This window comes from Gadus morhua, chromosome 12, assembly GCF_902167405.1.
Source record: "Gadus morhua chromosome 12, gadMor3.0, whole genome shotgun sequence".
NCBI classification, from domain to species: domain Eukaryota; kingdom Metazoa; phylum Chordata; class Actinopteri; order Gadiformes; family Gadidae; genus Gadus; species Gadus morhua.
Window position 1 is genome coordinate 11,108,879 of NC_044059.1, and position 71,574 is coordinate 11,180,452.

General features: G+C 44.1%; 5 protein-coding genes across 6 annotated transcripts; 2 read left to right on the forward strand and 3 right to left on the reverse strand.

Annotated features, from left to right (window-relative positions):
* Positions 1–7,374: 7,374 nt before the first annotated feature.
* LOC115555864 (NACHT, LRR and PYD domains-containing protein 3-like) lies at positions 7,375–22,620 on the reverse strand. Its single transcript, XM_030372910.1, has 7 exons — positions 22,596–22,620; positions 14,065–15,844; positions 13,531–13,704; positions 10,629–10,802; positions 10,211–10,384; positions 9,705–9,751; positions 7,375–7,925 (listed from the first exon to the last, which is right to left on the reverse strand). Exons 1-7 carry the CDS (start codon positions 22,618–22,620, stop codon positions 7,375–7,377), a joined length of 2,925 nt encoding a protein of 974 aa, XP_030228770.1.
* Positions 22,621–26,782: 4,162 nt separating this feature from the next.
* LOC115555138 (NACHT, LRR and PYD domains-containing protein 3-like) lies at positions 26,783–32,750 on the reverse strand. The gene is made up of 6 exons (XM_030371830.1): positions 30,970–32,750; positions 30,414–30,584; positions 29,500–29,673; positions 29,104–29,277; positions 28,927–28,973; positions 26,783–27,356 (listed from the first exon to the last, which is right to left on the reverse strand). Exons 1-6 carry the CDS (start codon positions 32,724–32,726, stop codon positions 26,800–26,802), a joined length of 2,880 nt encoding a protein of 959 aa, XP_030227690.1. The 5' UTR covers positions 32,727–32,750; the 3' UTR covers positions 26,783–26,799.
* A 6,715-nt stretch (positions 32,751–39,465) lies between these two features.
* smim7 (small integral membrane protein 7) lies at positions 39,466–44,024 on the reverse strand. Of its 2 annotated transcripts, none has more exons than XM_030372657.1 (5): positions 43,922–44,024; positions 43,658–43,699; positions 43,484–43,536; positions 43,236–43,326; positions 39,466–40,193 (listed from the first exon to the last, which is right to left on the reverse strand). In XM_030372657.1, the coding sequence occupies exons 1-5, from the start codon at positions 43,945–43,947 to the stop codon at positions 40,178–40,180; spliced, it is 228 nt and encodes a 75-aa protein (XP_030228517.1). In that variant the 5' UTR covers positions 43,948–44,024; the 3' UTR covers positions 39,466–40,177. The 2 variants fall into 2 exon arrangements, with proteins under 2 accessions (XP_030228517.1, XP_030228516.1); XM_030372656.1 differs by lacking the exon at positions 39,466–40,193 and adding an exon at positions 42,038–42,719 and having other exon boundaries at positions 43,922–44,023.
* Positions 44,025–44,422: 398 nt separating this feature from the next.
* Positions 44,423–54,769, forward strand: tmem38a (transmembrane protein 38A). Its single transcript, XM_030372655.1, has 6 exons — positions 44,423–45,064; positions 47,470–47,626; positions 48,579–48,763; positions 49,274–49,361; positions 53,099–53,216; positions 53,875–54,769. The coding sequence occupies exons 1-6, from the start codon at positions 44,941–44,943 to the stop codon at positions 54,082–54,084; spliced, it is 882 nt and encodes a 293-aa protein (XP_030228515.1). The 5' UTR covers positions 44,423–44,940; the 3' UTR covers positions 54,085–54,769.
* A 2,203-nt stretch (positions 54,770–56,972) lies between these two features.
* comp (cartilage oligomeric matrix protein) lies at positions 56,973–69,874 on the forward strand. The gene is made up of 19 exons (XM_030373432.1): positions 56,973–57,306; positions 58,774–58,847; positions 59,440–59,491; positions 60,180–60,328; positions 60,975–61,112; positions 61,683–61,760; positions 62,130–62,282; positions 62,786–62,890; positions 63,117–63,224; positions 63,782–63,941; positions 64,272–64,390; positions 64,629–64,681; positions 65,149–65,342; positions 66,236–66,414; positions 66,917–66,965; positions 67,513–67,709; positions 68,272–68,444; positions 69,069–69,208; positions 69,560–69,874. Exons 1-19 carry the CDS (start codon positions 57,243–57,245, stop codon positions 69,616–69,618), a joined length of 2,244 nt encoding a protein of 747 aa, XP_030229292.1. The 5' UTR covers positions 56,973–57,242; the 3' UTR covers positions 69,619–69,874.
* The last annotated feature ends 1,700 nt before the right edge of the window (positions 69,875–71,574 follow it).

Here is a 71,574-nt window from a genome sequence, read left to right on the forward strand (position 1 = left end):
CCGACTTCCACATCGGTGGTCCATCGGCCATTAGCGGCCATTAGCGGCATGGTGTAAACGGGGCATATACGTTAGCCCATTAGGCAAGCTAGTAGCCTAGCCGCTAAAACGTCTGCTTGACCAACGACGGACGGGTCAATTGGCCGCAGTGCAGGTGATAAAAAAAAGCATATGAAAACATTTCCCAGCTGCTGACAGAACTCGCCAACACTTATTCCCAGCCAATGTGGGAGTGGAAGCGCGGGGACTGCTGCATGCAATTTCAGAACCCAGTTTCAGATTTATTGCGCTTCTGATGAGAACGATTCTGACCCTGTTCGAACCACCAAATAGCTCCAATCAAAAGATATGGATCTCCACACAGCTGTCCAACTGGTGAACGCTATCACAAAGTGCATTTAGGGCCTCCGCATCAAAACGGAGTTAAGTGCGTTATGGGATCAGTGTGCAGAGCCAGAGGATGCATCTAACCCACAAAGCAAGAGGAGACACACAGAAACCAACAAACGTCTACAAGATTGTATTGTTGAGCAGTCTCTGGGTGTACGAATTGACCAGGACAACACAGCAAAACGACAGAGACTCTGTATTATGGATGTATTGACGTAGTGTATGGAGAGATGGCACGACGCTTTGGAGAGCGCAAAACTTATGGAATCACTGGCTTCACATGACCCAGAGAGTGAAACTTTTTTGGGCACAGAAAAAGTGGGGCCCCTCTTGGATTTGACCGGCACAAAATCTGTAGATGCTGTGTTTTTGGTAGCCCGACAGTTCCTTCACACCAAATTGGAAGGCTCCACGTGCGCAGAGGATGATAATTGGACTGTGGAAACACTTTTCGCCACTTTTCACAAGACCCTGGAAGCAATGCCCAGTGTCATAGTGTCATTTAAGTCTGCTTTAACTTTTTCCACTGCCACGAAAATGAGTTTTTGCATGTGTATGCGGCATCCACGCAAAGCAAACCTCATTCAGCTCAGTTTTGAAAAGGAGTTGACAAAAAAAGGGAGCAGCTGAAGTATCGTTTGCTGCGGAGGTTTAATTCCACAGGGAAAAGGCGTCTCCAGCTTTACTAGCATCAATCAGGGAGTAAACTATTTTCAGAATGGTTAAATCTCACACTGTTCAGTCAACAATGTTTGTTTGTGGTGATGCTTTTTTTTACTGGTATTTGTGCCGTGACGCAATGTTGCAAATGATTTGTATGTTTATTTGCTCGACTGCGTGGCGCGGCATATTGGTGTTGGCGCAATGCTGTGCGTGTATTTAATGTGCCGTCATGCATACAATGCAAACGTATTTTGTATTTGGCTTTTCGTGTGTGTTAAAGGTCCCATGGCATGCCACCAAGTGTGGTGTGATTAGCCGGTACAAGCCGTTTTGGAAATCCGTCACACATCTAGGTGGACACGCCCACCTGTGATGTCATAAGGGGCAGATTTCCAAAACGGCTTGTAGCGGCTTTAATTTAGTTTTTTGTGCACCTGAAATTTCTTGTTGGACATTACACACCTTGATCAGCTCTGTCTGATTCTGCTGTACTGAATGAGCACTGGTAACCTTAGGCCTCTCCTGGTTTTGTCTGTGGAGAGAACACACACACGCAGACACAAACACACACACACACGCACACACACACACACACACACACACACACACACACACACACACACACACATACACACACACACACACACACACACACACAAACACACACACACACACACACACACACACACACACACAACCACACACACACCCACACACACACGCACTTTGTATACATTTCTCCTGACTTGTATACATTAAGTCAGATAAGTCATTGTCTGTTTGAAACTCCTACATCTCCTCTCTGGAGGGGCATCCATCTTTAAATCCATATGTGCGAGGTCCATCCATAGACCGGTCACTCTTCATCGAGACACAGCTGGGTCCAGGGGAGTCTGCCTTCTCCTGCAGGACATTTCTAGAAAAACAAGAACCAGGATTTATGGATGTTTGATAGATGCTGTATTTTTAATAATCTCTGCTAAATCCTCACCTCTCCTCAACAGACTGATTTCCATCTTTGAAACAAACAGGTTTGTCCATAGACTGGTCACTCTTCATGGAGACACAGCTGGGTCCAGGGGAGCCTGCTCTCTCCTGCTGCTCTGGGCTTCAACACAACAAACATAGCGTTTACTCAGGCTAAGGAAGTGGTCATGAGATATCACCACTGAGCTCTGAGATTGACAACAGTCACAGACAGTGAGAGATCCTCTCCTTACCTCTTAGCTTTGCTCCGGCGGCCATGTTCCCCAGAGAGAGTTGTTTTAGAGGTAGGACCCCCCTCCTCCCTCTCCTCATCCATAGTAGACTTCCTACCCTCCTCCTGTCTGATATACTCACTCTCTATGTCTAGATCCCACACACTCTATCACTCTCTATGCCTAGGTCACAAACACACTCTATCACTCTCTATGTCTAGATCATACACACACACTCTGTCACTCTATTTCTAGATCACATACACACACTCTATCACTCTCTATGTCTAGATCACATACATCGTTATTAGGATTATTCTTTAATACCTTTTTTAACTTCTGAAACAATTAACTCACTTCCTGTAGATTATAATCACTAGAGCATCAAGTGTCAACAGATCGGTGTGCTAAACCGCTATACACAGCCATTAAACCACCAGTGATTTTAGTTCTGTTTAATTTATTAGGATCTCCATTACTCATTACACTTGGCAACAGCTACTCTTCCTTGGGTCCACATTTAACAAGACAAACAATACAATAAATCAACAATACACGAAAACAGGATAAAGAAGAAAAGAGAACAGATAACAGAAAAAACCATGTACAATTATGACATCATAGAGAGAGAAAATAAATACATCATACATAGGTACAATTGTGAAGTAGCAAGTATGTATGCATGTATGATGTTCCATACCAACTCCAATAACATCACATAATCTGCACACAATGACCTATATGGACAAGTCTAAATAAACGATTATAATAAGGTGCCATAATAAATAGCAAACTAGTTATTACCTAACCCTTTATTAATATTTGTTAATTGTTACTAAAATATCTATTTGGCACTAGTTAATAGTTTTTTCATCATTAATTAAATATCAGTTGTTTGCATAACCCTAACCCAACCCTAACACACAACCCTAACCCTAACCCTAACGCACAGGCCTAACCCTAACACACGACCCTAACCCTAACCATAACACACCGCCCTAACCCTAACTTTAACCCTAACACACGGCCCTAACCCTAACACATGACCCTAACCCGAACCAGCGACACCCTGTGGTCATTGAAAAAAAAAAGTACTTTACTTAAAAGTTAATTTTAATAACAATTAACAAATATTAACAAAGGGTGAGGTAATGACTAGTTTGCTATTTATTATGGCACGCTCTATTTTGGACTAGTTGTAGTTTTCTCAAGTCCTTCTTCGCTGCACTTGACCACACTACAGGACAATAGTCAAGATGGGACAGAACCAGTGCCTGGATAACCTGGACCACAGAGGTTGATGTTAAGAACCCTGCACATCTCCTGATTATCGATAGACCCCTCCCCATGTTCTTGGTTATGTTATTCGTGCCTCCAGACCAACAAAAACAAATTGACACACAATTGAAAAATCCACTAAAGAAGCCATTCTAGTTTCTGAAAAAATAACTTAAAATCACTGAGGCCTTCATATTATAGCATATAATTTCCTATATTTCTCCATATGTTTCAATCAGAACCTCAATTATATAGATCTTCTGACCCGTATTCCTTTATTCAAGTACCAATAATCGAAAGAAAACATGACACATAGCAAACTGTACCTTAGCTTCTCCGTGATGAAACCGTGTGCTGCCCTGCGTCGTATGAAAATATAAAACCTCAAAAGGAAAACTCAAAGTAAGTGTTCTGAACCGAGACAGAACATTAACACGGTTCTAAAAGTTCTGAGAGTAAAAACTGAGCTGCTGGGATCCTCAGTGTTGAAGAAAGATGAAATGAGGAAGGAGACTTTGAACACCAGCTGACTACGTGTATAGCCTGTATGATGGTCATTGACTGATGAAGTGATGATGGAGCAAAGGTTTGATGAAGTCTGTATAAAGCTGTATGAACCACCATGTCTCAGTAATGATGTTGGAGGTTAATACACTGCAATTAAAGTTAGTTATTTATTAGTTATTTGAAGGCTATAAAGTTCTGCTGTACTTTGTATCATCTGCAGTGAAATCATGTGACTCCCAACATATCAAAATACAACTTGAAGAAAGCTAAGGGAACGCTTTTACTTTGAAGGTGAAGAAAAAGCTAAAGCTTTTTCTTCACCTTCAACATACCAAACAAACAGAGGTAAGAGATCTTTCTGAAGTGTATCCACGCCGTTGGATCCAACACCTCGGATCAAAGCAGGACACAGTCCTGGACCCGAGTACGAGATGTCATTAAAACAATGAATCATTAATTAACTAAAGAGGATTGTATACCTGTACCACACACGCACACACACACACACACACACACACACACACACACACACACACACACACACACACACACACACACACACACACACACACACACACACACACACACACACACACACCTGTGCAGGGCCGGAGTGGGACAGCCCGGGAGTTACACGATGCAGAGAGGCCCGCCCCAATGAAACCCGGTTCTTGACACAGCTGTCGTGGAACCTCATCCTATCCTTTGTTTAACTCCTACCTTGTACAGTGTGCACACTTGTAGCTGTGTTTCCTCTGCCTCCTCCTAGCCCTATCTCATCAGCATCACTGGGCTGACTGAGTTCTGTGGCTGCAAAAAATAAATCATACATGCTACCACCTTACAACATTTGTACTGATAATCATACTGATACTATGGTCATCATCAATAATTCTGATGGTTAACTAGCTACTTTTTCTCAAATCTGACCATTTACATATTCTTCATTACCTACCCCCATTTATTTGTTCTAATGCGATGGCCACGCTGGCCAGCGAGTGATACCGCTGCACTTTAATTGCAGTGTATTAACCTCCAACATCATTACTGAGACATGGTGGTTCATACGACGTCATGAAGGAAGGCATATCATATGAGTGTAGAGAAGAGTAGAGGGAAAACGTTCGGTGAGTGGCGATATACATTTTTATATGTTGATATACTTTAAATCTAATAAGGACTTTGATTCATTGTCCCATGGGCAGAATGTTAATTTTTATTTTAGATAGCATGGAGCAAGTGAATTCAACTTTATTATAAAATAAAGTAGTATGAAGAAATGTTCTAGCAACGGCAATCTACATGAAGGAAGGTTTATTTGAAGTAATTGAGATAACTTAAAGCAGTTTACTGTAAATGTGTCTGCTACTACTACAGAACAGGTCAAATATATGGTAACACAGGGGAGTGATAGAAAGAGAACAAGAGACTTTAAAAACACTTTTGAGTGCCAACAAAAATAGTACAATACATTTATAAGGTTGCCTAAATACAGGGGGTGGGGATCAATTTATACAAATATATATAAATATATTATTCATGTAACTTTTATATTCTAGTATGTATATTGTGTTGTGTACTGTAATACATGTTATTGGTGAACCTACAGAGATATGTTGGAGGCTTTGACCACTGGCAGCAGCCTCAGAAGACCCTCCTCTGAAGCAGAGTATTTCTTCTCACACACACACACACACACACACACACACACACACACACACACACACACACACACACACACACACACACACACACACACACACACACACACACACACACACACACACACACACACACACACCACACAGCCAGATGAGCAGCAACGTTTCTTCAACCTTTCGAAACACCTCCACCACACACACACATCTGTGTCTCCGTCACTCTGATCATGTTGGCCAGAAGGTGCACTGAGATGGATTCGGCGCCCCCTAGTGGCTCCTTATGGAATAACAGAGTACTAAAGCATGGCTATATAATCGGCCTCAGATCTTACTATTGACTCATTTATCAGACACGTACATAAGGCACTTAGTACTATATAGTATTAACACACAAGAACATTCAGTTGACCCATTGAGTTGTTTATCACCATTATGTTTTATTAACCAGTACAACAGAAAAAGAGTCCCTTACATAAAATGTAATACAATAAATACTAGGTCTCAAACAATAGAAGCAGCAGACATTACTAATCATAAACAGGTGTGCACATATCTTTAAAATCTGAACATGTTCTGCTGCTGTATTCTTCCCAACAGAACACAAGGAATCAATACTCTTAAAGTTCAAAGTCATTCACAACATGATAAATAGCTTTTAGCAGACCGCTTCCATTATGAATATAATATTAAATCTGCTTTAAATAGGGTTCCATGGTAGGCTTATCAAAATATAAACTGATATCAGAGCCCTTTAGTTTGAAACTGTCAATTTCAAAATATACAAAAACATTTTTTTGGTATATTATATTTACAATCAAACAATATTAAAAATATACTTTACATTAGAAATATATTCTTTGTAAAACCTGCTTAGCCCAATGGAAAATCTTAAAAGTCTCTTCCTTTCGTGGTTTAACACACTCAACTTTTGAAAAGCCGGTAAAATGTAGCATTGATTATAGTTAGTACATTATAGATAGTACATTAAATCAACAAAAAACAGTGTGTGTGTATATTCCGATTTTTTTTTATTCGTGTATGTATTCATATATGCGTGTTTGTATATATATACTGTATGTGTTTGTGTGTGTGTGAATATATGTTTGTGTGTGTTTGTAGTGTGTATTGATATACGTGTTTGTTTTTGTATTAGAGTGTGTATGTGTGTGTGTCTGTTTGATTGTGAAAGTGTGTGTCTACTGTGTGTATTCAAACATGAGTATGTTTGTGTGGAAAGTTAAATTCATACATGTGCACGTGTGTGCATGCGAGTGTGTGTATTCATATATGCGTGTGTGTGTGTGTTGGTTAATGTATTTGAACGTGTGTAGTGTGTTGTGTGTATTTGCGTGTGTGTGTTTATATATGCATGTATGTGTGTGTGTGTGTGTGCGTGTGTATTTATATATGCGTGTTTCTGTGTGTAGTGTGTGTATTCATAAATGTGTGTGAGTGTGTGTGTGTGTATTTTTATATGCATGTGTGTGTAGTGTATGTATTCAAATATGCGTGTGTGTTCGTGTAGTGTGCGTATTCATAAATGTGTGCGTGTGTTTGTGTTTACATATGCACGCGCGTGTGTGTGTGTGTGTGTGTGTGTGTGTGTGTGTGTGTGTGTGTGTGTGTGTGTGTGTGTGTGTGTGTGTGTGTGTGTGTGTGTGTGTGTGTGTGTGTTGCTACAACCGACACAGAGACACTGAGGCACCACCTCTCAATAACCTGAACCCAGGGAGGAGGTCCTCCTGGGTGAATGTGGACTGGAAGGTGTGGATGAGTGTCAGTGTGTCTGAGGACCCTCCTCCACCTGGGGACACTCTGTAGAAGGACAGAGTGCCAGCAGGCCGGTCCAGATAAAATCCTACTCTAGGGCCAGCAGGGGAGAGACGTACCCCTGTTCCTCTACCGTTGTACCTGGCAGAGTAACCTTTATCATAACAACAAAGACTCCAGGAGTTGTTTTCCCCCCCAAGCCAGCTGTCACGACCTTCTCCTCTCCTTGTGATTCCTCTGTATGTAACTCCTATAGCAACATGGCCTTTCATCTCTACCTCCCAGTAACAGCGGCCAGTCAGACCCTCTCTACACAACACCTGGGGAAAGGAGTCAAATCTCCCTGGGTGATCAGGATACAACTGGTCCTCTCCAACCAGCGTCACCTTTCTGTTGTCCTCAGACAGAGAGAGTCGTCTGTGGGCTGTGTTTGGGTCCAGTGTGAGTTCACAGGCATCTGATGGGAGAAAAAGACATGATGAGCTGATGAACCATTCTTCATCATCATCATCATCATCATCATCATCATCATCATCATCATCATCATCATCCACATTTAGAAAGCTGTGGGGTCTGGCAACGAGTAATGAAAATGGCCCAACTCGAGGGGCGGCACCAAGCATGCATTTGACAATATCACTGCACGAAATTGGATAACACTACGACTAATCAGAAGAATACACAGGGTTGGTAAAACAGCAACGCTTTCAGCCCGCCTATATCAGATACATCGATGTGATTGGTTAATATTCTGGATCAGGGGAATCGGGGAGTGATGCTGCGTTCCGAGTATTCTCTGCGAACCGACTCGGATCTCGGATCTGACGCCACGCCCACACTTCAAGCGTTTTATTATTTCGCTCGGTGGTTGGAGGAAAACATGGACGCCACCCGGAAAGCTGTTGTCGCGGTAGCATTGGCAGAGGACCAGGTGCTCCAAAATAGGTAGGCTATAGGCCATAGGCAGAGATACGGACACAGTAAGGTATTGCAGTAATACGAGTGATTGAAATTGCCATTTAAACCACCAAAGTGGTCCAAGCACAATGAAAACAGTTCATACTTCAAGTCACAATGGGCGCAGCCATCTTGAATTCTGTCTCGGAATTTTGCTCGGTCACCACTGAGTTCAACCGAGATGGCGAGTTCGCCGTCCGAGGAAAAGGGGCGTGTTTTGTGCGTGTCGCTAGGCAACGGATGGATAATAAAACGCAGCATGAGTATTACCCATAGACATCTTATAGCATAGACAGAGCATTGGCTGCTGGGACGCGAGAAATACGGCCGCCATCTTGGAGTGGTCAACCGGGAGCAGCATCAGCAGCAGAAACAGGATGCCGGGCTGTTGTTCAGCGTATTCCTGCTCAAATCGGCGGACAATCCATAATAGGAATCGGGGGATTACTTTTCACAAGTAAGATTTAACATTACCGTACTATTGGTATAATTAGTATTGAATAATAAAACACGCCAAACCATGTGGCCTTTATCATAGCTACACGTATGACAAAAAAACGCATGAAAATCAGTGGTATTCAGTGAGGTATGATTAATTAAATTAATCAGAGATTAATTTAATCTCTGATTAATTTGGGGGAATGGTCAGAGATTCAGAGGAAGCGGGCAGGAGCGGGATGAAGAAAACATTCCCGCGCAGGTCTCGACTACATACATATTATACATCAAAACGAGGTTATATCTCCTATGGAATATCCAAGTAATACTCTCCATACTCTTCAAGATATTAGACTTGAAAAGGTTCCAATACTCATCTACTGTACCAATGTAAACAACAGACTGAACAAGCTGAGCTCACATACAGGCTGGAAATTAAATGTTGGTACCATAGTATAGAACTGTTTCATACATACTATACATAAACAGATTTGTACACCTAATAACCTAAACAAACATACACAATATACATGAACACAGAAAGATACACACAAGTCCACATTTGAATCATCATAGATATATGTTGAATATGGGGAATGGGTTAACCTAGCGATTGTTGGTGCTTTGCACATGCTTCTATGACCATCCTTATTTTTCCGACAGCGATATATTGTTTCACTTTCTTACGACAAACGTAGGTGTAAGTCGCTTTGAATAAAAGCGTCTCCTAAATGCCCGGAATGTAAATAAATGACCGGACGTCACCTCCTGCTGTGTGGGTGGACTTTCAATCTCAATAGTTAGTGTGTGTTGTGAGGAATCAAACTAAACAGACACCTACACTTCTTTAGATCTGGTTTCAGCCTCCACACTCCACCGTGCTCCACACTGGGGGGGAAACAAAGTGAAAGCAGCATGTTGAAACATTCACCTTCATCAACTGCTGTCTCATTACTTTCGACCAGGGCAGGCGCTAACCATTTTTGTGCTCTAGGCGCAGGCTTTGAATTGGGCCCTAGGCGAGACCTCCGAGCGGGAGGGGGGGGGAGGGGAGGGTTCAGTATGGGTTTCAATCCGCACTGACATTTAATCCCCTGTTCCCTCCCTTGTCCGTTCCATTTGGGAAAATGTTTAATTTCGCTTATTTTATTTATGTATTACTTGCTTATATGTGCGCCCAACACATTTGCAGCCCTAGGCGATCGCCTAGGGCGGCTATGCCGATCGCCGGCCCTGCTTTCGACACAACATGAGTTACAGCTGCCTTTCAAACCACTTCAACTATCAGCATCCTTAGAATCCTTCTAAGAGACATTGTCCCTGAGTGGTGAGCTGTCCTCTCCATACCTGAGAGCGTTCAGTCTCCAGCGTGGATCCTCCAGTCCAGCAGAGAGCATCATAGATCCAGAGTCTCCTGGGTGATTGTAGCTCAGGTCCAGTTTTCTCAGATGGGAGGGGTTGGAGATCAGAGCTAAGGCCAGAAAAGCACAGCCTTCCTGTGTGACTAGGCAGCCAGACAAGCTACACACACACACGCACGCGCACACACACACACACACACACACGCACACACGCACGCACGCACGCACCCACGCACCCACGCACGCACGCACGCACGCACGCACACACGCACGCACGCACGCACGCACGCACACACACACACACACACAGGTGTGAATTATTACTTTTCTGGATGTGAATCAGTTAAATACCTTCTGATAGTGAACTTTGTGGTGTAATTGCTGGACCATTGAGTAAAACTGACCTGAGAGTTTCCAGTCTACAGTGTGGACTCCCCAGTCCAGCAGAGAGCAGCTTGACTCCTGAATCATGCAGATCATTGGTACTCAGGTCCAGCTCTCTCAGACTAGAGGAGTTGGAGCTGAGAACTGAGGCCAGAGCTTCACAGCATCTCTCTGAGAGATGACAGCAATTCAGCCTTGGCACAAAATAAACAGAACGTGTAAGGAACTGTGATTATAATAACTTAAATCTTTTAGGAATTGTGTTGAAATATTTCATTAGAAATGTTTGATTAATTTAACAAATAGATCCTTAAATGTAAATTCAATATTTTGCGTAAAATGTTGAACATTCGAAAGATATTTTGAGGTGTTTAAAAATGTTTTTCAATATTAACTTTTTATTATAGAATTATTGGTATTGTGTTGCGTGTATTGCACAGGTAGTTGTTTTAACTACACCTACAGATAGGTTTTGTATATTGTCATAGTCTAATTATTCTATATTATGTATATTATGCTATATTATATTATTAGTGAACCTACAGAGATTTTTTGGAGTCTTTGACCAGTGGCAACAGCCTCAGAAGACCTTCATCTGAAGCACAGTATTTCTTCAGGTCAAACACCTCTAGCTTCTTTTCTGATGTCAATAAGATGAAGACCAGAGCTGACCACTGACCAGGGGAGAGAGTTCCTCTTGAGATTCTTCCTGATGTTAGGAGCTGTTGGATCTCCTCCACTAGAGAACGGTCATTTAGCTCATTCAGACAGTGGAACAGATTGATGCTTCTCTCTGGTGAGAGAGATCTCCATTTAACTTCTTCTTGATGTAACGGACTGTTGGCTGACTGCCCTTCGAGCTACTCCCCGTCTGTCCCAGCAGACCTCGCAGGAGAATCTGATTGCTCTTCAAAGAGAGGCCCATGAGGAAGCGGAGAAACAAGTCCAGGTGTCCGTTCTCACTCTGTAAGGCCTTGTCCACAGCAATCTGGTAGAGGCGGAGGAGTTTATCTTTCCCGGATGTTGGTTGTTCTTCTGAGAGCAGATTGACCCCAGTTTTGATGAAGGACTTAAAGACATAAAAGGCAGCCAGAAACTCCTGGATGCTCAGATGGACAAAGCAGAAAACCTTGCCCTGGTACAGATCACACTCCTCTTTAAAGATCTGAGTGAACACTCCTGTGTGGGAGGCAGTCGTGATATCAATGTCACACTCTGCCAGGTCTGACTCGTAGAAGATCAGGTTGCCTTCCTCCAGCTGGTTAAAAGCCAGTTTTCCCAGAGAAGCAATGATCTCCCTGCTCTCTGAACTCCAGTCTGGATCTGTTTCAGCTCTCCCATGGTACTTCCTGTCCCCCTGTATGGACAGAACCCTCAGGAAGTGACTGTACATCTGAGTCACGGTCTTGGGCATCTCTTATTTTTTTGGATGCTTTAAAGATGGCCTCCAGAACTGTAGCTGTGATCCAACAGAAGACGGGGATGTGACACATGATGTGGAGGCTCCGTGATGTTTTGACATGGGAAATAATTGTGCTGGCCAGTGTCTCCTCTGTGAATCTCTTCCTGAAGTATTATTATCTCGCTCGGTGGTTGGAGGAAAACATGGACGCCACCAGGAAAGCTGTTGTCGTGGTAGCATTGGCAGAGGACCAAGCGCTCCAAAATAAGTAGGCTATAGGCCATAGGCAGAGATACGGACGCAGTAAGGTATTGCAGTTATACGAGTGATTGAAATTGCCATTTAAACCACCAAAGTGGTCCAAGCACAATGAAAACAGTTCATACTTCAAGTCACAATGGGCGCAGCCATCTTGAATTCTGTCTCGGAATTTTGCTCGGTCACCACTGAGTTCAACCGAGATGGCGAGTTCGCCGTCGAAGGAAAAGGGGCGTGTTTTGTGCGTGTCGTTAGGCAACGGATGGATAATAAAACGCAGCATGAGTATTACCCATAGGCATCTTATAGCATAGACAGAGCATTGGCTGCTGGGACGCGAGAAATACGGCCGCCATCTTGGAGTGGTCAACCGGGAGCAGCATCAGCAGCAGAAACAGGATGCCGGGCTGTTGTTCAGCGTATTCCTGCTCAAATCGGCGGACAATCCATAATAGGAATCGGGGGATTACTTTTCACAAGTAAGATTTAACATTACCGTACTATTGGTATAATTAGTAGACCTCCGAGCGGGAGGGGGGGGGGGAGGGGAGGGTTCAGTGTGGGTTTCAATCCGCACTGACATTTAATCCCCTGTTCCCTCCCTTGTCCGTTCCATTTGGGAAAATGTTTAATTTCGCTTATTTTATTTATGTATTACTTGCTTGTATGTGCGCCCAACACATTTGCAGCCCTAGGCGATCGCCTAGGGCGGCTATGCCGATCGCCGGCCCTGCTTTCGACACAACATGAGTTACAGCTGCCTTTCAAACCACTTCAACTATCAGCATCCTTAGAATCCTTCTAAGAGACATTGTCCCTGAGTGGTGAGCTGTCCTCTCCATACCTGAGAGCGTTCAGTCTCCAGCGTGGATCCTCCAGTCCAGCAGAGAGCATCATAGATCCAGAGTCTCCTGGGTGATTGTAGCTCAGGTCCAGTTTTCTCAGATGGGAGGGGTTGGAGATCAGAGCTGAGGCCAGAGAAGCACAGCCTTCCTGTGTGACTAGGCAGCCAGACAAGCTACACACACACACGCACGCGCACACACACACACACACACGCACGCACGCACGCACGCACGCACGCACGCACGCACGCACGCACGCACGCACGCACGCACGCACACACGCACGCACGCACGCACGCACGCACGCACACACACACACACAGGTGTGAATTATTACTTTTCTGGATGTGAATCAGTTAAATACCTTCTGATAGTGAACCTTGTGGTGTAATTGCTGGACCATTGAGTGAAACTGACCTGAGAGTTTCCAGTCTACAGTGTGGACTCCCCAGTCCAGCAGAGAGCAGCTTGACTCCTGAATCATGCAGATCATTGGTACTCAGGTCCAGCTCTCTCAGACTAGAGGAGTTGGAGCTGAGAACTGAGGCCAGAGCTTCACAGCATCTCTCTGAGAGATGACAGCAATTCAGCCTTGGCACAAAATAAACAGAACGTGTAAGGAACTGTGATTATAATAACTTAAATCTTTTAGGAATTGTGTTGAAATATTTCATTAGAAATGTTTGATTAATTTAACAAATAGATCCTTAAATGTAAATTCAATATTTTGCGTAAAATGTTGAACATTCGAAAGACATTTTGAGGTGTTTAAAAATGTTTTTCAATATTAACTTTTTATTATAGAATTATTGGTATTGTGTTGCGTGTATTGCACATGTAGTTGTTTTAACTACACCTACAGATATGTTTTGTATATTGTCATAGTCTAATTATTCTATATTATGTATATTATGTTGTGTGTATTGTGATACATATTATTAGTGAACCTACAGAGATTTTTTGGAGTCTTTGACCAGTGGCAACAGCCTCAGAAGACCTTCATCTGAAGCACAGTATTTCTTCAGGTCAAACACCTCTAGCTTCTTTTCTGATGTCAATAAGATGAAGACCAGAGCTGACCACTGACCAGGGGAGAGAGTTCCTCTTGAGATTCTTCCTGATGTTAGGAGCTGTTGGATCTCCTCCACTAGAGAACGGTCATTTAGCTCATTCAGACAGTGGAACAGATTGATGCTTCTCTCTGGAGAGAGACCTCCATTTAACTTCTTCTTGATGTAACAGACTGTTGGCTGACTGCCCTTCGAGCTACTCCCTGTCTGTCCCAGCAGACCTCGCAGGAGAATCTGATTGCTCTTCAAAGAGAGGCCCATGAGGAAGCGGAGAAACAAGTCCAGGTGTCCATTCTCACTCTGTAAGGCCTTGTCCACGGCACTCTGATAGAGAATGAGTATATCTTCCATGCAGGTTGGTTGTTCTTCGGAGAGAAGATTGACCCCAGTTTTGAGAAAGAACTGAAAGACATAGAGGGCAGCCAGAAACTCCTGGATGCTCAGATGGACAAAGCAGAACACCTTGTCATGGTACAGCCCACACTCCTCTTTAAAGATCTGGGTGAACACTCCTGTGTGAGAGGCTGCCCTGATATCAATGTCACACTCTGCCAGGTCTGACTCGTAGAAGATCAGGTTGCCTTTCTCCAGCTGGTTAAAAGCCAATTTTCCCAGAGAAACAATGATCTCCCTGCCCTCTGAACTCCAGTCTGGATCTGTTTCAGCCCTCCCATGGTACTTCCTGTCCCCCTGTATGGACAGAACCCTCAGGAAGTGACTGTACATCTGAGTCACGGTCTTGGGCATCTCCTTTATTTTTTTGGATGCTTTAAAGATGGCCTCCAGAACTGTAGCTGTGATCCAACAGAAGACGGGGATGTGACACATGATGTGGAGGCTCTGTGATGTTTTGACATGGGAAATAATTGTGCTGGCCAGTGTCTCCTCTGTGAATCTCTTCCTGAAGTACTCCTCCTTCTGTGGGTCAGTGAACCCTCTCACCTCTGTCACCCTTTCAACACACTTAGCAGGGATCTGATTGGCTGCCGCAGGGCGTGTGGTTATCCAGATGTGAGCGGAGGGAAGCAGGTCGCCCTTGATGAGGTTTGTCAGCAGCACGTCCAACGGGGTCGGCTCTGTGACATCAGTCAGGATCGGGTTGTTTTGGAAGTCCAGAGGAAGTCGACACTCATCCAGACCATCCAAGATGAAGACAACTTTGAACCGGTCGAATCTGCAGATTCCTGCCTCTTTGGTCTCAATAAAAAAGTGATGAAGAAGTTCAACCAAGCTTAAGTCCTTCCCTTTCATTAAATTCAGCTCTCTGAAAGTGAGGAGAAATGTGAAATGGATGTCTTGGTTGGTTTTGCCTTCAGCCCAGTCCAGAGTGAACTTGTGTGTTAAGATGGTTTTTCCAATGCCGGCCAATCCAGTTGTCAATATTGTTCTGATTGGTTGATCTTGTCCAGGTAAGGGTTTAAAGATGTCTTCACATCTGATTGGTGTTTCCTCCTTGGCTGGTTTTCTGGAAGCTGCTTCAATCAGTCTGACCTCATGTTCCTTGTTGACCTCTCCACTGACTCTCTCTGTGATGAAGAGCTCTGTGTAGACGTCATTCAGAGGTGTTGGCTTTCCTGCTTTAGCGCATGCCTCAAACATGAACCTCAACTTCTCCTTCTGATGAGATTTGATGTTACTTTGGCACTGAACAGCAGCAGATCCTAAATTACAAAATAACACAAGACAACACTGAGTGGATGGTGACATCAGTGGAACAAATTATCCTCATGCAATGGTTTGTATGAAGTTGTACAAAAATTATCCACAAATTTTCGTACCATTCATCCAAACTAACATCAGCATTCTTATTGGAATATGAACTCTTTTGATAGAGATTAATTATTACAAATCTATATCAATTCTTTCGGGTCTTGCCAGCAAATACAAACATGGCTGATTTTACCGTTGTTTAAGCATAAGAATGCATTTTGATGTTGACTGGTGACTTTTCGTAAGATATCATGTGAATTTGTACAAGACCAGCGTGTGAGTGAAAACATGTCAATATTTCCTGTTAAATTATCAACATAATGATATTTAGTCGCTTCATTCCATGAGGTCGGAGAAGCCGGTTGTGAAAAGGAATGCATGTTACAGATTCAAAATTTTCATGTTTATTCTGTTATTTACGTGGCAATATGATTGTTGTAGCTAACCTAAATGAAAGAAATTTGAGAAAAATACAATAATTATTTACAAAATAGCACTATTTAATCATGTCCCCCAGTTTTTTTCCAACCCTGTAACAGCATACCAATCCTCCCCTATTAAAAAAAAATGGTTCAGTTCCAACTTCCTCAATACCCAGGAAGTGACATCACTCAATCTTTTCCCGCTCACACGGTCAAGAGAGGTAGGTGTTATCCTACTTTCTTACCGATATTTCATTTTTTTTATCGTCAGATTGACATCGTCTAGATCAACCTTTCAACACTGTTTGGGAAAAAAGCAAACAATTGTCTTGGAAAAATATATTAATTTATTTTTCTCCTCATGCCATATACTGCTCCATTCCCTAAAGCTAATGTGGTATTAGGGCTACTTTTAGCTAAAATCTTCAACCCTGTAACAATCAACCCCCAAACAATCAACAAAAAACACTGTTACGGGGTTGAATCATTGTTACAAGGTTGAAAGTTGGACTATTCTTAAGCCAGCCAGCCAGCCCCTGTTCTCTAAATGTTATTGCATGTTCATTATTTTCACATATAAGATGGCTAAATCAAATGCAGAGAGGCAGAGAGAGTACAGGGCGAGAAGAAATGCAGATCCACAGAGAAGGGAAGAATACCTCAAGAAAGAGGATGAGCGATTGGAAAGATATACCATAGCAGGGGAAAAAAAATCAACCCATTACCTGGCCGAGAGAGCTCAAAGAAATAAGCGGAAGGTGACAGAAAAGGAAAGCTGAGACTGACAACAGTGGGCCTCTAGCCCCTCCATATACTCCTAAGAGAGACATTCAAGATGCATTGCAAGCCAGACCAGGGTCTTCACGGTGAGGGGAATACGTGGTTAGAAATAGTGCTTGGATTTAATTATGATAACTTGTTTAAAAAACATTGCTATCTACACTATCTGTTATTCCAGTAGCTCCTAAGAACTGTAATTGCTATGTCACTACTAATGTAACTACTAATCTGAACAACTAATGAACCCCTTTGTTTGTATTTTTTTGATTTTGTCTTAGTCATTCAACAGGCAAGAAAACAACCAGAAAAGCAAGAGACAAACTGCACAAACAAATAGAAGAACTAAAAAGGGAACTCAAGCATCAGAAGGATCAGAAAGAAAAATACAAGAAAAAAGACTCCAGCGAGCAAACAAGAATAAAGACTCTCCCAGGTCCAAAGTCTGTCAGCTGCTGAAGAATTGTACTGTGAACAGCAAGTTTATGAAAACTTTGCTGCATCATGAAGCCCTTATTCGTGACATTAGGAGGAAGTACAAGAATGCCAGAAATGAAAAAGAAAAAAATGTGTTGCAGGGGTTGTTGTAGGGAAGATAGTCAAGAAATACAGGCTGCAGAGGTGGTCTGAGAAAGCACTGGCTTTTCAAAGAAAAGCAGGACCTCGTGTAAGAATGAAGACCTGAGTAATAACTCCAGCCGACAAGCATACAACAGGTACACTGATGAATCCCTGGTGAGCAAGGTGAAGACATTCTTCTGAAGAGATGATGTTAGTCGGATGATGACGGGCAAAAAGCAAATAAAAACAATGAAGAAAATTAAAATGCAAAAACGATTCCTTATAGACACATTGAAAAACCTTCACAGGAGGTTTCTGTCAAATTTCCTACGCCTCATTTTGCCGGCTGCGACCCTTTTGGGTTGTCCACCCCTCACTTTCCAACTGCGACACATGCCAGTGCAGGTTACATGAAAACCTGGGCTTTCTGCCTGACAAGCTTTATCAGCTTAAGCTGATTGAAACTTCAAATTTAGAGTGCCTAACAGAACTTGTGTGCTGTAACATTGGCAGCAAGGCCTGCATGTACGGAGAATGCGACGATTGCAAAAACAGAATCGTTCCCCTTTTCAGCTCATATAATAGAGCTTGCATAGAGGTTCCACGCACACCTCACTAAGTTTAAAAAAAGCATCTCTTCAACATTAGGCAACAGTATGCCTACTACCATGGATTGCGCAGCTGCATGGTCAATGATGAATGCCTTATCCAAATTGACTTCTCTGAGAACTGTTCTTGTAAGTACAGCAATGAAATTCAGTCAGTACACTTTGGATCATCCCACCAACAGGCCACGCTTCACACAGGGGTCATCTATGTTGATGGAACCCAAGAGCCTACCTGCTTTACCTCCATCTCACCATACAAGCACCAGACAACACACCCAGAGGTGTCTGTTTTGCATTTCTTTAGCGATGGGCCACGTACCCAGTACAAGCAGAAAGGAAACTTTTTCCTCTTCAGTACAGAGCTTGACGAGGACTTAGGGGGACCTGAAATTTTTTCGAATCAAGTCGCGGCAAAGGAGCACCAGATGGTGTTGGTGCTGCCTTAAAGAGATCAGCAGACAACCTCATTAGCCGTGGCCAGGACATCAGCAATACTTATGAGCTCTTCTCCGAGACAGACACTTCGATCAAATTATATTTTATCGAAGATGAAGCTGTTGAGCAGGCACTTCAAAGGATGCCATCCACCATTCCACCAATCCAAGGAACCATGCGCATCCATCAGGTCATTACTCCTGCTCGAGGGGAGATAACATCGCGAGATGTCAGCTGCATGTGCTCCACCTATCGAAAGCTTGAATGTGAGTGCTGGAATACAAAGCATTTCAGCTTTGTGGGGAAAGTCCCAGCTACTGTGTCGCCAGCTGCTGTATCACAAGTGAAGGAAGAAATCAATTGGGATGACTCAGAGGTAATAGGGGAGTGGTGTGTGCTCATTTATGATGAAGCCTTGTATTCAGGAACAATCCTTGCCACAGACAAAACCAACGTTCAAGTCAAATGTATGCACCATGCTGGAGTAACCAAAAACAGGTTCCTTTGGCCTCTACAAGAGGATGTTTTTTGGTATCCATTTAATGATGTGCTTGAGCTCATCCCGCCTCCTCAGCCCGTGACAGGTCGTGATTCACGTCACATGCAAATTCAAAAAGAGATCTGGGACAGACTGTCCGACTAAAGGATGAAAGAACGATAAATAGCAGCAACAACATATCAGATAAGAAAAGAGACCATCGACATTCACATTCATACATCCAACTTATTAGTTCAGAGTTTGGTTCATGCTCAGTTCGTTTTTCATTTTTAAAATTATTCCAATGAGATATATTTTGTATACAGCATTCAGCCTAAGCTGTCTTTCTTAATTGTTCTTCTCATAGGACAGATCTGTTCAAGTTAAATGTGATGTTACTTTTAAATATTGTTAAATATTAGGCTACATACCTAATGATATGTTTCTTTCCTCTTGTTTGTTTTAATGAATTAATTAAATTTACATTTGATTGAATGTTGTGTCATTCATTCAACCCTGTTATTGTTTGTTCAAAAAAAAATTGAACTGAATGCTGAAATGCAAGTTAAATGTAGAAAATATATGAAAACCAAATCTAATGTTTATGTTAGAGTATATTTTCATGATTTATAAAGACCGCTTTTACATTAAGTTGCCATATCCTACTTGACTGTCAAATTATTATGGTTTGGAATCAACTAAAAAACTTAAATAAATTAATTCACACAAGGGACAGGTGATAACCAAGGCACTAGAATAATACATTTCAATTTGTTTTAGATATAAATTTCATACGGAAATCAAATTGTCCAGTTACAGGGTTGAACTTAAAACAACCTAAGTGACAAACAAATTCATAATAATGTTTGGGATTTCATGCCTAGGGTGGGAAAACAAATTTTCTAAGAGGTTCAAATAGCTAAGAGGTTCAAATAACCCTATATATCTGGACCAAACCATTTAACCTGATACCCCCACAATAACCCTATATATCTGGACCAAATCATTGAAACTGATATCCCCCCAATAACCCTACATATCTGGACCAAACCATTTAACCTGATATCCCCCAATAACCCTACATATCTGGACTACACCATTTAACCCAGAATCTGAAAGATCTCAAAATTTAATGTAGAAGTGTAGAAATCTCACATTATTAAATATAATTGCAGAACATATAAGAATCTCATACCGCTCTTCAAAAATAATAATTCTTCTCTGTTTTCAAGATAAGGGTATCTACTGCCCTTCAAAATAATTGTCTCCTCCGTCTAAATAAGAGACTACCGTATTGGTCCGAATATAAGACAGCCTTTTTTCCCCTCGAAATAGGTCCGAAAAAGTCGGGTCGTCTTATATTCGGGGTCTAGTATTCAGAGCGCAGTTTCTCTTCTTCGCCTCTACATTTAAATGTCAATACACATTCGCGGCCGCAGGTGGCGCCAGGAATTGGTACCGGGAAGAAGTAGTCCAGCGTCCTTAACAACCAGACCGTTACCGGTGTTTAAAGACATTTAGAGACAAGTGGCTCAAAAGTGGGTCAGGTCAATCAACAACAGCGGAGGAGCTATGTTGCCAATTTTTAAATAATGGTCGTCAATAAGGCAGAGTGAAGTAACAACTGCCAAGCTGCCAAGAAGTTCGGGGTCACGGAGTGTAACGTAAGAAGATGGCGAGCACCAAAACAACGTCTCAAAGATGTCAACAGTCAGCGCAAATCCTACCGTGGTCCTCAAAGTGGTCGTTTCAGTGAGGTTGACCGGAGAGTTTTTGAATACGTCAGAGAAAAAGCGCTTCGGGAGGAGCCGGTGGAAGCGGAGCAGCTGGGGAGCGATGACAGCGAGAGCGAACACAGCGGGGCAGAGGACGCGTGTGAGGGATAGAGAGACATCGGAGGAGAAATTTGGCGAATTTTAGTTTCGTTTAGTTAAATATGTGGCCTGTATTTTTCTCTGTTTCTTTAAAAATATTCACAATGTTGCTTGATTATTGCTTGATATTCATTTTGAATCATACTGGACATATTTTGCCTTGAAAGTGCCGTGGCCTTTACTGGCATTATTATTATTGTCATTAATATAACAAGTGTTTAATTCACTGTGTTTTTAATATTGTTATTAAGAAAAGAAATGAAGTTTGTGGTCTACAAATCTTTTTTTCGAAATGTTTGTGTTGAAAAACGTGGGTCGTCTTATAGTCAGGGTCGTCTTATATTCGGACCAATACGGTAATACCGCCCCACAGTGTGTCGGCCAGTTCCTCCTTGTTCATCTCAATCAGGCAGAGTTTTGTGATGTCTATCACTCCCTCTATGGCGCATTGGCACGCCTCCTTTGCTCCTCGTTCTTACCTTCCAGCTCCACCTCCTCCTCCCTCTGACTCTCTGAGCATTGTGGGTAATCTGAGAAGGGATCCCATAGCTCCTTGTCTGGAAAAGCGTGTGTGCTCTCCTCAGCCCTCTGGAACAGAACAAACATTAATGAGAACTTTACTCTGAACTAACTGAGGACATCAGAAAAATCTGACCTGGATTCACATCCCGCTGGTCTAAAGAGGAATGCCTGGAGACTATTAGCACTACGAGAGATGCTTTCTAATGTTCCTGTAGAGCTAAAGGGAATGTATTGTTGGAAACACCTTGATCAGCTTTGTTTGATGCTGCTGTACTGTCCGAGCACTGGTAACCTTTGACCTCTCCTGGTGTCTGTGGAGAACAAGCACACACACACATAAACATACAGACACACACTTTGGATCTATTTTTCTTGACTTGCTTACATTAAGTCGGATAAATCCTCTTCTGTTTGAAACTCCTTCCTCTGCTTTTTGGTGGGGCGTCCATCTTTCAATTCAGGAGGTCGATCCAAAGACCGGTCACTCTTCATGGAGTCACAGCTGGGTCCAGGTAAGTCTGCTCTCGCCTGCTGGACTCTTCTAGAAAAACAAGATCAGGATTTATCGATATTTGATGTATGCTGTATATTTATATTCTCTGATAAATCCTCACCTCTTCTCAATAGACGGATTTCCCTCTTTAAATGTGCCAGGTGGAGTCATAGACCGGTCACGCTTCATGGATAGACAGCTGGGTCCAGGGGAGTCTACTATCCCCTGTAGGAATCTTCTAGAAAATAAGGACCAGGATATATTGATGTTTGATAGATGCTTTGTATTTATAATTTCTGATAAATCTTCACCTCTTCTCGATAGACGGATTTCCCTCTTTAAACACTTCAGGAAGATCCATAGAGCGGTCACTCTTCGTGGAGACACAGCTGGGTCCAGGGGAGTCTGCTCTCTCCTGCTGCTCTGGGCTTCAACACAACAAACACAGCGTTTACTAATGATGGGGTCATGATATATCACTGCTGAGCTCTGAGATGGACGACAGTCACAGACAGTGAGATCCTCTTCTTACCTCTTATCTTTGCTCCGGAGGCCATGTTCCCCAGACAGAGTGGTCTTAGAGGTAGGACCCCCCTCCTCTCTCTCCTCATCCATAGTCGTCTGGAGACCTGGACACAAACACAACTACATATTGTTCCTGCAGACATTCAGCGTTTGTTTATTCTCTTCTTTTATAAAAGCTGTTTGTTGCTGCTCACAGGGAAGTATCAATATCAAGTTCAGAATGCGTGTATCATACCTACTGTTCCCTGTGCTGGTTAAACCGCTCTGAAGACATGTCCATATATGGACTTCCTCATGTCGTATGACATCACACCCACATCTATGCTGCAGGCACACAGAGAACTAGAACAAGATGACGTGTAAACAACTTCACCAAAACAAGATGGCCGTCTTCCAGTCTTATGATGATATGACCGATCATAATTCAAATAAAACAACTGTTCTATCCTAAGTACCTTTTAAGTCACCCAAGGACACTTGTGATATGAGACAAAACCTGTATAACCCCTACCGGCTCCTTAATGAACTCTCTGTACTGCCTAAACACACCTGGTCCTTAATGACCTGTATCTGCATTCACTGTCAGTCCCTTTAGATAAAGAATCTGCAAAATCATTCAACAGTAATTTTGACAAAGAGCCATACATCCATATATTGACAGAAAACCAACCATCAACCTACTGATACAAATCAAAGTTCTGCATATTTAGGATATATCAGGGATCAGAGTTGAGTACAGTACCTTAGCCTTCTTCCTGCTGTAGTGAAGTGAGCCACACCAAACAGTCCGACTCATAACAAGAAAATGATGCTGTGAACCAACCAGTTGGACCAGTTCCCCTCCCAGTTCATACTCCTCTCAGACTTGCCTCCAATGGGCTGCTGTTCGATGACCTCACTCAATGATGAAGACTAATCACTTTATTAAAATATGAACGATGGACAGAGAGCTCCGATGTCTACAAGCTCAGACAGAGAAAAACAAAGAGACACTTGATAGTTCAGGCAGTATGTGGAGCCACTCAGTCACTGATGCAGAGTCCTTCTACACCTTAGAACCAACAGGAACGCAGTCAATTTAATAAACTAAAGATCATTTTCTCCAAACACTTACTCCAACAAATTAGAGCAACAAGTAATTAAGTTTGAACAGCATATTTACCGTATGAGTGTTCTCGTTGGCTTGGATTCTTTGTGTGCTTTTAATTCCCCATCTTGCTGCACCCTTTACAGGCAGGCATTCAGCACACCTTTAGTCTGATTAGAATCAGTACAGTGTACAAACATTCTAACGTGATGTCATTCAGCATTCAGAAGCAGGTACTAAATGAAATACAGACTGGATTGTTACGACCTCAAAAATTGATCCTTTGGAACATTTGAACATTGATGTAGAAATGGAAAATTTCTACATGACTGCAGCTGCTGATGTGACAGAATAAACGGTTATACAAGGTATTTAGGAGAAATAAGACCTTGAACAGCATAGTATATGTAGTGTTATCATTAATAATAGTTATGTTTCTATCATAGCAGGGTTATTTTCTCTTTAGTGATTAATCTGGTTGGGTTGGATTCTTGTGTTCCTCCATCTTGCTACAACATCTACAGGCTGGTATTCAGCAACACACACCCTTAGTCTCACTAAATCAGTACAGTGTATCAACATTGTAACGTGACGTCATTCAGTATCCAGTAGTTTGTGGAGGCAGCGAGGAGAGAAGTAGTCATAAACTTTTTATTTGTTGCTTCTCATCAGGAGACCCTATGAAAGCAGGCAGTATTAAAGTGTGTGGTATGTCTCTGTATATGTAAAGGCATGCATGGCCAATATCCACTCCCATTAATACCTGTGTCAAAACCCATTATACCCTATTTTATTGATGTAAGGGAGGGCAGGGGGGGTACCCTTGCCTCTCTTACATTGTTTCACAATCTGTGAAACAAGTACCTTGTTTCACAGATTGTTTTCATTTCACTTTATGTATGAGGTGTACTGTATATCTATAGCTCAAAATCAAAAAAATAAATCATGAAAAAAAGTATGTAAAGTGTGGGCCTACTAATTTAGATAAGTAGGCCCATAGTCTCTATTGTGTAGCAAAGACAGACTTCCATGACTATGTGTCAGCAGGTGCGTGTTTTGAGGTCTTGAGAAACATCTGCTGAGCTTGGAGGATTTAAACTGAAGAAACAGGAAGTAGAATCATCTGCTGAACACCACAGGTGCAGTTTGTGTCGTTTCGGAGGCTCATTGAACCCTCTAGTGGCCGCAGCCAAAACTGCATTTGGGGGTTTTAAATATCCTGATAATGAATCCTTCTTTGTTGTCATGCCTTGCCCTATAATAACCAACACAAAGTGTTAACTCGTCGTGTGACTGATTATCTTAATGAAACAGGTCCTGGTCTGATTCTACGGTGGCCTGCATGGGCCCTCTCCCACGCGCACCCAGGCAGAGAAGGAGAGGTCCCTTCTTCTATAGCTCAGCACCACCGCCTCAGACACAGACCTCTGTGTGTTTCAACATGGAGGCTCAGGGTCCTGTTAGACGCCACGGGGGAGGTGGTGTATCAACCAGCCTGCCAGGCTCATCTCTGGAGAGACGCCAGTAGCTGGGGTCTGTTTCCTGTCGGGTCTCTTCTAGAATTCTCTCCATTTTCCGTCACTCTTCGGGCGTTTGAGTCTGATATGGAAATGCACTTGCTGGTATCCTGTTTATTAATGTTGGTGTAGACAAAGCATCTGTTGTGCTGTTTATTGTGTGATTGGTTACCTTCCATGAAGCGCACGCGCGGGTAGATTTGACCAGGCATATGGGGGCGTGGCAGGAGTGCCTCTACGTAGATGATTTCCCGGAAATGTGAACAAGTGAATCGCAAACGTTGTCCCGAGTGTTTAACGCTCTGCACAGCCACCCCAGACTGTCAGCAGGGAATACGTCGAAATGCATGTACGTCATTATTTGACACTTTAGTATGGTTAAACATGACTATCAATCATTATAACAACGCTTATAGGTCATAAAAGTCGAAAAAGCATAATAGGTCCCCTTTAAAGTGTAAACTGATCCTCTGCTGAACATACGAGAACATTCAGTGAATCCACAAGTTGTTTATTACCATTATGCTTTATTAACCAGTACAACAGAAAAATAGTCCCTTACATCTACACAATAAACACAAGGACTCAGCAGCAGACATTATAAATCATAAACAGGTGCACATATCTTTAATAACTGAACATGTTCTGCTGCTGTGTTGCTCCCGACAGAACACAAGGAATCAATACGCATTCGCATGCGTCATTCACAACATGATCAATAGCTTTTCCCAGACCACTTTCATTATGAATATAATATAAATCTGCTTTGAATCAGGTTCCATGTTAGGCTTATCAAAATATAAACTGGTATCAGAGCCCTTTAGTTTGAAACTGTTATCATCAGAGACCTTTAGTTTGAAAATGTTAAGGTCTGAACATATTGTAGAGTAAACATGTTTTGATTTACAATCAATCAATATTGATTGAACAATCAATCAATCTTTTTGAAACCTGCTTAACCCTATGGAACATTTTAAAGTTATTTTAAGTCTCTTTCTCCTCCCTTCATGGTTTATAAAGCTAAACTTTTTAGAATCAAAATATAATGTAGAATTGAGTATAGTATAGTATTAGTATTTGAATCAATAAAACACAGTGACTGTGTATATTCATATGTGTTTATTCATGTGTGTGTGTGTGTGTGTGTGTGTGTGTGTGTGTGTGTGTGTGTGTGTGTGTGTGTGTGTGTGTGTGTATTCATACATGCGCATGTGCATGGATGTGAGAGTATTCATACATGTGTGTGTGTGTGTGTGTGTGTGTGTGTGTGTGTGTGTGTGTCTGCATGTGTGTTGTTTGTGTGCATTAAAATATGTGTGAATGAGTATGTGCATGTGTATGCATGTGTGTGTATTCATATACAGTATGTGCGTGTGTATGTTTATATATGCATGTGTGTGCATTCATATATGTGTGTGTGTGTGTGTGTGTGTGTGTGTGTGTGTGTGTGTGTGTGTGTGTGCGTGCGTGCGTGCGTGCGTGCGTGCGTGCGTGCGTGCGTGTGTGTGTGTCTGTATGTCTGTATGTGTGTGTGTGTGTGTGTGTGTGTGTGTGTGTGTGTGTGTGTGTGTGTGTGTGTGTGTGTGTGTGTGTGTGTGTCTGTGTTGCTACAACCGACACAGAGCCACTGAGGCACCATCACCCAATAACCTCACCCCAGGGAGGAGGAGGTCCTCCTGGGTGAACGTGGACTGGAAGGTGTGGATGTGTGTCAGTGTGTCTGAGGACCCTCCTCCACCTGGGGACACTCTGTAGAAGGACAGAGTGCCAGCAGGCCGGTCCAGATAAACTCCTACTCTGGTAGAGCCAGCGGGGGGAAGAATTATGTCTGATCTTCTATTGTTGTAGTAGGCAGTGTAACCATCATCATAACATAGAAGAATCCAGGACTTGTTGTTCGATCCAAGCAGGCTGTCACACCTTGCTCCTCTCCTTGTGACTCTTCTATGTGTCACTCCTATAGCAACATCTTTGTTCCTCTCGACCTCCCAGTAACAGCGGCCAGTCAGACCCTCTCTACACAACACCTGGGGCCAGTTGTCAAATCTCTCTGGGTGATCAGGATACGACTGGTCCTCTCTAACAAGCATCACCTTTCTGTTGTCCTCGGACAGAGAGAGTCGTCTGTGGGCTGTGTTTGGGTCCAGTGTGAGTTCACAGGCATCTGAGGGAGAACAAGACATGATGAGCTGCTGAACCATGCTTCATCATCATCATCATCATCATCATCATCATCATCATCATCATCATCATCATCATCATCATCATCATAATTGCTACTGCTGTTGTGTTGCATACATCTGATTCGTGCCTCGCAAATCCCATGTGTGTTTGAGTGGTTGTCCCAGTAAAAAACATTAACGCATACACAAATGTATAAACTGCATCTACTCCCTCAACATTTACACTACATTTACATATTATTGCTCAAAACGTTCAACAGGAAGAGTTGATGGCTCCTATGGAATATCTAAGCCAAAGTCTACATTTCAAGATATTAGACTTGGAAGGGTTCCAATACACATCAATTGGAACCCAGCTGTGTAAACTACAGACTGATCCAGCTGAACTCACATACAGGCTTGAACTTAACTGTTGGTAACATAGAACTTCATACTTACTATACATACAAAGACATGTACACATACGTACACACACCTACACAAACATACTAGACATACATATACACAGGAAAACATGGCTATACAGTAAATACGTATACAAAAGAACACATACCTATACATAAGTACACATACGTATACACAAGTATACATACATAATATACGCACGTAGACATGTACACATACATACACCTACATTTTTTAAATATATATATTTGTTTGAGTTCTTTAACATTCTATATATATATAAATATATATATTTGTTTGAGTTCTTTAACATTCTATGTATATTTTTAAAAAATAACCCTTTTCTCATTTAGTTTTTGTTTTAAAAAGCACTTATTTTGAGAGCCTCTACCCCAATTTCGTTGCACTTTGTGCAATGACAATAAAGAGATTCTGATTCTGATTCGGATTCTGATGTCATGGTCCGCCCCTGGTTTTCCCATTCACCCTCTGCCACCCTGATCTCCCCTAATTAACCCAACCACCTTCATCTGTGCTCCCTATAACAGTCTATAACAGTCCTCCCCTTTCACTCAGTCCATTCCAGATTGTCTCTTGTTTCATTCAGAGCTTTCCCGCAACTCCCGATTGACTTCGTCTACTCCACTCTGCCTGTTAACGAACTCTCGCCTGTCTGACCTCCTGCCTGCCGTCCAGTCCCTGTCGATCTGTCTGCTCCTCTGTCCCCGTCTCCTGATCCACCTGCCTGACTTCCTGATATCGACCCCTCGTCTGCCTGACCTCCCTCCCGACGTCGAGTCCCTGTCGGTCTGTCTGCTCTCCAGTTCCCGACTCCCGACCTGCTCTTCTGCCCTCCCGTTGCCGACTCCTCGCCTGCTGACCCACCGACGATTCCCTGCCCACCTGTCGGGGACTTTACTGTCTGCTCTATGCCTGCCCGATCCTGTACCAGAATAAATCCTTGAAACTGTCCTACAACTGTCGTCTGTCTGTGCACTTGGGTTCTGCCTAACTCCCCCGTTACACCTACATATCTATGCAAACATAATAGACATACATACACACAAGTACAAATTTGAATGAACAGACATCACCTATATCCATCACTATATTAAGTGTGTTGAGATGAAAGAAACAGAGACTCACACTTCTTTAAACCTGGTTTCAGCGTCCACACTCCACCGTGCTCCACACTGGGGGGAAACAAAGTGAGAGCAGCATGTTGAAGAGTTTAAACCACTTCATCTAGTACAGGGTTGAATCCTTGACTCTCCTTGACTTTGAATGACATTGTCCCTCAATGGTGAGTTTTCCTCTCCATACCTGAGAGTGTCCAGTCTCCAGAGTGGATCCTCCAGTCCAGCAGAGAGCAGCGCAGCTCCTGAGTCTCCTGGGTGGTTGTAGCTCAGGTCCAGCTCTCTCAGATGAGAGGGGTTGGAGCTCAGAGCTGAGGCCAGAAAATCACAGCCTTCCTGTGTTACCAGGCAGCCAGACAATCTGCACCACACACACACACACACACACACACACACACACACACACACACAAACACACACACACACACACACACACACACACACACACACACACACACACACACACACACACACACACACACACACACACACACAAACGCAAGTGTAAAATAATACTTTTCTGGATGTAAATCTGTTAATTGTCTTCTGATATGTACCTGTTTGCACTTTGATTATTACTGACCTGAGAGTTTCCAGTGTACAGTGTGGACTCCCCAGTCCAGCAGAGAGCAGCTTCACTCCTGAATCCTGCAGATCATTGGTACTCAGGTCCAGCTCTGTCAGACTAGAGGAGTTGGAGCTGAGAACTGAGGCCAGAGCTTCACAGCATCTCTCTGACAGATGACAGCCATTCATCCTTCACACACAATTAACAGAACATGTCAGAAACTGTGATTAATGTTGTATTTTAAATTGGTTATTAGACATGTTTTAGTTGTTTACCTCAATGTCAATAAATCTTCAAAATATGACTTACTTAGAGGTCAGATAACTAAAGATTCAACAAACTCCTAAAAAGGCCCAGGTCTAAGAACAAGCTGTTATTCAACTTTTGTAAACAACTCTAAATTTCACCTTACTGTCTGACTACATGATTATGAGTAGAATAGGAATGTAATAAATAATACACCTTATGCCATCATTAACCAACAGAATCCAACGTACACCTTTTACTGTCATGGCAACAGAAATAGAATGAGATGGAGGCCTTGTGTTTAATACGATGAGTGGTAATGCCACAGCGATGCACACAAACTGCGAAGGTTTCGTTCAGTGCTGGGAGTTAAAGGGCGGCCGTATTGTTGTGCCGGTGTGATCGCTCTATTTGGAAACACGACCCACTTAAGTTCCAATGAAGACAATCTGCTTAGATCAGAAAAATAAAATAAAAGTGGTTTGTACTTTGTACAAAGTTTAAATTAAATTGCCAAAAAACTGAAAAGGGCCCTCTATGCAATCAAAACATTTGACAACTTATTTAAAGAGAGTGAATCTGTTCAAATGAATGAACACAGATGAATGGTACGTGACCAAGGACATTTTCACGTCTAATAAAGGGGTGCGATCAGAATGGTTTCACCGTTGAGTAAAACTGACCTGAGAGTTTCCAATGTACAGTGTGGACTCCCCAGTCCAGCAGAGAGCAGCTTCACTCCTGAATCCTGCAGATCATTGAAGCTCAGGTCCAACTCTCTCAGACTAGAGTTGGAGCTAAAAATTGAGGCCAGAGCTTCACAGCATCTCTCTGACAGTTTACAGTCATTCAGCCTACACACACAATACACAGAGCATGTAAGGAACTGTGATTAAAAGGACTTACATTTTGCACTTAAAATAATTAAGGAATTGTGTTGAAACATTTTATTTGCAACATTTTATTAATTGAACTAATATATACTTGTCAATACTTAAATGTCAATAAAATATTTGGCGTAAATTGATGAATATTGGAAAAATGTTTTGTAGTGTTTGAAAATGGTTCAATAGTATTTATTATTGTCTAATTATTTACAGTATATTGTGTTGCGATTATTTTACATTTAGTTGTTATCAGTACACCTATAGATATGCTTGTATATTATCGTAACTTTTATATTCTATATTATGTATATTGTGTTGTGTGTATTGTAATACTTGTTACTCGTGAACCTACAGAGATGTTTTGGAGGCTTTGACCACTGGCAGCAGCCTCAGAAGACCCTCCTCTGAAGCAAAGAATTTCTTCAGGTCAAACACATCCAGCTGCTCTTCTGATGACAGTAAGATGAAGACCAGCGCAGACCAGTGTGCAGGAGAGAGAGAGTCTCTGGAGAGACTTCCTGATGTCAGGAGCTGTTGGATCTCCTCCACTAGAGAACAGTCATTCAGCTCATTCAGACAGTGGATCAGATTGATGCTTCTCTCTTGAGAAAGATCACCATTTATCCTCTTCTTGATGTAAGACACTGTATTCTGATTGGTCTGTGAGCTTCTTCCTGTCTCTCCAAGCAGACCTCGCAGTAGATTCTGATTGGTCTCCAGAGAGAGGCCCAGGAGGAAGCGGAGGAACAAGTCAAGATGTCCGCTCTCACTCTGTAAGGCCTTTTCCACAGCACTTTCGTAAAGGAGAAGGAGTTTATCTTCCCCGGATGCTGGTTGTTCTTCTGAGAACAAATTGACCCCAGTGTTGATGAAGGAATGAATGACATAAAGGGCAGCCAGAAACTCCTGGATGCTCAGATGGACAAAGCAGAACACCTTTCCCTGGTACAGCCCAAACTCCTCTTTAAAGATCTGGGTGAACACTCCTGAGTGCACTGATGCTGCTTTGATATCGAAGTCACACTCTGCCAGGTCTGCCTCGTAGAATATCAGGTTGCCTTTCTCCAGCTGGTTAAAAGCCAGTTTTCCCAGAGAAACGATGATCTGCCTGCTCTCTGGACTCCAGTGTGGATCTGTATTAGCTCTCCCATGGTACTTCCTGTCCCCCTGTATGGACTGAACCCTCAGGAAGTGGCTGTACATCTGAGTCACGGTCTTGGGCACCTCTTCTCCTCTCTGGCATGTTATGAAGATGTCCTCCAGAACTGTAGCTGTGATCCAACAGAAGACTGGGATTTGACACATGATGTGGAGGCTTCGTGATATCTTGACGGAAGAGATGATTGTGCTGGCCAGCTTCCCCTTTCTGAATCTCTTCCTGAAGTACTCCTCCTTCTGCGGGTCGGTGAACCCTCTCACCTCTGTCATCATGCCAACACACTCAGCAGGGATCTGATTGGCTGCTGCAGGGCGTGTGGTTATCCAGATGCGAGCGGAGGGAAGCAGGTCGCCCCTGATGAGGTTTGTCAGCAGCACATCCACCGAGGTCGGCTCTGTGACATCAGTCCATATCGGGATGTTCTGGAAGTCCAGAGGTAGTCGACACTCATCCAGACCATCCAAGATGAAGACAACTTGGAACCGGTCGAATCTGCAGATTCCTGCTTCTTTGGTCTCAATAAAGAAGTAATGAAGAAGTTCTACCAAGCTAAACTCCTTCCCTTTCATTAAATTCAGCTCTCTAAAAGTAAGGAGAAATGTGAAGTGTATGTTGTGGTTGGTTTTGCCTTCAGCCCAGTCCAGAGTGAACTTGTGTGTTAAGACGGTTTTACCAATGCCGGCCACTCCAGTTGTCATTATGGTTCTGATTGATTGATCTTGTGCAGGTAAGGGTTTAAAGATGTCTTCACATCTGATTTGTGTTTCCTTCTTGGCTGGTTTCCTGGAGGCTGTTTCAATCAGTCTGACCTCATGTTCCTTGTTGACCTCTTCACTGACTCTCTCTGTGACGAAGAGCTCTGGGTAAAAGTCCTTCAGAGGTTTTGAATGTCCTGCTTTAGCGATTCCCTCAAACATACACCTCAACTTCTCCATCAGATGGGACTTCATGTTGTGTTGGCACTGAACAGCAGCAGATCCTAAATGACAAAAGTACACAAGACAACAGTGAGTGGATGGTGACATCAGTGGAACAAAATATCCTCATGCAATGGTTCGTATGATATCATACGAAAAGTTATGCGCAAATTTTCATAAGATTCCTCCAAATTTCTCAGTTTTCTGAATGGAATATGCAATATTTTGATATAGATTCATTATTATAAATTCACATCAATTCTTTCCAGTCTCGCCAGCAAATACAACAATCTCCATCATTGCTTTGGTTGTTGATATGGATGCAGCATGATTATGATGATTATGAATGCTGAAAACCAAACATGGCTGACTTTACCCTTGTTTGGGCATAAGAATGTGTTTTGATGTTGACTGGTAACCTAATTTATGAAGATATCATGCAAATTTGTATCAGTCCAGCCTGAGTGGAACCATGTTAATATTTCCTAAATGATCAACATCATGATATTTAGAGGCTTCATTCCTTGTGGTCGGGGAAGCCGGACGTGAAAAGGACTGCATGATACAGATTCAACATGTTCAGGTTTATTCTGTTATTTAAACAGGTATATGATAGGTGTCATTATAGTAATAATGATAGTGAATCATTGGTCACTTGCTAAGCTGATATAAAATAACAAGATAGTGTTGCATCACTCCAACTGAGATATTCTGCTGTTGATCTGCAGCACAATGTTCAATATACTTTAACCTGATACCCCAACAATAACCCTACACATCTGGATCAAACCATTTAACCTGATACCCCCACAATGACCCTACATATCTGGATCAAACTATTTAACCTGATACCCCACAATAACCCTACATATCTGGATCAGACCATTTAATTTGATGCCCCCACAATAATCTTACAAATCTGGATCAAACCATTTAAACCACAATAGGAAAGATCTCCAAATTGAAGGTAGAAATGTAGAAATCTCACATTATTTAACTGAATTGCAGAAAAAATATGAATCTCATGCTGCTCGTCAATATTTGTAATTCTTTTCTGTTTTCAAGATAAGAGTATCTTCTGCCTTTAAAAATAAATGTCTCCTCTGTCTTCAAAATAAGAGTCTCTTACCGCCCCCAAGTGTGTCAGCCAGTTCCTCCTGGTTCATCTCTATCAGGCAGAGCTTTGTGATGTCTGCCACTCCCTCGATTGCGCGCCTCCTCTGCTCCATGTTTTTACCATCCTCCTCCTCCATCTGACTCTCTGAGCATTGTGGGTAATCTGGGAAGAGATCCCTCCAGAGCTTCTTCAGCTCCTTGTCTAGAAAAGCGTGTGCGTTCTCCTCAGCCCTCTGGAACAGAACAAAAATCAAGGAGAACTTTATTCTGAACTAACTGAGGACATCAGAAGCATCTGTCCTGGATTCTGTCCCGCTGGTCTAAAGAGGGAAGCCTGGAGACTATTAGTTAATTGTTGAACTAAATAAAAAATGTGTACAAAATAGAGACTATCTGATTGACATACATGTAAACCTATCACTATTCAGAATGCATCACACGGTACGTTCAAGTGTAATGACGGCGGTATACGTTAGCCCATTAGGCAAGCTAGTAGCCTAGCCGCTAAAACGTCTGCTTGACCAACGATGGACGGGTCAATTGGCCGCAGTGCAGGTGATAAGCAAAGCATATGAAAACATTTCCCAGCTGCTGACAGAACTCGCCAACACTTATTCCCAGCCGATGTGGGAGTGGAAGCGCTGGGACTGCTGCATGCAATTTCAGAACCCAGTTTCAGATTTATTGCGCTTCTGATGAGAACGATTCTGACCCTGTTCGAACCACCAAATAGCTCCAATCAAAAGATATGGATCTCCACACAGCTGTCCAACTGGTGAACGCTATCACAAAGTGCATTGAGGGCCTCCGCATCAAAACGGAGTTAAGTGCGTTATGGGATCAGTGTGCAGAGCCAGAGGATGCATCTAACCCACAAAGCAAGAGGAGACACACAGAAACCAACAAACGTCGACAAGATTTTATTTTTGAGCAGTCTCTGGGTGTACAAATTGACCAGGACAACACAGCAAAACGACAGAGACTCTGTATTATGGATGTATTGACGTAGTGTATGGAGAGATGGCACGACGCTTTGGAGAGCGGAAAACGTATGGAATCACTGGCTTCACATGACCCAGAGAGTGAAACTTTTTTGGGCACAGAAAAAGTGGGGCCCCTCTTGGATTTGACCGGCACAAAATCTGTAGATGCTGTGTTTTTGGTAGCCCGACAGTTCCTTCACACCAAATTGGAAGGCTCCACGTGCGCAGAGGATGATAATTGGACTGTGGAAACACTTTTCGCCACTTTTCACAAGACCCTGGAAGCAATGCCCAGTGTCATAGTGTCATTTAAGTCTGCTTTAACTTTTTTTGCTTTAAGTTTTTGCATGTGTATGCGGCATCCACGCAAAGCAAACCTCCTTCAGCTCAGTTTTGAAAAGGAGTTGACAAAAAAAGGGAGCAGCTGAAGTATCGTTTGCTGCGGAGGTTTAATTCCACAGGGAAAAGGCGTCTCCAGCTTTACTAGCATCAATCAGGGAGTAAACTATTTTCAGAATGGTTAAATCTCACACTGTTCAGTCAACAATGTTTGTTTGTGGTGATGCTTTTTTTTACTGGTATTTGTGCCGTGACGCAATGTTGCAAATGTTTTGTATGTTCATGTTTATTTGCTCGACTGCGTGGCGCGGCATATTGCTGTTGGCGCAATGCTGTGTGTGTATTTAATGTGCCGTCATGCATACAATGCAAACGTATTTTGTATTTGGCTTTTCGTGTGTGTTAAAGGTCCCATGGCATGCCACCAGGTGTGGTGTGATTAGCCGGTACAAGCCGTTTTGGAAATCCGTCACACATCTAGATGGACACGCCCACCTGTGATGTCATAAGGGGCAGATTTCCAAAACGGCTTGTAGCGGCTAATCAGACCACACCTGGTGGCATGCCATGGGACCTTTAATGTGTACTATTTGCGAGCTACGTGCGTCTTAAGGCAATGCTGTTGGCCATGCTGATGATTTTGCGCTGCTGTGGACTGTTGTAATTTAGTTTTTTGTGCACCTGTCTGTCATAATATTTATTTGGGCCCTCCCTCAAAATCGACATGCCCCCTGCAGAGATTTGCTCTGGCGCCGGGTCTGTGTAGAGCTGAAGGAAATTTCTTGTTGGACATTACACACCTTGATGATCTCTGTTTGATTCTGCTGTACTGAATGAGCACTGGCAACCTTAGACCTCTCCTGGTTTTGTCTGTGGAGAGAACACACACACACACACACACACACACACACACACACACACACACACACACACACACACACACACACACACACACACACACACACACACACACACACACACACACACACACACACACACACAACCACAGCCACACACCCACACACACACACACACTTTGTATACATTTTTCCTGACTTGTATACATTAAGTCAGATAAGTCATTGTCTGTTAGAAACTCCTACATCTCCTCTCTGGAGGGGCATCCATCTTTAAATCCATATGTGCGAGGTCCATCCATAGACTGGTCACTCTTCATCGAGACACAGCTGGGTCCAGGGGAGTCTGCCTTCTCCTGCAGGACTTTTCTAGAAAAACAAGAACTAGGATTTATGGGTGTTTGATAGATACTTTTAATAATCTCTGCAAAATCCTCACCTCTCCTCAACAGACTGATTTCCATCTTTGAAACAAACAGGTTTGTCCATAGACTGGTCACTCTTCATGGAGACACAGCTGGGTCCAGGGGAGCCTGCTCTCTCCTGCTGCTCTGGGCTTCAACACAACAAACATAGTTGTGTGCCTTGTAACTGAAAGGTTGCCAGTTCGATCCCCGTCTCCTCCTAGCTGAGTGTTGATGTGTCCCTGAGCGAGACACTTAACCCTAACTGATCCTGACGAGCTGGCTGTCACCTTGCATGGTCGACTCTGCCGTCGGTGTGTCAATATATGTATTAACCGATGTAAGGCGCTTTGGATAAAAGCGTCTGCTAAATGACCTAAAATGTAAATGTATGGAAGTGCATGATACATGATGTATCACCGCTCAGCTTTGAGATGGACAACAGTCACCACTCCTTACCTCTTAACTTTTCTCTGGCGGCCATGTTCCCCAGACAGAGTGGTTTTAGAGGATTGACCCCCCTCCTCCCTCTCCTCATCCATGGTAGACTGCAGACCTGGACACAAACACAACTACATATTGTTACTTTAGATTCTGTTTGGGTAGCGAACGAGAAATTGCTACCTTCCTACCCTCCTCCTGTCTGATATACACACTCTCTATCACTCTCTATGTCTAGATCCCACACACTCTATCACTCCCTATGTCTAGATCCCACACTCTTTCACTCTCTATGTCTAGATCCCACACTCTTTCACTCTCTATGTCTAGATCCCACACACTCTATCACTCTCTATGCCTAGATCATACACATACACACACACACTCTTTCACTCTCTATGTCTAGATCACATACATCGTTATTCTTTAATTCCTTTTATTAACTTCTGAAACTGTTAACTAACTTCCAGTAGATTATAGTCACTAGAGCATCAAGTGTCAACAGATCGGTGTGCTAAACCGCTATACACAGCCATTAAACCACCTGTGATTTTAGTTCAGTTTAATTTATTAGGATCCCCATTAGCCATTACACTTGGCAACAGCTACTCTTCCTTGGGTCCACATTTAACAAGACAAACAATACACTAAATCAACAATACACGAAAACAGGATAAAGAAGAAAAGAGAACAGATAACAGAAAAAAACATGTACAATTATGACATCATAGAGAGGGAAAATAAATACATCATACATAGGTACAATTGTGAAGTAGCAAGTATGTATGCTTGTATGATGATCCATAGCCCCACTCCAATAACATCACATAATCTGCACACAATGACCTATATGGACAAGTCTAAATAAACGATTATAATAAGGTGCCATAATAAATAGCAAACTAGTCATTACCTAACCCTTTATTAATATTTGTTAATTGTTACTAAATTATCTATTTGGCACCAGTTAATAGTTTTTTCATCATTAATTAAATATCAGTTGTTTGCATAACCCTAACCCAACCCTAACACACAACCCTAACCCTAACCCTAACGCACAGGCCTAACCCTAACACACGACCCTAAGCCTAACCCTAACCATAACACACCGCCCTAACCCTAACCTTAACCCTAACACACGGCCCTAACCCTACCACATGACCCTAACCCGAACCAGCGACACTCTGTGGTCATTGAAAAAAAAGTACTTTACTTAAATTATTTTATTTTAATTTTTTTTAATAACAATTAACAAATATTAACAAAGGGTTAGGTAATGAATAGTTTGCTATTTATTATGGCACGCTCTATTTTGGACTAGTTGTAGTTTTCTCAAGTCCTTCTTCACTGCACTTGACCACACTGCAGGACAATAGTCAAGATGGGACAGAACCAGTGCCTGGATAACCTGGACCACAGAGGTTGATGTTAAGAACCCTGCACATCTCCTGATTATCGATAGACCCCTCCCCATGTTCTTGGTTATGTTATTCATGCCTCCAACAAAAACAAATTGACACACAATTGAAAAATCCACTAAAGAAGCCATTCTAGTTTCTGAAAAAATAACTTAAAATCACTGAGGCCTTCATATTATAGAATATATTTTCATATATTTCTCCATATGTTTCAATCAGAACATCAATAATATAGATCTTCTGACCCGTATTCCTTTATTCAAACAGGTTCTCTCTCTGAGATCAACGTCTCTTTTACAGCAGAAACCTGGAAACACTGAACTTATAATATATTATATAATATATTAATACAGTGTGAATATAGTACCAATAATCGAAAGAAAACATGACGCATAGCAAACTGTACCTTAGCTTCTCCGTGATGAAAACGTCTAATGCCCCGCGTCGTATGAAAATATAAAAGCTCAAAAGGAAAACTCAAAGTAAGTGTTCTGAACCGAGACAGAACATTAACACGGTTCTAAAGGTTCTGAGAGTAAAGACTGAGCTGCTGGGATCTTCAGTGTTGAAGAAAGATGAATCGAGGAAGGAGACTTTGAACACCAGCTGACTACGTGTATAGCCTGTATGATGGTCATTGACTGATGAAGTGATGATGGAGCAAAGATTTGATAAAGTCTGTATAAAGCTGTATGAACCACCATGTCTCAGTAAGGATGTTGGAGGTTAATACACTGCAATTAAAGTTAGTTATTTATTAGTTATTTGAAGGCTATAAAGTTCTGCTGTACTTTGTATCATCTGCAGTGAAATCATGTGACTCCCAACATATCAAAATACAACTGGAAGAAAGCTAAGGGAACGCTTTTACTTTGAAGGGGGGGCTTTTACTTATGAACAAATAAAACAAGGAACAAAAGTGAAATTCTTAAAACGATGAACGTCTGCTTAATACAGTAAATGAACGTGTGTGTGTGTAGCAGCTGTATGGTTTTGCACCCTTGCAGGAGCGCCGAGAGACCCCCCCCCCCCCTTCACATATTTATGGCATGCTGGCAACTAATGCTAAATTCCAAGCTTCCTGCTTTAACTCCTAGCATTTCACCTGAAGTGTCTTTACACGATGCTCGGAATCTGAATATATTTTTATTTTGAAGTATTTCGCTGCATCCTCCTCCAGTGTTGAAGCATATCATAGTGAAGTGAATTGCTCGTTCTGTGTAAAACTTTATTAGAAAAGAAAGTACTAACACATGCCGATATGTTCCAGCAATGTCAATCCATATGCAGAAAAGTTTATTTGAAGTAATTGAGATAACTTAAGACGTACACTGTAAATGTGTCTGCTACTACTACAGAACAGGTCAAATATATGGTTACATAATGGCGTGAAAGAGAGAGAACAAGAGACTTTACAAACACCTTGAGTGCCTCATTTCAATTTCCGACATAAAAGGTCATTTTTATTGGTTTGTAACCTGTAAAAACTAGTCAACAAGTAGAGGACAGTTGAACCCATTACAGATCACAATTGGCATTCATTTTTCCGCCCCAGAATAATTTTTGGAGCTTTAAAGGAATATGGTTGTTGTGGGGAACGCACTAGTTACCATCTGCTATAAGAGACAAATACCAACACCACGTACCCAGCCGGGCCACACACATTCCATATTCATAGCTGGAATAAAAACAAGGAAGTCCAAACGAAACCCATCGTATACGTGTGTCTCGTGTAGAAGACCAAATACATATTGAGTAGAAAGAAGTATTGCACAACGCAGGTTACGAAGAGAAACTGAAGTAGTTACATTTAAAATGGCCTTGATGAAAACGGATTCTTGAGGGGATCAGCGTGTTGCAGGATCCCAGGATCCCAGCCTCCGGGGGGGGGGGGGGATCCCAGGATCCCAGCCTCCAGGGAACCCATCAGGAGCCAAACAATCTGAAGAGCGAAGGAACAGTATTATCATTTCAAACCATCACTCAATGAAACCTGTATCGGGTCCTCACTGTGGCATTTGGGTGAGGAAGCCGTTTATTATGCAGTAACAAACTTGTTTGGTTACTTGCATCCAGTAAGTTTCAACGAGAGCCACATACAAAAATGGTTTAAGGCCTTCCTGTAGAATCCTGCACTATAATCAGTGTGGCATTTTTAAAGGGGTGATATTATGCCACCAGGTGTGAGTGTGATTAGCCATTACAAGCCGTAATGGCTTGCTGGACGATCCATCATCCAGCATACAACTAAGTGGGCACTCCTCCTTGACATGTCACTAAGGAACAGGGAAGGGCAGCATTTCAAACGGCTGGTAATGACTATTCACGCTCACACCTGGTGGCATGATATCCCCCCCTTTCATAATATTAATAATTCAATACGAGTCCCTGTTAAACATTTTCCCTGGAAGGAGAGGAAGGAGACTTTGAACACCAGCTGACTACGTGTATAGCCTGTATGATGGTCATTGACTGATGAAGTGATGATGGAGCAAAGATTTGATCAAGTCTGTATAAAGCTGTATGAACCACCATGTCTCAGTAATGATGTTGGAGGTTAATACACTGCAATTAAAGTTAGTTATTTATTAGTTATTTGAAGGCTATAAAGTTCTGCTGTACTTTGTATCATCTGCAGTGAAATCATGTGACTCCCAACATATCAAAATACAACTGGAAGAAAGCTAAGGGAACGCTTTTACTTTGAAGGTGAAGAAAAAGCTAAAGCTTTTCTTCACCTTCAACAAACCAAACAAACAGAGATAAGAGATCTTTCTGAAGTGTATCCACGCCATTGGATCCAACACCTCGGATCAAAGCAGGACACAGTCCTGGACCCGAGTACGAGATGTCATTAAAACAATGAATCATTAATTAACTAAAGAGGATTGTTTACCTGTACCACACACACACACACACACACACACACACACACACACACACACACACACACACACACACACACACACACACACACACACACACACACACACACACGTACGTGCAGGGCCAGAGTGGGACAGCCCAGGAGTTACACGATGCAGAGAGGCCCACCCAAATGAAACCCGGTTCTTGACACAGCTGTCTTGGAACTGCATCCTATCCTTTGTTTAACTCCTACCTTGTATAGTGTGCACACCTGTAGCTGTGATTTCTCTACCTCCTCCTAGCCCTGTCTCATCAGCATCACTGGGCTGACTCAGTTCTGTGGCTGCCAAAATTAATCTGTGGCTACATACATATTACCACCTTACAACATGTGTACCGATAATCATACTGATACTGATGGTTAACAAGATTTTTCTAAAATCTGCCTTCTTCATTGCCATCTCCCATTTATTTGTTATAGCGCGATGGCAAAGCTGGTCAGCTAGTGATGAAATAACAATTGGGGGAAGCTTTCATTTGAATAAAAGCTTCCACCAATTAAATGCGACATAATAATAATACATAATACATACTGGTGGTGGTTAGTGAGGTCCCCCCCTTCACTGTAGGCGTCTTTGAGTGTCTAGAAAAGCGCTAAATAAATTCAATGAATTATTATTATTATTATTATAATTATGGCACTTTGCATGCTGGCAACTAATGCTAAATTCCAAGCTTCCTGCTTTAACTCCTAGCATTTCACCTGAAGTGTCTTTACACGATGCTCGGAATCTGAATATATTTTTATTTTGAAGTATTTCGCTGCATCCTCCTCCAGTGTTGAAGCATATCATAGTGAAGTGAATTGCTCGTTCTGTGTAAAACTTCATTAGAAAAGAAAGTACTAACACATGCCGATATGTTCCAGCAATGTCAATCCATATGCAGAAAAGTTTATTTGAAGTAATTGAGATAACTTAAGACGTATACTGTAAATGTGTCTGCTACTACTACAGAACAGGTCAAATATATGGTTACATAATGGCGTGAAAGAGAGAGAACAAGAGACTTTACAAACACCTTGAGTGCCTCATTTCAATTTCCGACATAAAAGGTCATTTTTATTGGTTTGTAACCTGTAAAAACTAGTCAACAAGTAGAGGACAGTTGAACCCATTACAGATCACAATTGGCATTCATTTTTCCGCCCCAGAATAATTTTTGGAGCTTTAAAGGAATATGGTTGTTGTGGGGAACGCACTAGTTACCATCTGCTATAAGAGACAAATACCAACACCACGTACCCAGCCGGGCCACACACATTCCATATTCATAGCTGGAATAAAAACAAGGAAGTCCAAACGAAACCCATCGTATACGTGTGTCTCGTGTAGAAGACCAAATACATATTGAGTAGAAAGAAGTATTGCACAACGCAGGTTACGAAGAGAAACTGAAGTAGTTACATTTAAAATGGCCTTGATGAAAACGGATTCTTGAGGGGATCAGCGTGTTGCAGGATCCCAGGATCCCAGCCTCCGGGGGTGGGGGGGGATCCCAGGATCCCAGCCTCCAGGGAACCCATCAGGAGCCAAACAATCTGAAGAGCGAAGGAACAGTATTATCATTTCAAACCATCACTCAATGAAACCTCTATCGGGTCCTCACTGTGGCATTTGGGTGAGGAAGCCGTTTATTATGCAGTAACAAACTTGTTTGGTTACTTGCATCCAGTAAGTTTCAACGAGAGCCACATACAAAAATGGTTTAAGGCCTTCCTGTAGAATCCTGCACTATAATCAGTGTGGCATTTTTAAAGGGGTGATATTATGCCACCAGGTGTGAGTGTGATTAGCCATTACAAGCCGTAATGGCTTGCTGGACGATCCATCATCCAGCATACAACTAAGTGGGCACTCCTCCTTGACATGTCACTACGGAACAGGGAAGGGCAGCATTTCAAACGGCTTGTAATGACTATTCACGCTCACACCTGGTGGCATGATATCCCCCCCTTTTATAATATTAATAATTCAATACGAGTCCCTGTTAAACATTTTCCCAAACAGTCTGTCAAGCTTGAAATAGGTAAGTCTACAAGGTTCAGAATACTCACACGACCATGCAGAACATTATGAAAACGTTCCACAAAGCGATGAAGACGCGAAAGTACCGCAGACTGAGCAGAAAGTCTCTGATATTGTCGCCTGTAACACACACACACACACACACACACACACACACACACACACACACACACACACACACACACACACACACACACACACACAGGCGTTTAGAGCAATCAGGTTTTTTTAAATGCATTTAAACACTAACCTTCCTTAGTAACAAACGTGGACCTACCCGTTTTCGGCCTCCCGCCTTCATCCCCAAATCCTTGGGATTCCTTCCTCTTGCTGTGAAACACACATTACACCATCAGTCTGACTCCACTATGTAGATACAACCATTATGACACTTCACACAGACGCACGATGGAGCGATGACAACAACATAAGGATAACTGGTGGTACTCACAGTTTGAAATTCAGCACAGCGCCTGCGTTTATAAGCAGGGTCCTAAAAGAAACGAGGGGAAAAACATGACTTGAGTCGTGCTGTCTGACAGCCCAGTGCTACTCCACAGAGCATACTGGTGAGGTGGCAGCAGCCAGCAACCAACAAACCGATAACACCAAACAACACAATCCACGCTAACATGGACACACACCCACACACACACACGGAGCAGATAGTTGACCTTAAAAACATCGCGGTGCAAGATTAAATGCACTTATTTACCCGAATATCAACAGATCTCCGATCATCTTGTTCACATCGCAGGGGATCACAACATCCGCTTCCGCACACGTCACATGCACCTGACCAATAGTCGGCGTTCATGACTCAACCCCGCACACACACATTACAAGTACGACGCAGCGCACCGATAATAACAACACAGTTACACATGAATGCAAAATTAATAATTATTAACAATTTTCTAAATGCTACTTAAACTAAATATCCATTCGGTTTGACGTACATTTCCCCCATATAATACATTTTATTCATTGATACCTTTATGCATTCGGTGTTTTTACGTTTTTGCGTGTAAATCTAATCTGAATCTGCTTGTTCAGTATCTCCTCTTATATTCGGAAGATAATTAAATTAATTTAATAATGAGCCTATTGTGTTTTTTGGGATTTGCCTGACTCTATTGTTTACATCCCTGTGGTGTTTAGGCGGTCTTGATGTGGGGCCGATGATAGTCTTCCTGCAGTGCAGACCATCTCGACTCAGACCCTGGTCCGACCTCGTCTCACCTCGTTGAATGGATGCATCCAATGCATTCTGTTATCAGACCATCACACTATACGACGGCCAGAAGTGACCACATTTCGCCGCCGCTGCAACAACAGAGGCTTGAGGACGGATGGAGAGCGCAGTAAACACGATATCCATCAGACGCTGCAATACGCGCGTATAACCAAGATCATCATTCACCTCCACGGCTAATGGGTCATGATTTGACTAACGCACATGGCGCTGTTTACGTGCACATAACAGGCATCAGAGCACAGTGGTGAGAGTGTGTGGGGGGTATTCAGTGAGACCGGGTGCAGAGGGGGACCCCGTCCGGGGTGAAAGGAGGACCGTGCAGATGCGGGGTATTAATAGGATGTCTTGAGTGGCAGCGCCTCTACTCGTGGAGACTGCAGGGGCTTCGTGGCGAGTCGCCGAAAGAACAGGGGAACAGAATATACGCGCGCAGTCTATTCACATATAGTTCGCAGTGGTGGTAACTCGTTGGAAACATGGACGTGCTGGGAGCTCTCAATCTGGGCGACATTGCCCAGACTTTCTCCAAAATGGGGATGTTCCCCGTGTTTGACCTCGCTTATTACATCGTGTCCATACTTTACCTCAAGTATGAACCAGGTCAGTGGCTTTTCATTCTCCCCCGTTTGTTTGAATGGAGTGGTTGCTATTGTTTTTTGTTTTTTTTACCAGATGATAGGCCTACTTTACTATTGAATAGCCTAGACATGCTAAGGGTATTCAAATGGATGTTACAGACGTCGATAAATGTGTTCTAAGTGTTGTACACGAGATATTAGAACCGATTTAGGATCTTTGAATTAAGCGCTCACCATGCGTCTCTAAACGGCTGAGGATATGCATTAATCAGATAGATCTACTGATACAATAATCTTGTTTTATACTCCCAGACCTGTTTAGCCCTCATCTTTTATCCCGGTTGCACCAGCTTGACTCCTTTTCGTTTTGATACAACACCAGAACACAGTATAGCCTCGAACAACCCAGTGTCTTATCAGACGTGTACGAACTTTTCCAAGGATTTCGTTCGTTTTTATCCCCAGAAAGGCTATGCAATCCGATAGAGGACTTGTGCATACCAGCAGCCCGTCAAGAAATAAATAGAACAGCCAGAAATAGATCGCATCGACGTCCGGTCGGACACTTACACTTGTGGCTTACATCACGTCTATGTCGAGGTGTGTAGGTGCTCATAATGAAAGATGAACAGCCATTATAATACCACTGAAACCGCTATGGCTTAACAAACACTAAATCCAAAGCTCATGGTCCCATGCATTCTGCTTATGAATCCTTATAAGTATGTATTTTTAAGCACACGTGATGGAGTGTAATACGTGTTTGCAGTGTGGCTAATCTCTTGAAGCAGAAACAGTTGGGCTACAGATTAAGCAGGTGGGCTTGAAGCCAAGATTTAAAGATTATGTTTTTTTAAATGAAAGTATTATGAGTAATGCTGGTTACAATTTCAAACATAAAGAATGTTTTGGTAACATTGCTGTTACCAAGACATTAACATTGCTGTTAATGTCATTGCTGTTACCAAAACAGCATGGTTACAAAAACATGTGTGTTAAATGAAAGTAAGTTTCAATGTGGATCCATGTGTTTGCCTAAGGTCTGTTCTTCCTGGTCCCCACATAAGCCCATAGGGGTGGCCATTTGTAGAGGCATATGTTGGAGAGAGGGCAAAGATCAAGCCTTGCCCAACAGTTGCAGAGCAGGGTCGGAATCGTGCAGCATGTATTTATAGCGAGGCATTCGTTTGGATCGGGTTTCCCTTCCTTCATACAGTGGTCTCAGTGAGTGCACCACCACCAAACTGATGTACACCTGTTGGCATCTCTCTCTCTCTCTCCGTCACTCTGTCTCTCTCTGTGTGTCTCTCTGTGTGTCTCTCTGTCTCTGGGACTTTCTGTCTCTGTCTCTCCTCTCTCTCTCCGATTTCTGTGTGTCTCTCTCTGTCTCCCCTACTCTCTGTGTGTCTCTCTGTGTCTCTCTCTCTGTCTCTGTGTCTCTCTCTGTGTCTCTCTGTGTCTCTCTCTGTGTCTCTCTCTGTGTCTCTCTGTGTCTCTCTCTGTCTCTGTATCTGGTATAGATAGTATAGAGTAGTGCGTGTGACTCAGAGAGACCATATGTAAATATTAGGATGGGTGTGTGCCCTCAAGGATTTGCATTTCTTTTCCACTGACACAGAGCCAGCATAAGCACACACAAACTCAGATAAACACACATACACGTGAACATAAACACTCAAGCATTTGCTCATAAAGTATAATTTCCTGCGTCTTCTTTACTAAGAAGCTTAAATTCTTATTTTCTGTGTTCCATGTGTCATAGCGGCTATCACATGTTCATATCTTTTCTTCAAACTGATAACGACGCTACAACGTTTGAAAATTCCACCTGTTCCCATGACTACCTCGAACGACAATGTACGTCTTGTTGCCCATCCATCGAATACACTTCTCTGAACAGCTCACGAAGGCCAAACCTTTAATAATACATCCTGATCCACGCCGATATATACCTTCCTCAGTTCTTTCAACATGGCGCACCTCTGTCTTCCAGGCTTAGCGTTGTCACATGTCACTCAACCAAACTGTGTTTGTGTGTATGTGTGTGTGTCTTTGTGTGTGTGCTTGTTGTTGTTGTGTGTGTGTGTGTGTGTGTGTGTGTGTGTGTGTGTGTGTGTGTGTGTGTCTGTGCGTGCGTGCGTGCGTGTGTGCATGCGTGTATGTGTGTGTGTGTGTGTGTGTGTGTGTGTATGTATGTTTGTGTGTATATGTGTGCGTGCCTGTGTGCATGTGTTTGTGTTTATGTGTGTGCGTGTATGTATGCTCTTGTGTGTGTGCGTTTGTGTTTGTGTGCATGCGCGCGTGTGTGTGTGTATGCGCGTGTGCGTGCGTATGTGTGTGCGTGTCTGTTACTGTGTGTGTCTGTTACTGTGTGCGTGCGTGCCTGTGCGTGTCTGTTACTGTGTGTGTGTGTGTGTGTGTGCTCAGGGTCGGTGGAGGTGTCGCGCCGCAGCCCCGTGGCGTCCTGGCTCAGCGCCATGCTGTACTGCTTCGGCAGCTACATCCTGGCCGACGTGCTTCTGGGAGGCAGCCCCCTGGACTACTTCCAGTACAACAGCCACGTCCTGCTGGCCTCCGCCGTCTGGTGAGGACCCCTCCCCTCTCCGTCTCCGTCTCCGGGACGACGTGATGCTGTTGCCGTGGTGACCCTCCCCTTGGGGTCTGAGGTCTGGGCGGCTCGGAGGCAGGACGGTCGAAGGATCGGTCGAATCTGACTCGACCTCCAGCTGAAGGTTCCTGAGCTGGAAGCCTAAAGTCCTCAGCCTGACCTCCAGGCCTCCTCGAGCAAGACGCCCCCACTGACCTGTTCCTCTAAAGGCTCAGCATTCACTATGAGTCTCACTCTCCCTGGATGAAACCATCTGCTAAATAACTTAGAGAGTGTATCTATAAAGGGCATTCTGCAGTCATTTGGGTTTTGGGGTTTAATATATATATATTTTCCCGCTTCAAAGGTGGTCTGGGGGCCTTAGATTACGTTGAGGAGCAGCAGATAAGGGAAACGTTGAGAGTGCAGCTCTGAGCGGGAAGCCCTATCTCAATGTGCACGTAAAGATAGGGCCAGGACCGCCCGCTCCCTGTACGCAGAGTACGCAGCGTGCGTAGGGCACCAACTACTTACCTTAATAAACCTTCATTTTTGGTGCCCCCCCCGTAGGGCGACGAAACGGCCAGCAGCGGCCCTGGATAGGGCTGGTGGAACTTCAACCCAACTGGAACTTAGATTTCGTTTTAGAAAGAAGAGTTTAGTTTGGAGGGTTGTAGTAGTCCACAGCGTGGACTATTTTTAAATATACTATTTTTACATTTTCTAAATGTAGCATCACACTGCTCAGTCATTCTTCAGTTCTACTGTGGAATTCTTCCCGTTTGATGAAGACATGACTCCCTTACAGTCCCTTTACCACAGATGAATGAAACAGCACTGACACACACTTTCACGCTAAACACATCGCGACCACCGGCTCAAGCCCCGCCTCTCTCCACGTCCCTCGACCAATCCCGCTTCTTGGTTTCCCTCCCCGTCCCGCCCCCAGGTACCTGCTGTTCTTCTGCCCCCTGAACCTCTTCTACAAGTGCGTGGCGTTCCTGCCCGTCAAGCTGGTGCTGGTGGCCCTGAAGGAGGTGGTCCGCACGCGCAAGATCGCCGCCGGTGTACACCACGCCTTCCACGCCTACCACCACGGCTTCTTCATCATGGTCATCGTCGGCTACGTTAAAGGTGACCCCATCCCCCCCTCTCCCCCTCCCTCCCCAACTCCTTATCTTGTTCTGTAGCCTCTCTTGTGTGGCTGGCTAGGTCCTATGGCCAGAGAGGCTGTTTTGAGTCCAAGACGAAAGGATCCGGGTTCGATACCTGTAGTCATCCTTGAACGCGAGGACCCTAACCTTAATGACCTGTTTCGGAAATCACTGTTACTCCCATTTGATAAAAGCGTGTGCTAAATTACTCAGAATTTCAGGTGCTATGGATAAATGCTATAGCTTGGGGCTATGGCTAGGACTTGTAGCTAGTCTTATAAATGAGGAGCTAGGGGTTCTACAGCTGGGTCCTATGGCCCTTGGGTCCTATGGCCCTTCGGTCGTATGGCTCTTGGGTCGTATGGCTCTTGGGTCCTATGGCCCTTGGTCCGATGGCTCTCTGTCCTTAAGGGGAACAGCAGGTGGGAGTGTGTCTGGGTGGGGGTCCGGGAGGGGGTCTGTCCTCACCCAGAGTGTGTCTGTCCTCCAGGCTCGGGCGTCGCCCTCATCTCCAACTTCGAGCAGCTGCTACGCGGCGTGTGGCGGCCGGACACCAACGAGATCATGAACATGTCATTGTGAGTCATCGTGTGCATGTGTGCTATCGTGGTTTTGGATGTTTTGATGTGTTGAACACTAATGGCGCATTTCCACCGGAGGGTGCGGGTCGGAGATGAGATGAGATGAAGATGAGATGAGGTGCGGGTCGGTTCAGTCTGCAATGCTGCGGTACGGATCGCATTTTCCACCGCCAAAAGTGGGCGTGACACGACTGAGCCGTACTCGTCTTGCAGCACGCCTCCGTTGGGGTACTGAGACGCCTGAAAGGGTGCCGGCAAGTTTGAGCAACACACGCCGTCCGTTGATTGGTCGACAGAATAGCACTTCCTTGTGACAGGGCGATTATAACTAACAAACACATTACCCGCGAGGTATTTCTGGACAACGGCGAAAGCTTCATTTCTTGAAGAAAATGTTGCGCGAAAAGTTAGCCGTCCTTCTTGGACGTCCTACATTGTTGATCTTGGATTCATTAGCAGGCTACACTGTGTGGGGCTGCTATATGGTCACGATGCTTATGTAGCTGCCGCGGCTATCGCCATCCGGCTTAAACTCCGCCCTCCCATAAGGGTGCTGTCGGCGGTCGGAACGTGAGCCGTAACTGAGCTGGGCTATACCGCGCCCTCACTACTGGGCTGAGAGGTGCTGGGTCCGAAGCGTACGCGCCGGTGGAAAAGCGCCATATTATACACACACACATAGCCGTAGCTGCAAACACAAACACACAAACTGCATGTATGTGTTTGTGTGTGTGTCTATAAGCTCTTACAAATATGTATATTTGTAAGAGCTTGTGGGTATCTATACATGTGTATGTAAGCATTTATGTATGTATTTATTCCTGTCGATCTCCATGTCAACGTGTTCATGAATATACGTGTACGATTTCACATGTGCATGATTCTATTTGTATACAAGCGTACGTTATGAGATGAGTTGTGTGTTTGTATGTGTGTATGAGTCGTCGGTATGTATGTGTAGAATGCCTGCATGTACAGATATCAGTGTCCACGAGGCTGTGAACCTGTTGATGTGTGGGGGACATTCATCCGGGCAGCCTGCAGCAGTTTTTAGCTGCTGTGAAACTGGAGCACAGGCTTTCTGAGGGGGGATTGTCCAGGAAACACTGTTCCTTATATGGTCGTACTCTTAGACCAGAGCTGCTTGAGAGACATGCATGCATGCATGTGCACACGCACGCACGCACATGCACACACGCAGCTACACACATGCGCACATACACGCGCACACGCACACTCACACAAAGACACACAAAGACAGACACAGACACACAAACACAAACACACACAGACACACACACACGCACCCACACAGGCACACACACACACACACACACACACACACACACACACACACACACACACACACACACACACACACACACACACACACACTATACACAATACTTCTTTCTACAGGGGAGAAAGGCCCAGTGGCTCAACTCCAGGTCTAGTGTAGCAAATCTGACAGTGGTCAGGATTAATGGCCGGAGAGGTCAAAGTTATATCAGAAGGGAATAAGGGTCCTTAAAGCAGTAGACAGAAAACACACCCAGTCAGGTTTAGGGCAGAACTGGGCTTCAAGTTAACGTACCCCTTTAAAGACTTGTTGTGTAGGCAGGGTTGCATGTAGCTCATGGAATTGCATAGTTGGTCTATATGCAATAGACCAGGGCCCCGTTTCCCGAAAGCGTCGTTAGCCTAAGTGGATCGTGAAGTGCGTCGAAAGGGCATCGTAGAGTTTTCACCGCGTTTCCCGAAAGCATCGTGGGGAACGAACGTCTTGAAAACGGTCGTAGCTAACGAGTACTCCAGGGGTGCTCGTAGGTACTCGTAGGACGCTAAGAGCATCGTCAGCTATAGCCTCAGTGGCGACACCATCGGACATTCCGTCTATTGGATGCGTTTTATTAAAACGCATTGCGCCTTTATGTTCTTAGTTTGGTAATTAATAAAGATTATTAATTAATTTATTAATAAAGATGTTAAAATGGCCAAAATAAAACGGGACAGTCCAGAAAATGTTTGCGCAGGCAGGGCACTCAAAATTTGTGAGAGAAATGGGGGGATTTGTGCAGACTGACATAGGCTACTCATAAAACGTAGCATAAAATAATGTAAAAAAAAAAAAATAATAAAAAAAAAATAAAAAAATTAAAAATAAAGAAATAAAATAAATTATAAAAAACAAGCAAAGGAGCAGGCAAAAGGCTGGGATATGGTGGGGATTGGTCACGTTGACGGGATGTTTAGTGACATGTGGGAGGGTGGAGGGGGTTAAAAAAAAGTCTCAATCACTCTTCGACGCGCATGAAAACCAGCCGCGTAGTTATGAGGGAGGCCGTCCTCACACCGATCTTCCTCGTCGTCATCGTCCTCAGCGTCCTCCGGTTCAAGCAATGCCACCCCAGCCTTAGCTGCAATGTTGTGCAACATAGCCGTCACACATATCACGGCGCATGACTTGGCCGGCGAAAACTGGAGCCCTCCGCCTGACTTGTGAAGGCATCTAAAGCGCAACTTCCACCTCCCGATGGTGCGCTAAACGATGCACCGGGCCAGACGGTGGGCTTCGTTGTATTCCTCATCAATACATACCTTACCCTATTTCCGGAGGGGCTTTTATAGCCAATCAAATTATCAATCAAGGAAACCCTTATGCGGAATCAGATTAAGTCGGCTCTCTTTGCTGCGCAAAGCATGTTTCAGAAATCAGCCCATTAAGATAAATGTAGTTGTCACACCAGCTATTTTAAATTTTTTGTCATATGGAATTATTTCAGGGGGGAAAATGCCGTGAAACGCACAGTGCATTCAGGATTAGGACTGATATATGTCGGTTTAAGCCTAATCAATTGTGTTTTAATGTCTTTAGCATTCATATAATTGCAGTCTATTTTTTTCGTAGGCTACTCTGCTGTTGTCCTTGATGGGGATATATTTTAACCCTTTTTAACACAATTTTCCTGCGACATTCCTGCGTCTCCCCCTCCTACGGAGCCCATTTCAGCACCGTGTCAGTAGACAGTTACAATCCTACGACGTCGTGAGTGCAGCGAATGCGCGTTCACGTTAAGAGGAGTTTCGGGAAACGCTCCAAAGAAATTATCGATGGATCGCAAGATCCATCGGGAGAATGATCGTACGAGCGAAGATCCATCGTTATCGGGAAACGGGGCCCAGTTCTATTGCATAGAACTGGTCCTTGCATTAGCAAGGACCAGTTTTAATATAGGTTTTTAGTAAGGGCCAGTCTCGATAAAGGTTTTGTATTTTGAGTGGTTAAGCCATACACAAGACGTGGCTGTTCTGAACAAGCCGATTGCTGCTTGCAAATCCTCGAGAACAACCTCACACTCCACACACTTCCTCAGGTCCACAGCAATACAGCCGCCAAGCATGAAGTTGTTCACATGTACGGTTGCCAAGAAAATCGAAGGACGGACACACAAAGACTCCTCTAATTACAGTTGCATAGTGCTTATAAACATCGTTTAAAAGTTCCTCAACTCAACCATCAGAGGGCGCCAAATCTCCAGTCTCGTTCCAATATAATTTTTAACTGCGCACTTTGGAAGGGTTTCTCTACCTCGTTATATTTGGATTCAAATCATTGTCTTAAATAAAAGTCTGAAGTCCTCTAACAACGAGGAGTCAAATAAATAAGTAAAAATGACCACACAAACTGCTTTTAAATAAATCAACTAACCAAGCGTCCTCGTGGTCTCCCCCAGCCCCACCAAGGCCAGCCTGTACGGAGCCATCCTGTTCACCCTGCAGGAGACCCAGTGGATCCCCATCGCCAAGAGCACCCTCATCCTGCTCTTCACCCTGTTCATGATCACCTGCAAGGTGAGCCTGACCGGACCGACTCTGGACGGGTGCAGGAGTTGAGGCCGTGATTAAAGTTCACGGTCATCTTGAGACCTGCTGCTCCCTCGAGGAAGACAACATGAGATGGAACAGAGAAAGCAGGAAGACACTCAGTAGCTTCCTCTAAGCTTCATGTCACTGCATTTCTTCTCCTTAAGTATCTATGGATGATAATGGGTATTATGTTTGTCCTATAATATAATCATACACTAGTAATTAACCGGTGCTATAGAGCGCCACCTAATGTATTGGAATAAGAAGGCAACCAATTTACACTATCATCGGCATGCATAACACTGGTTGATACCGATTTTATTTGAGGTAATGTAAACGCATCTGTCTTGAATCTATTCCAACTCAGACCAGTAGGCAGTGTTTTGGGGCCTTCATGTCACAAACAGAGTTAAAACAACTCTCTGTCTGTCTGTCTGTCTGTCTGTCTGTCTGTCTGTCTCTCTCTCTCTCTCTGTCTGTCTGTCTGTCTGCCTGTCTGTCTGTCTGCCTGCCTGTCTGTCTCTCTCTCTCCCCTCCCTCTCCCCCTCTCTCTCTCTCTCTCTCTCTCTCTCTCTCTCTCTCTCTCTCTCTCTCTCTCTGCCTCCTCCCTCTCTCTCTCCCTCCCTCCCTCCCCCCCCCCCAGGTGGTGATGACCGCCCGCCACTCCCACGGCTCCCCCTTCTCCCTGATCGAGTCCTGGGTGTGCCACCTGCTGTTTGGCTCCCCCCTGGGGGGCGCTGTGGAGGACCACCACGCCGCCGCCGCCACCCCCGCCGCCCCCTCCTCGCCCGCCAAGAGCAAGGAGGAGCTCAGCGAGGGCACCCGCAAGAGGAAGGTGAAGAAGGCGGAGTAGGCAGCGCCACCTCGACGACGCTTCATACCGGACCGAAGGAGGGAGGGTGAGGGAGGGAGACCACGCCCCCCCCCCCCCCCCCCCCCCCCCCAATGCCAATTTCCCCCGAACCCCCCTCCCTCAAGCAATCCTTCCATTCGTCCTTATCTCCTTCTGTCCTTCCCTCCGTCCACAAACGTCCTCTGAACTTCCCTCGGTGGAGATGGCGCTGTCGGGCGTTTTGGCTCCCCCTAGTGGACGGGGGGGGGGGTTTGGTGAGAGCCGTAACATTTCAGCCTGATGGTGCTTTCTGCAGGGTTTTTTTACACACAGGAACGAGGACTCATGACCACATGTTATTAACACTCCCGACATCGACTACATCGCCGACATCACCTCGAACCATCGATCGATTTACCGCATTTACAGATCATCTGTCAATACCCCCGTCTGTTCTCGGTGGAACGGGGTCCTGAACCTCAACGTGGTGTTCCGTTAAAAAAATCTGTGTTTCTTCAATTCAGCTTACAGCCGTCAACAGGTCGCACTACAGTCTTCTACGCTAACCTCGAATCCTACTCTGAGAGCTGTGACAAAGGAAAAGCACAATCTAATTCTTAATTAGACAATACAATGTGAATGAAGCTTTGATGCTTCTGATGTGGAGATGACACACCTTTCTAATAAAGTCAAGACAAAAGTGGAATCTTCTGGGTCTTATCTCATTTATTTCAGCCATCTTCACTGCATCTGGACAGAGGGATAACATGTAGTAATTTTGCATGCAAACATTTTTATCGAAAGCTTCTGACAAGTGGGGCTGAGAACAATCAAACATTGATACGATTCACCGAGCAGCTATCGGAATGAGACAGCAAGATAAAGTCATTTGCTTTCTTACTCTTTCAGTAGTGAAAGTGCTTTCCCACAAAGCGCATTCATCCACAAGTAACACCTGGCTGCTTAGCTTAATGCAAACACTCATGTCTTGAATAAAAACATAAGTTTTGAGTCATTTGTCCACAAGGAAATACCAGCGAATCAGCAAGCAATCTGGAAACTGTACATCAGTACGAGGAAGTAGACGCACCCCTTTTATGACCTCACTCAGGCCTGGGGTTGAACCAGGGGCATGTGCTTGGAAAGCCAGGAACTCCCCTGGCCTACTGTCGACCCTTTGGTAGCGGAGGTCATAAACCATAGTTAGTGACCACTGGAGAAGGCCGTGACACCTGACCTTTGACCTTACAGCTCACACAGCAGTGGAAGTGATCATGGAAAACCCAAAGCAAACAATCCCTGTTTTTTTTGTGCGTGCAGGTCTGTGTGTGTGTTTGTGTGTGTGTGTATGTGTGCCTGTGTGCGGACGTGTGTGTGGACGTGTGCGTGCATGTATGTGTGTGTGTGTTTGTGCATGCATGTGTGCGTGTTGGTGTGTATAAAATACATACATGCAGCCATAATACAGGTAGACAGAGAGAGAGAGACAGTGAGAGCGAGATAGATAGTGACAGAACGCAGACGCTTGGGCAAAGGAAGAGAATAAGAAGATCGCATGGAGGTTTTTGTGATGCTCTGTGCTTACTGTGTGTTGTGAATTGTGAATTTTGTGGTCAGTTTATAGTGTGTAGTGAATGAAGTGTGTAGTGAGTGTAGTTTAGTAGTTCTTGGTGTATTTAGTTCAGTTGTGTACTGAATGAAGTGTGTGGTGTTTTGTGTAGTGTAGGTGTTCTGTGTGTCGTGTGTTGTGTAGCGAATGAATTATTTAGAGTGCGTGGGTGTTCTGTGTCTAGCGTGTGTAGTGTAGATGTTGTGTGTGTAGTCGGGTGTTTTGTGTGTTGCTTAGTGTGTTGTGTGTTTGTTTAGTGTGTTGTGTGCTGTGTATTGTGTTGTGTGTGTAGTGTGGGTGATCTGTACCACAGCCTCCTGGGTGCCTGAGAGGAATGCTACAAACATCTGCTGGTGACATTACTGGCAAACCCCAACAACACACACACACACACACACACACACACACACACACACACACACACACACACACACACACACACACACACACACACACACACACACACACACACACACACACAGACACATACGCATACACACACACACACACACACACACACACACACACACACACACACACACACACACACACACACACACACACACACACACACACACACGACTACAAATCAGTTGACACAGAGTCTAATGTGTAAACACATGAAGTATTCCCAAAGATGAATACTTCTTCAGACCATAGCTGCAGGTACAAGTCTGGAAAAAGGTATAGATTGCCAGAAGAGATACACGTACATTTTGGATCTTTATAAGTCCAAGCCAGCTGATGTTGAATGGCCACAATTCCCGTACAGAGCAACATTTCCTTTTACATTGTCAACCCAAGGGATTTGATGTTTTAACGTTTTTATTAAGCGTATTAACCCTGGAGTCTGACCTTTGCGCAACCTGCCATGACGGTGTGAGTGCGTACTTTAATATCACACGGTGCAGCAACACCACAAAACGAGGGGGCGAATCAAACCTCCCCCCCCCCCCACCACCACCACCCTCCTGGTGGTACGCTCCAAGTTCCACAGAGGCCTTGAGGCTGGAGAAGATGGAGGAGAGACCACGGTGAAGGGGGGCAGGGGGAGGATCTAAAAAGCAGGGCAGGAGAGGAGGAGAGACATCAAACTTCTGCGGTGGTGGTGGTGGTGGGGGTGGGGGTGGGGAAGATGGTGGAGGTGGTGCTGGGGGGATTCAAACCTGGAACACAACCTCTCGGCGCTTGTGGGCGGGATCCAAGACCTCCAGAAGATCTCCCCGTCAGCCGACGGTTCAGACGAGGAGGAGCCGGGGAGGAGAAGAGCAGAGCGAGGAGATAAGAGGAGAGAGAGGAGACCCAGGTTCAGCCGAGCTCAGCCAGGACCAGTGAGGACCAGAGACGACCAGTGACGACCAGTTAGGACCAGAGAGGACCAGTGACGACCAGTGACAACCAGTGACGACCAGTGACGACCAGTGACGACCATTGAGGAACAGAGACGACCGGTGACGACCAGTGACGACCAGTTAGGACCAGTGAGGCCCAGAGAGGACCAGTGAGGAGCCGAGTGGGAGCAGAGAGAAGGTTCTAGTGGGGGTCCTGAGGGCCGTGTTGGAGGAGCACCATGCTGGTCGTTCTGCTGCTGAGCGCGCTGCTCTGTGGGGGTTGCGGCGCCGTGGTCCAGAGAGGTGAGATGAACCATCAGCCTCTTGCATCAGGTCCAGGAGTGGTCACATGACCCGCAGTGGGGGACCGGGATTGGTGGACGGGGATTTAGAAGTTAAAGAAATTAGGTTTATGATGATACCCTGCCAGGGAACGGTTGTTCGCAGGCATTTTAGTTTGGCACATAGTGAGACCGAGAGTTACCTGGGTAAAAGAGTCCTGCTTTTAGTTAAACGTATAAAGGTGGAATGAATGGATTCATCAGTTATTTATTAATTAATTTAGTCATTGAATCAATTAATTGAGATAACTACTTACTTAGTTTCTCAAAAACACTCACATAACGACTGACTATTTTGCTCATGCGTAAAATCAAAAAAAAATGACCTAAATTCTCCATTCATTCCCCTATTTCCTCTAATAGATCAATCACATTGCTAGAATCACTTAGCGATGTACAGGGAAAGCCTTCCAGGAAGGCCGGAGGGGGGCTGATTCACGGTGTGCGAGCCGTGCTCTGACAGGCTCGTATGTTGGGGCTGATCTGTGGAATCCATTTGGTAAACAGACCTGGTACTAATGGGAAGAACACACTTCCTCTCCCGTGGGCTCCGGGGGGGCCCCTATACGGCTCCTCAGGGCCCCGGCCAGGTCAATAAGAGCAGGCAGATGACACCAGGAGGCAGAGCGACCTCTGATGATAACCTCGTTCTGTAGCCCAGATAGAGCCGTCGAGAACTGGTACATTTTTCAGGGGAATGACGAGAAACGTCTTGAAACTTAAAATTGTGGTGCGGCTTTACACACACATATGAAGATATAAAAACAGGCAAACACAAACGTGAACATGTGCTTTGCGCACATACACGCGCAGACACACACACACACACACACACACACACACACACACAAGCACACACACACACACATCATCACCAAGCCCTTGCGCCTGGACGACATTTAGATTTAGTGTGTGAAAAAGGAACCTTCCAGAGAGCCTGCGCCCACCGGCTGAAGGGGGGGTCTGAGGAGGGGGGGGCTGGGGTTGATCTTGGCCCCCGATGAAGAACTGCAGTGGATTATTTATTTAATGGAGAACCTCGACACCAGGAATGTCTCTGTTTGCACACAGACGGTCAAGCAGCCCACACACATTCTAGTTCACCTTCTCTTTCTCTTTTCATTCCTTCTTTATTTTTTGGACTTAGATAATTTCGAGATTGTAGAAATTTTGTAATTTCAACGATTCTTAGGAGGTATTCTTAGTGGTCTAAGTGTTTTTGTCGGTACTTTCTATAATGTTTTTTTATTGGTGATTTAATGCTCCTAACCAAAACTTAACTCAACTAGCTGAAACCTTGTTATTTCATCTAGGAGAATTCATATTCTGCAAAACAATGTGGCAGAACAAATGTTATCCAAATGGTGAAGGAGTCCATCGATGATCTGGATCCTGTCCTGTGTTCACCATTTCATTCTGGTTCATTCAGATGGAGAAATAATCAACCAGATCAAAGGGACCAACGCGGTCCTGGACGAGATCAAAGAGCTCCTCAAGCAGCAGGTGAGCCCACCAGACCTTCACCACTTCATCACAACATTCATTCTCCACATTCACCCTTCAACCGAGTCCTGGTTATTTGGAACATCCCTCAACGATGACTTCATCATGTTTAAGTTTAAGTCTTTATGATACAGCACCAATTCTGATCCAATGTTATTAACAGTGAACTGTGTGTGTATATGTATGTATGTATGTATGTACGTATGTACGTATGTATGTACGTATGTTCGTATGTATGTATGTATGTATGTATGTATGTATGTATGTATGTATGTATGTATGTATGCATGTATGTACGTATGTATGTATGTATGTACGTACGTACGTACGTACGTACGTACGTACGTACGTATGTATGTATGTATGTATGTATGTATGTACATATGTATGTACGTATGTACGTATGTATGTATGTATGCATGTGTGTAAGGAATGTATGTATGTATTTATGGATGTGTGTGTCTCATACACAATAATGTGAATTATTGTGTAAGAGATGGAAAACCACTCTGGGGGTCCAGATCAACTATCAAAAGCAGAGCAGATCTGAAATTATTCATGAATCCCGTTCCATTCCCTTGTTTCTTCCCAGATCAGGGAGATAGTTTTCCTGAAGAACACGGTGATGGAGTGTGAGGCGTGCGGTGAGTGAAGCAGCAGAGAGCCCCCTCCGAGAGATGAGCAGTGGCTGAACAGAGGCTCCCACCATTAGCAGGCTCAGAGGCTGGGAGGGAAGGCTTGCCTCCCAGGCTCAGGTCTGATATTTGATCCTATGCTCTGTTTCTACCCACGTTTCTCCATCTCTTTCCACAAAGCCGCAAAGGACCTCTGAACGAAGACTAAATGTGATTTCCCCATCTGGGATGACTTAATAATTTCCTTATCCTAATATAGACGTTTCTAGACTCAAGATGTACAATGATTCTAGACTGGAGAATATGTACGTTTCTAGACTCGATATGTATGTGTTTCTTGACTTGAGATGTGCAATGTTTCTAGACTCAGTTTGTACAGTTCCCTTTGGTAGAATAGAGACGTGTGACATTTCTAGACTCGAGATGTACGACATTTCTAATCTGGAGTTGTTCAACGTTTCTAGACTAGAGATGTAAACTGTTTCTAGGCTAGAGATGTACAATGTTCCCAGACTAGAGATACACACCATTTCTAGGCTAGACTTGTACACCGTTTCTAGCCTCGAGATGTAAACTGTTTCTAGACTAGAGGTGTACACCGAATCTAGACTAGAGGTGTACAACGTTTTTACATTGAGAGAGGACCTTCCCCTCCGCGACCCCCCCTTCACCCACGCCGTCGCTCTTCCTCCCCCAGGGATGGGAGGGCACCAACCGCGGCCTTCCTGCGTGCCCAACCCCTGCCACCCGGGGGTGCAGTGCATGGAGACCCCCCAGGGGGTGAAGTGCGGGCCCTGCCCTGACGGCATGGTGGGCAACGGGACCCACTGCACGGACGTGGACGAGGTGAGACCACCACAGACCCGAGTTCAGGGGTCCGCCCCGTTTGCTCATTGCTTGTAGGATGTGGTGGGTTGGTTTCGATGCAAGGTCTGTCGTGATTGGCTCTAGTTTTCTTCTTTTGAAAATAATCAATGAAGTTGATGTAGTCTGATCACGGCACTGCCCATTACCTTTTGTTAAGTGAGCATGATTTAGGTTCTTGTCCAAGTTATATATGTTCATGTTAAGGGGAGGGGTTTGAGGCCTGTGCAAAATATGCTTAGAAGGTAGCCAGTTGTCAGAAAAATGCTAATCAAGCCCTAAGATCACACAAGCATCTGTTTGGAATGGTTAGCCTGTTGCGGTTAACCATCAGTTAACCAAGTTAACCTCGAGATATGGAAAAGGAAGCAAATGGATGCACCTTGTTGTTGTGTAAGAGCTGAAATCAAGAAAAATCCAAAATGTTCACAAATATAATAACACATAATCACATATTTTTGTGTTCTTAGGAATTGGCCCCTTTTGATGAATAACTTCGGGCATTTTTTCAGAAAATCCAAACAACTTGTTCCAACGGGGTCCACAATGACCCCGGTTGACCTTTGACCCGCCGCCCCCCTCCAGGGGCCGCTGTAGCTCTGACCTGTGCTTCCTGCCCCCCCCGCAGTGCACGGTGGTGCCGTGCCACATGGGCGTCCGCTGCGTCAACACGGCCCCCGGGTTCCGCTGCGGGGCCTGCCCCGCCGGGTACACGGGGCCCCAGGTCCAGGGGGCCGGGCTAGCCTACGCTACCGCCAACAAGCAGGTGAGACTCACCGGAGGAGCCCCGCCATTAGCACTCAGCTCACTAACAATGATATTATTACCCACCCCCACTCACACTGGACAACGTGTTACTGCGTTATATTTATTTATTTATCTATATGGACCTCTGGCTTTTATTTATATGCAATGTCAATTACGTGCAATGTTGCTCACTTTTTATTGACTAACTTGATTGACTTTTATTGTTTGTCTATTTTTTTTGTTTGTCACTTTGTCTGTTGAGTGACTTGGTGAGCTACTGGATACCTGAATTTATCCAAGGGGATGAATAAAGTATTTATCTATCTGTAAACTGAGAATCAATATGTGATTGTAAATATAATGAGGCAGGCAAGAAAGTGCAGTTGTTAGTGGGTTCAAAGGTCGAGAGCTACTGGGTTTCACCCCCAATGTCCGCAGCCAGCTTAAGAGGTCCAACCCAGGACTGCCATGGATCTTAACGAATCAGGAGCCGTCTGCTCAATGAGTAAAACATTTATCATCTTAGATTAGGTATTAATCATCTTGGGTTCCTTATGTTCATGATGTTCTTCTCTGTTCCTATCTGAAGGTGTGCAGGGACATCGACGAGTGCGAGAACCCCACCAGCTCTGGATGTGTGGAGAACTCAGTGTGCATGAACACACCTGTGAGTATCTCCCTGCCGACTTAGAGACAACAGCAAACGAATGGTGGATATAGAAACTCGGGAAAAGCTGATCACATTATCACTGAACTGAATGGCAAGGAAGTGCCGCTGAGAGAATTACTGTCTTACGTGTCTCTTTGTCCGTCTTTCTGCACAGTTTCTGGCAGTAAACTGTCTGTCTGGATGTGAGAATTACTTCATAATATTGCACCACTTCTGACCCTTTTTATTAACAACATTACGGTGTATGTGTGTGCATGAGTGTGTCTGTGTTTGTGTGTTTGTGTGCGTGTGCGCGCGCGCGTGTGTGTGTATGTGTGTACGTGTGCGTGTGTGTGTCTATACGTGTGCATTATTGTGTGTCCCCAGGGCTCCTACAGGTGTGGTCCGTGTATCAGGGATTACATCGGGGACCAGAAGCGCGGCTGCAGGCCGGAGCGGGCCTGTGGGAACGGACAGCCCAACCCCTGCCACGCCAGCGCCGAGTGCATCGTGCTCCGAGACGGCAAGATAGAGTGTCAGGTAGAGGACACGTCATCATACGTCTACATACCACACACTACTACCATCATACTACTACTATGACTACTACTACTACTACTACTATTACTGCTACTACTACTACTACTACTACTACTACTATTACTGCTACTACTACTACTACTATTACTGCTACTACTACTACTACTACTACTACTACTACTAGTTAGTGTGTTATGATGACCATATGCTCTGTAAGGTGACCTTGGGTGTCTTGAAAGGCGCCTCTAAATTAAATGTATTATTATTATTATTTACTACTAATACAACTACTACTACCACTACTGCTAGTTTACAAGAAAATTCTACTTATCTGAATCATTTTGGAACCATACACAATAGCACACTGTGGCTGTGAGTGCAGTGTGTGAGTTCTTTAAACGCTGTGGGTTCCCTTACCGTCTGTTCAGTGTGGAGTGGGCTGTGGCTGTGAGTGCAGTGTGTGAGTTCTTTAAACGCTTTGGGTTCCCTTACCGTCTGTTCAGTGTGGAGTTGGCTGGGCCGGGAACGGATACCTCTGTGGACCGGACACCGACATCGACAGCTTCCCCGACAACCGGCTGGACTGTCCGGAGAAGAACTGTGCTAAGGTGAGACCGGCCCGCACTAACCTGTCTGTCCCCAGAAACATGTCTGTCCGTAGAAACATTTCTGTCCTCCTTGAACATCAAGAAAGATATCTAGCCCTGCAACAAAGAAAGCAGTATGGGCTTCCTTCTGAAGTCTTTGACAAGATAGATCTCTCAGTCTTGCCTTAGAATGTTTAAATTAAATGATCAGAATGTTCCAGACGATAACATATATCCTGTTTCCCAGGACAACTGTCTGACGGTGCCCAACTCGGGCCAAGAAGACGCCGACCGTGACGGGATGGGGGACGCCTGCGATGAAGACGCAGACGGAGACGGAATCCTCAACACACAGGTCAGAGGTCAACTACTTTACTGTCTGCATCAGTAGTGACACAATCAGGGAGTCACACAAGCTAGCTTGGCGACCAGATGGGTGCTGGTGACATGCTAAGCTTATTTTCCGTTTGAGTGTGTGTGGACGATGTGAGGTGCAGTCTTGCCTAGCCCCAGAGTCCAATCAGTCTGATTCGGGCCAGGTGAGGCTGCTTAAAACAGCCATCAACCACACAGACTCCCATATTTTGATCTGTGATATGAAGTTGAAATGTCGTTTCGATCCCCAATATGCGCTGTTTACCTGTATGCACAGTATGTACCCTACCTGCTCCTTAATAAAAGGAATAGGTAAAACATCTTCGAAATCTGTAAATAAACTCCTAGAGAGACTTAAGCTTGCATTTCCTCAAATGTCATAAACCCCCCAGGGGTCAAACACAGCGACTTGATTCTAAACAAAACTGAACCAGTCCATTTAATCAATCGTAGATCCGTCCAGAGCATGGAGTCCAGCATCAGATTTTCATTGTGACTGACCCATGGCTTCCTCTTCCCCGTGTTTCTTCCTGCCAGGACAACTGTGTTCTAGTGCCCAACGTGGACCAGCGCAACGTGGACGAGGACGACTTCGGCGACGCCTGTGATAACTGCCGCGCCGTCAAGAACAACGACCAGAAGGACACCGACGTGGACAAGTTCGGAGACGAGTGCGACGAGGACATCGATGGCGATGGTCAGCGCGATGGGTCTTTCGTCCTGTTTTGATTGATTATAGTCACAACATACTTGTAATCTTATTACAAACACAAACGCAGATATATATTGTTAGGCCCATATATTATTATCATATTTTAAGGTTCATGTAAAAAGCCCTCTGATTGGCTTAGGATATAGAAAATGAGGTCTACAGAGCACTTTGAAGACACATAACCCTCATATACAGAAGAGTCCTAACACTACTCTATATAGAGTGCTCTGTAGGATATGAAGGTATAAGACACGATAGGAGCACTCGATATATCATGTGACCAGACCCTCTCCCCCCCACTGCCGTTGACCGCAGGGATCCTCAACCACAGAGACAACTGCAAGCGCGTCCCCAACGCCGACCAGATCGACCGGGACGGGGACAAGGTTGGCGATGCCTGCGACAGCTGCCCCTACGTCCCGAACCCCGACCAGGTACTAACACCACCCCGCCCGAGGGAACCAAACACGAACCAAACACACTCTCCTATACACCAAGTCCTGTAGATACCGTACTTGTTCATGTCCACTTAAACTTTGGATGTGGATGAGTGTATGGATGAGTGTATTCCCCAAAGCCTGCATTGTGAGGGGTCTAAGATACATGTACATTATGGAGAAAAGCATTATGGGTATTATCAGTCATTAACAGTGCTCTTACATTCCTTCCCAGCTGGATGTGGACAACGACCTCATCGGGGATCCCTGCGACACCAATAAAGACAGGTCAGCCGACTACCTTACCCTGAGACGCCTGGTGAAGCATTTATTAACGAGTGCATTCAGTCCCTGAGCAGAGACTTCAGTCCTCAGTGACCTACTGGTGGGGCTGAGATACACTCAAACGTATTCTGATTATTGGAGTAACCACGAACTCTGATGCATGCTGATAGCCTAGTGGGACTGAGTGTGTTCCCCGATGTTAAACGTTGGCTATGTATGGCCCTGTTTGACCCCAGCCCAGCTTCCCTTTTCTCTTTCTTTTCTTTCTGTCCCAATATAGTCTAAATTGACTGGAGATATCTGATGTGTAACGGCTGAACTTGTAGAATGAAAACTGGGAAAAAATTACCAAACATAAATATCCATATCTAAAAGAAATTAAATAGAAAAATGTAAATGACGCAACAATTAGACATTATAACGTCATTGACCCTTGACCTCCCGGGGGGGGGGGGCGGTGGTTTCCCCAGCGATGGCGATGGTCACCAGGACTCGCGGGACAACTGTCCGGCGGTCATCAACAGCTCACAGCTGGACACGGACAAGGACGGACAGGGGGACGAGTGCGACGATGACGACGACGCCGACGGGGTCCCGGACCTCCTGCCCCCCGGTCCCGACAACTGCCGACTCATCCCCAACCCCCTGCAGGAGGACTTAGATGGTACAGTCCGTCTGTCTGTCTGTCTGCAGAGTGCCTCTTTGTCTGTCTTTCTGGACAGTTTCTGTCAGTAACTTGTCTGTTTTGATGTGTGTCAGTGATGTCTGTCTGTCTCTCTACCCGTCTGTCTGTTCTCTGTCTCTCTATCATTCTGTCTGGTCTCTCTGTCTCTCTATTAGTCTGTCTGGTCTCCCTATCTCTATCAGTCTGTCTGGTATCTCTGTCTCTCTAACTGCCTGTCTGTTCTCGGTATCTCTATCATTCTGTCTGGTCTCTCTGTCTCTCTTTCAGCCTGTTTGGTCTCTCTGTCTCTTCATCAGTCTGTCTGGTCTCTCTGTCTCTTCATCAGTCTGTCTGGTCTCTCTGTCTCTCTATCAGTTTGTCTGGTCTCTCTGTTTCTCTATCAGTCTGTTTGGTCTCTCTGACTCTCTACCCGTCTGTCTGGTCTCTCTGTCCCTCTATCAGTCTGTTTGGTCTCTCTGACTCTCTACCTGTCTGTCTGGTCTCTCTGTCTCTCTATCAGTCTGTTTGGTCTCTCTGTCTCTCTATCAGTCTCTCTGGTCTCTGTCTCTTCATCAGTCTGTCTTGTCTCTCTGTCTCTACATCAGTCAGTCTGGATGTGTTTGTCTGTAAGTCCTTCCATCCACCGATCGACAGCTATCTTTCTATTCGTCTGTCTATTTGTCTGTGTATCTGTCTGCCTGTCCATCTATCTATATATATCTATGTCTGGATCTGTATGTCTTGGAGTGTGTGTGAGTGTCTGTCCTTCCGTCTGCCCGTCTGTCCCTCTATCTACCTGTCTATCTCTCTGTCTGTTGACCCGGCGATCCATAAATCTCTGTGGCCGTGTGTCCGTCTCTCTGTCCGCCCGTCCCTCCCCGCCCGTGTGTCAGGTAACGGCGTGGGTGACGTGTGCGAGACGGACTTTGACAACGACACCATCGTGGACACCATCGACGTGTGTCCGGAGAACGCCGAGGTCACGCAGACGGACTTCAGGGAGTACCAGACGGTGGTGCTGGACCCCGAGGGAGACGCCCAGATAGACCCCAACTGGGTGGTCCTCAACCAGGTGGGCCTTGAACGGGAGACACCAGAAGATCTGCCTCCTGAAGGCTCAGTTATGGTTGTACGTTGAACGGGGGTTTACGGACCCATTGCGTCCTTGCGGACCCGAAGCAGAACGAAGCGACTGCATGGTCTTTGCGTTGCGTCAACATGGAACCATAACTAAGACTTTAATCCTAGATGGGAAGTTCAAGAGTCACGTCGTAACAAGATATGTGAAAGGTTATCATAATCGTGGTCATCAGAAGACTGTAACCAGAATTTTAATTTCAATTATGAATAAAAGTATGTAAAGTGCTGCATGTGAAGAAAAAAATGACATATTTTCAAGCTTTTTCTGCTGTTTTAACCCTAAAAAGTAAAATACATCATGGAAGTATATTTAAAGAGCTATCTATCTATTGGTTATTATGGGAGACACTTAAACCTTGGTTCAGTTTCCTGAAAGTCAAATGGACAACACCTTACACCCAACTATGAAACCCAACCCATTTCTCTCTCCCCAGGGAAGAGAGATCGTCCAGACCATGAACAGTGACCCTGGACTGGCAGTTGGTGAGTCCAGGCGCTAGAGATTAACTGCTGTATAATCATCCTAAAATACCCAGGGTGCACTGCAGGAGGGCATGTGTTGCCCCTGGAGGAATGCCTCCTCTAATCCGACCATTGATGGCACACGGCTATTCCCATCCCATGATATAATCCAGAAGTGATGAGCCCATTAATAAGACATCTAAATCAGGAGTGATATTAGTGTCGATTCTAAAACAGACGTTTGAGAATCCACCGTCTTCTTCTGGAGGTGCCAGTGTCCCCCTGAAGATATCTGGGTTTGATTCCCGGCCCTGCATAATGCATCTGTGTGAATTGCTCATAATATCACTGGATGTATTTGTAGGTTCAATATCACCTCTGCATGTTAACCTGTGAGGTGAGTGTGTAATCCTACAAGTGATTGGCGCCCCTTTTAAAACGTCAGCTCCCCTTGCACCCATGATCAAAATACTTTAAAAGCAGATTTTTATAATATATCATATTTACTCCACTTGTATAAAATAGCTCACACGTCTCCCTGTTGAATCCTTTTCTATCTTTTGCCAAGGTTACACAGCGTTCAGCGGTGTGGATTTCGAAGGGACGTTCCACGTGAACACCGTGACCGATGACGATTACGCCGGCTTCATCTTCGGCTACCAGGACTCGTCCAGCTTCTACGTGGTGATGTGGAAGCAGGTGGAGCAGATCTACTGGCAGGCCAACCCCTTCCGGGCCGTCGCCGAGCCAGGCATTCAGCTTAAGGTCTGTGTGCAGGCTGTACCTCTTTTGATAGTTTTTTTGTCTTGCCAAGGACATTTTGAAACGTCTGCATTTGGACAATCTTGAAAAGGCCAATGAGTACTTTTTTGGCTGCATACCTTAGTTTGGAGTTTATGGCAGAAATAGTTTTGGATGTAGAATCACCTTAGGTGAAACTTGAGAAATACCTTCATGGCAGTTAAGAAAAGCCTTTCAGAAATAGTATTTTTTTGGCAGTTAATACTGAATAAATTCTTTGAGTCTTTGATTTCACAGAGTAAATTCATAATTATCAATGGGCATAACAGGGGCTGGAGAACAGGGTTCTGGCCCGGCTAATGGCAGAGATGAATGATTATATTATCATTTCTTCGATGCAGTTTGGCAAAATAATCTGGAAAAATAACCTATAACTTTTATAATATTCTGTATTTACAGATTTACAGATTATACTCTGAACAGCTGACCTAATTCAAATATGGAAGAGCCTACTTATCATCACTGGACCAATAAAAAAAATATGTTGGACTTTGGCCTCAATAACCCTCTGACCTCTTGTGACCAGGCTGTCAAGTCGACCACGGGACCAGGGGAGAACTTGAGGAACTCTCTGTGGCACACGGGAGACACTTCGGACCAGGTGAAGCTGCTGTGGAAAGACGCTCGCAACGTGGGCTGGAAGGACAAGACCTCGTACCGATGGTTCCTCCAGCACCGGCCTGCCGACGGATACATCAGGTAACGTTCCCTCTAGCTCGACGGATACATCTGGTAACGTTACCGCTAGCTAGACGGATCCTTCAGGTAACGCCAGCTTGAGGGATACATCTGGTTACGTTCCGGTACAACTAGCTAGAAGGATGCGTAAGAGTAATCTGTTTCAGAGGGTTCCTTCCTCTGTTCTGAAAGATTCAATCTTGTATAATTAGGCAACAGGCTTTTTCAAAATGTTTTCACGCTCTGGTGGGAAGCATTGAGAGGTGGGGAAATCCATAAAAACCTGCAATTGCTAGCATTCGTTTACAACACTGATCTGCAGATGCTTTTATTCCAAAAATATTTGGATCGATGTTCATGTACCTCCTCATCAATGATCAGGTAGGGGAGTGACATTAGGCAGATGGCTCAAGCGGGTCTTCAGGTAAACAGCACGGACAAAATGGGGTTCAAACCCAGAACCTTTCGAATGAAGGTCGTCAAAGAACCCAATCAATACTCGGCCACCCTGCCCTGTCCATAGTCTGGATAAGATGGATGGATAGACAGAGCAGTCACATCTTCTGGATGATACCCGTTATCCATCAAGCCTTTATCGTCCGTTTGTGAGTCTGCCGATACGAACGTTCTCCGTGTTTCGAACAGGGTGCGTTTCTTCGAGGGAACGCAGATGGTCGCGGACACGGGCATCATCATCGACACGACCATGAGGGGGGGCCGGCTGGGGGTCTTCTGCTTCTCCCAGGAGAACATCATCTGGGCCAACCTCCGGTACCGCTGCAACGGTGAGTCATTAGAGAGTAGCAGTAGCAGTAGTGGTGGAAGCTTACATTAGGTAGTATTCAACAAGACAGAGCAAACCAATGGAATGCAATGGTTTGATGTAATGGTTGTTTCTCATTGGATTAGATGTACATTGAACTTTGGCGTTTTCTCTATCTCAAATAGGCGTTTTATAACAATGTCAACGTTTTTTAGGCTGGTTTAGTCGTTTTGAATTGGCACCAATTGGAGCCGATTTGAATCTGCAATGACAAACACAGTGGAAATGACCCGCCAATGAAACATTTTAATTTGTTCATCGATCTTGGTGTTGAGGGATAACCTTGCTTTTGTTTGTCTTTGACCGCCTCCAGATACACTTCCTGAGGACTTTGAATCATACAGGGGCCAGCAGGTTCGGCTGTTTTCCTAGGCAACAGCTGAACGGAGACGGAGGCCAGGGAATTCTGGGAACCTTATATCCCCAAAATTAGAATTTGAAAATTCAAAAGATTCTTTAGAAGTTTTAAATGCAGAATAAGTCCAATGAGGATGGCGAATAAATAATTGTGAATCCTGAATTTTTTACGTTGTTTTTTTTACATTGATGCTAATGTTGATCCTTTGACGTTTTTCGTGCTTTTTTTAAGTCTTGATTGATATTGCCAAAAATAAATATAAATAACGATTTTCATGATCGGGAGAATTTGAAAGATTGCAAGAGTTGCAGATGATTAATAAATAATGTATTTGGAAATCCTTGTCCGTATTATATTTTATCTAAAATATATATATATTTTTTTACTTAACTGATTATTTTTAAATACTACAAAAGCCTCATATAATGTAGCTATAGATCATAATAAAAAAAACTGAAAGGCTTGTTGACACTTTTGCTGCTTAACTTATCGGGTTTTGCATTGTATTTAAAAATCAAAATTGAGAAATAATTATAATTACATAAACACGCAGAAATGGGCTTAAAAACATCTTGAAGACAGTGTTGAGTCATTGTGCATTTCCAGCACAATTTGATCAAAAATGACAACGGACATTTGTACGGACGTATGTACAGAGAAAAAGTCTGTCGTCCACATTCAATTTTGTTGACATTTTCTTTTATATAATAAACAAACAGTTCACATGAGGAGATTCACACTGCAACAAATAAATACTACAGAACTTGTACTAGGACTAACTGGACAACAGTGATATGCTAGCCGCACTAGAAGCTTAAAGTTGACTTTAAAACAGAACTGGTTTGCCTGGGCCGTACACATGTTTCAATGGATTGCAGACATTAAAAAAAAACCTTTGTCATTAAAGGGACATATCCAGATTTCAAACCCTTGGAACAACGAGCTGCACAACATAAAAACTCACAAATTCCCGTTGACCAAACATTAGGACAACACCGTATCTTTTTTTCTTTTAAGTATGCCACTTTACCACGTAGTGAGCCCCTCCTGGGACAAACATTGATATCCTTCGCAATTTCAACATGATTTGAGCATGACACGTTTACAAACCAGGATCTTGTATTGAGAAAATAAAAACACGTCAGTAACTACAGGTACACTTGGGGACAAAAACACCTTCACATGAACCATCCCTCTTAATTCATTTCAACAGCAGAGCCAAATCGAATAAGTGATTGTGAACAGCATACAATTTGTGACTACTTTCTGTACAATACTCGTGAGTGGCAGTTTCTAGTTTTTAAATCTTTAAGTGTTAAATCTTTGCAAGACTAACAACGCTGTCGCAGAGCAACAATCACTTCCTGGGTGAATATCAACAGTCTGGTCGACCTGGGCTGGATTCCAATTATTTTTCCTAATGAGTTTCCTAATTTCCTCGAGCTCAGGCTTCATCGCTCGAGTCTGGAGCCGCAGCCGTAGCGCTATCAAGGAGCCCCACGGAATCAGGACAGATGGACGGCTGAGCGGCCTCAACCTCATTAAAGGTGACATAATTTACCACCAGGTATGAGTGTGATTAGCCGTCACAAGCCGTTTATGAAAATCTGCCTCTTCTGACATCACAAGTGGGCGTGTCCATCTAGACGTATGATGTGACAGATAGATGAGCAACGTTTGCTGAGAAATTGTGACGGAGCATCGGAATCAAGCCCAGGGTAGAATTCAACGGGAGCGAGCTTAAGGGAACATGGCTGCCAAGCTAAAGTACATTCGGACTGCGTATTTGTTCCACCTGTGTTCACAGGAGAGCAAGCTGCACTGGAAAAAGCCCTTTCTAGTTTTGCATCTCCCGTACGGATTCAAAAAACAGAACGACAAACAAAGAAACTGAGACAAGCCAAGCCCAAACAATAGACGAACAGTTTAAAGAAGAAAATATAGAATACATTTTCTTTTTTTCTTGAACA

Bases quoted from the DNA above. Each gene is read 5' to 3' on its own strand.
- LOC115555138 (XM_030371830.1), bottom strand. From the start codon at position 32,726: ATGAAGTCCCATCTGATGGAGAAGTTGAGGTGTATGTTTGAGGGAATC. The intron at 30,585-30,969 runs GTAGGTTCACGA...TTGTGTGTGTAG, and splicing joins AAAGCCTCCAAAACATCTCT to GCTGAATGACTGTAAACTGT. The intron at 28,974-29,103 runs GTATGGAGAGGA...GTTTCCCCCCAG, and splicing joins TGGAGACTGGACACTCTCAG to TGTGGAGCACGGTGGAGTGT.
- comp (XM_030373432.1), top strand. From the start codon at position 57,243: ATGCTGGTCGTTCTGCTGCTGAGCGCGCTGCTCTGTGGGGGTTGCGGC. The intron at 65,343-66,235 runs GTACAGTCCGTC...CCCGTGTGTCAG, and splicing joins CCTGCAGGAGGACTTAGATG to GTAACGGCGTGGGTGACGTG. The intron at 66,415-66,916 runs GTGGGCCTTGAA...CTCTCTCCCCAG, and splicing joins ACTGGGTGGTCCTCAACCAG to GGAAGAGAGATCGTCCAGAC.
- smim7 (XM_030372657.1), bottom strand. From the start codon at position 43,947: ATGATCGGAGATCTGTTGATATTCGG. The intron at 43,700-43,921 runs GTAAATAAGTGC...CGTTTCTTTTAG, and splicing joins GGAGATCTGTTGATATTCGG to GACCCTGCTTATAAACGCAG. The intron at 43,537-43,657 runs GTGAGTACCACC...TGTGTTTCACAG, and splicing joins GCTGTGCTGAATTTCAAACT to CAAGAGGAAGGAATCCCAAG.
- tmem38a (XM_030372655.1), top strand. From the start codon at position 44,941: ATGGACGTGCTGGGAGCTCTCAATCTGGGCGACATTGCCCAGACTTTC. The intron at 48,764-49,273 runs GTGACCCCATCC...TCTGTCCTCCAG, and splicing joins CATCGTCGGCTACGTTAAAG to GCTCGGGCGTCGCCCTCATC. The intron at 49,362-53,098 runs GTGAGTCATCGT...GGTCTCCCCCAG, and splicing joins GAGATCATGAACATGTCATT to CCCCACCAAGGCCAGCCTGT.
- LOC115555864 (XM_030372910.1), bottom strand. From the start codon at position 22,620: ATGGCCTCCGGAGCAAAGATAAGAG. The intron at 13,705-14,064 runs GTAGGTTCACTA...TTTTGTGCCAAG, and splicing joins AAAGACTCCAAAAAATCTCT to GCTGAATTGCTGTCATCTCT. The intron at 9,752-10,210 runs GTATGGAGAGGA...TTTCCCCCCCAG, and splicing joins TGGAGACTGAACGCTCTCAG to TGTGGAGCACGGTGGAGTGT.